The sequence below is a fragment of the Drosophila guanche genome, unplaced genomic scaffold, assembly GCF_900245975.1.
Source record: "Drosophila guanche unplaced genomic scaffold, DGUA_6, whole genome shotgun sequence".
Lineage (NCBI taxonomy): Eukaryota > Metazoa > Arthropoda > Insecta > Diptera > Drosophilidae > Drosophila > Drosophila guanche.
Genome location: NW_022995751.1, coordinates 3,311,221 through 3,382,835, shown reverse-complemented (window position 1 = coordinate 3,382,835; position 71,615 = coordinate 3,311,221). Strand labels below are relative to the sequence as shown.

The 71,615-nt window shown below is 46.4% G+C and overlaps 1 protein-coding gene, 1 long non-coding RNA gene and 1 pseudogene across 4 annotated transcripts; all 3 read left to right on the top strand.

Annotated features, from left to right (window-relative positions):
* Positions 1 to 13,617: 13,617 nt before the first annotated feature.
* Positions 13,618 to 30,159, top strand: LOC117587345. Its single transcript, XR_004574054.1, has 2 exons — positions 13,618 to 13,654; positions 29,858 to 30,159. It is a non-coding gene; the product is annotated as an uncharacterized LOC117587345 (long non-coding RNA).
* A 358-nt stretch (positions 30,160 to 30,517) lies between these two features.
* Positions 30,518 to 66,167, top strand: LOC117587335. 3 transcript variants are annotated; one of them, XR_004574053.1, is made up of 5 exons: positions 30,518 to 30,999; positions 52,656 to 53,267; positions 53,403 to 53,531; positions 53,689 to 54,560; positions 66,146 to 66,167. XR_004574053.1 is itself a non-coding variant. In XM_034277973.1 (5 exons), exons 2-5 carry the CDS (start codon positions 52,835 to 52,837, stop codon positions 54,504 to 54,506), a joined length of 1,347 nt encoding a protein of 448 aa, XP_034133864.1. In that variant the 5' UTR covers positions 30,519 to 30,999; positions 52,656 to 52,834; the 3' UTR covers positions 54,507 to 56,664. The 3 variants fall into 3 exon arrangements, 2 of the variants coding, with proteins under 2 accessions (XP_034133864.1, XP_034133863.1); XM_034277973.1 differs by lacking the exon at positions 66,146 to 66,167 and having other exon boundaries at positions 30,519 to 30,999; positions 53,689 to 54,218; positions 54,252 to 56,664; XM_034277972.1 differs by lacking the exon at positions 66,146 to 66,167 and having other exon boundaries at positions 30,519 to 30,999; positions 53,689 to 56,664.
* Positions 39,473 to 39,965, top strand: LOC117587151 (annotated as a pseudogene).
* Positions 66,168 to 71,615: the final 5,448 nt, after the last annotated feature.

Genomic DNA, 71,615 nt, shown 5'->3' with positions numbered 1-71,615 from the left:
TTAATTTGTTGGAAACGGTTAGCAATTTTTGCTGTTTCGAGTTTTTTGCCATTTTTGAGCGGGTGTTTGGGATTAGATTTTAAAGTTTGGAACGTGGAAAAGTAGAGTAGGCATTGTATACCCTTGGACAAGACTCTATACATTATATACTACCGATCATCAAATGTAGAACTTAAATATCTTCAAGAGCTTCGCCCACTTTTCACCTGTAACTACAGGAAAGAGGCGGGCTCCTGTGCAAAAAAAAAAGTCTCTAAAGACCATCGACAATTCTCGATCATTTATCGAAGCGAGCTCCTGGAGAAGGGCATCTAAAAGCTCAACCCCAGCATTGCTTGCAACTATATTCTATGGCAGGCTGAGAAAAGTTTTGTGAAAACTTAGCTGATGATTCTTTTGGCCCATGCTTAACCTCTGTGTCGGTCGGCCCTGCGCCGACCATCTGCGGCGATGCTTAAACAGTTATGACGTCTCTGTCAAAGTCCAACTACTTTACAATATTTGTTATTCGCTTGATGAAGTCTCCTGCTTGGAGTCTCTGCGTCACAGAACGTCAGTCATACACACACACACACACATAGAGAGATAGATAGATGCACACAGATACAGCGTGTGGCAGCGACAGCGACTCATACTCGTAGATTTTATGTCTTTTTTAATTGAAAACTTAAATTTGAAGCGACATGGAAAGGCTTTTATCTGCACCGTACTCGAATGTTACGGGAGCAGCAGCAGAGCACTCCCTATATTCCCTACTGCACAAGCTATCTGCCACACTGCCACACTGCTGCTGCTGCTGCTCCTCTTCCCCATTTGGGCAGAGGTACGTAGTTGCTGCAGCAGCTACTGACTGCCGCTGCCTGTCAGCGTTGGGGCTTGAAATGATGTTGATGATAAATAAAATAACGAGTCGGCATTAAAATGATGACAGCAGCCAGCCAGCAAGCGATCGGGAGGGGCACTCAGGGAGGGGGCCGGTTACTCTGACAATGACAACCACCGCGTTGGCGCTTATTAATAATTAGGGCCTGACTTTTCCGACAGTGTGAATGAGGTGGAGGGGGCTAACAGTGTGGGAAGAGTGGCAAGTGGGAAGCAATTAACATGTGCCACTGCCACTGCTGTGGCCACTGCCTGTGGCCACTGCCTGTGCCACTGCTGTTTGCGATGGTTTGTTGTAATTAGAAAACTTTCCCGAAACTGCCAGCGAATTAACCTCCTTCTCTGCACCATCTAATGGAGCCCCTACCCCTACCCCTGCTGCTTCTGGGTACTGGGAGTCATAAAACCATGCCACAAAACTTCATATTCATCAACATAAATGGCAGTCAAGTGAAGAGCCCTACATCTGGGGCAACACCAGCTGGGGTGCCTCAATAATTACGCCCCAACCCCAACCCTCATTCGAGTATATTTCTCTTTCTTTCTGTTTTTGGCACAATCTTGACCACATCATAAATTTCGCTGAAATGCAGATGGAGGATGCACCACCACCATACCATGCGGTGGCTTTCAAAAGGAAATTACAGGGTTACCCACACAACCCTCTCCGTGTCTCCGTCTCTCCGTCTCTCCGTCTCTCTCTCTTTGTCTCTCTCCCTGTCGATTGAAAACGAGTTCATTTAGACCACAATTCGATGGTTGTTGGCTCATTTCAATAAAGTGCTCGTTTTTTCTCCACTCTCCACTCATATTACCAACGGGCTTTCGAATGGTAAGCGTACGCGGACGTGGTGGTCATAATCATTACCGGAAGGCGATTCCTTTTTTTTTTGCGGCTTCCTCTCTCTCTCTCTCTCTCTCTCTGGCTCTCTCTCGCTCTGGCAGGCTTGTTATTGAAATGATCCACTTGCAGACGGTGGAGGGGGATATTTTTATTGAAATGTTTCACGGTAAATCTTGTGCGAAATTGTTGTGTGCTGCTTACGCAGCCGTGAAGCAGAGAGTTGTGTGTGAGAAAATGTACAAATCAAAGTACGAATCGAATCGTAACGAATCGCAAAACAGGAAGGATATTGTGGTACTACCTCGTTCAGCCATTGATGGACGGCAAATAACTCTTTTGCATGACATTGGGGGGGGGGACAGGCAGACAGCCAGACAGGCAGGCACTCCTCTGTATCTTTCAGTTGATGCAGCAGCTGTCCAATTTCTTAAATGTCCCACACATCGTGGAACAGGAGAGCCAGCCCAGCAGAAAGAGAGAGAGAGAGAGAGAGATTCCTAGACTAGAGGCCGCCGTCAATGTCAGTGGATCAAAAGTTGTCAAATATCAGTTATCAGCAGAAAGGCAAAAAGTAACATGCTGCAAAACACTGCGAACATGAGGCCAAAAGGCACAAGAAAAACACAAGGCACAAAGAGGGGACACAGCGGTGGCAGAGTGGAGACAGCAGAGTGGAGTGGCACATAGTCGCACATATTGATGTTTCACAGTGAAGAAACGTAGCCAGAGAGAGAGAGAGAGAGCGAGACCAAACACTGAATGACTGACAGTTGACAGTTCAGCGAGGGACAGGATAGCAGGGACAAGGACACAGCCATCACAGAGAAAGAGAGCGAAGGAGAGGCACGGGTAGTAAGACCTCGATGGAGAAACCCTTGGGTCAGTCGATTGGAGTGGGGTGCCAGGCTGTCTGCCAAGGCCCTGGCACTGGCCCTGCCATAAAGATAAGCGACCAAAACGGTTTGACAATTAAACCAAAACAAAGTGTGGCACCTTATCGCCATAGAGCTGCCAATGAAATGTGGCATGATTGAGAAGGGATGCCCCTGCCAGACACAACTTTTATCAGCAAATTTTCGCCTGATGTTGATGATTGACCCAGGGTCAAGGCGTGTTTATCGTTGTCTTTATGCAATAAACACATTTAAGGCTTTGAAATGTCCTTCCTTTTGTACTTCCCCTTTAGAGGTCCATTCTATCAACAATTTACGATGCCCTGCCAAAGACATTCATTAGAGACTTCCTATGTTTTGGGTGGCTTGCCGCATTCCAAGTCACGGACATGGCCACAACTCACACGGCGACCATCCACAGAGTTCCACCAATCCCACAGAGTTGCACCATCCTGCCTGCTGCTGCTGCTGCTGCTGCCTCTAGCAGGTATTCATTTCAACGCTAGTTCGAGCTCGTAAAACTGTCAAAATGCACCAGCTACCGGACGGGTCTCATCCCCACCATAACCATCTGGCGGGGTACTGTCCGTTTGTCTGCCTGTCCGTCTGTCTGTCTGCTTGTAAATGCAATCTACGCCACACATGCAACAATTAGCAAAACAAACGCGATATCATAAAATAATATTAATTTGTAAAACAATCGCTGGCGTAAACAACAACGACAACTGAAACTGGCTTGGACTGAAGCACAGAGATGCAGCCAGCTCCTCCACAAACTGCAACTCTGGAAATAGCTGCCTGCCACAATCCTCCACGTTGCTGTGGCACTGGCACCCCACAATTATAAGCAGCGTCCATTGGAGGCCGCGTTGCGCATGCGTAATAAGCACTTTTCCGTCTGACAACACAATAAAATGTCATGATATGCCCCACGCTCTGTTGGGGGGAAGCCCAATGGTGGCTTCAGGAGGATCTCCATCCCATTGAATGCCACAACTGTGCCTGTGTCCTATCCTCTCCTTCTCTCTGTTTCTTATTTGCTATTTGTATTTGTTTTCAACTTGTCCAAAACTATGGCCACTGTCATGGCTTCGGCTGTGGCTGTGGCTTTGGCTACTTCCTTCTCGTTGCCGCCGCACTTTCGTGGCCTTTCGGGGCGCATTCTTCTTATTGCAAATAAACGTCTCGGGTTGCAATTAAAATCAATAAATCGGTAACTAGCCTGCCAGCTGGTTTATAACCCTCCTCCTCCTTCCATTCAGGAGCACACAGCACGAGAGATTTTGAGTGGGGGGGGGGGGAATCTTGATCGGGATCTTGATCGTAGTGCTGACTGGTTTACTGGGCCTTTGCCTCTGCCTCTGCCCCAGCCTACCCGCTGCTGCTGGCGTTTTATGTAATACGCTTTTAAAATTTAAACGGTAACAATTTTACAATTTTTATTGTGGATTTAACGAACCAGAAAACACGGCATTTTATTAGCCAGAGACAGCCAAAGCAGACAGCAGAAGCTACTTATTTATAAGAGCAAAGAAATTCAGTTGGGGGGCAGGGCACAACAGCTGCAAAGGTGCCATATTGTTGTGAACTCTACAACTCTTTTGTATGCCTAATATTGTAGGATCTATTCCCCTTTTCCCTTGCCCAAAAGATCACCTTAAGTGCAGCTCTTTCCCTGCTGTTTATGGCTCTGTGCAACCTACCCCAAGACCTAATTCAAGATATTTTGGCCTGATTATTGACGCTGACAGGTGAACCATTGTGTGTCCTACGTGTGTTTGGGCTTGTGTGCCGCCGATCGATAGACAGCGATCGAGAACGATCGAATGACCACCAGGTGACAGGGAGACAGCCAGCCAGGCAGCTCCTTAAAAAGTGTGCAGTGTGGTGCACCTTTTAATCGCTTCGCAATGACGTCTTGAATGATGCCTCACTTATGTGTGAACCTACCGGGCTGCTGTCAAGAGCTGCCGCTGCCTGTTTGTAACGATCGATAAAGATGATCTCCAATGTCTGTGCCTTCTGCCTCCAGGTTGCCTCTTTCCTTCTGTCGCCTGCCTGCCTGCCTGCCAATAGAATTGTTTGACCGAGGGACATGGCCATCTCCAGCTACCTACAAGCTCTCCTCTGCCTGCTTGCAACATTTTGTTGATCATGATTTTTGAGTTGACAAGATGTCACCGCCGGCGATCGCCAGACGACGATCGGTCCAAGCAGACATCCACGACGGCGACGGAGACGACTAAGGAGTCGCCTCGTAGCGAGTTGCAAGTTTTGTCTAGAATGTTGCCTGGCATGTTGCGTCCTTGTTGAGCAAGATTTTACCCCCAGACCAGTTGGCTTTTTTGTCCAATCACTTTCTTTGTGCTGTAACGTTGTGCGACGTTTAAGGTTAGATAGATAGATAGATCGAAGCAACGATCGATCGATTGGCCGTCGATTGCTGATCGTAGATCTCCTTTTTGCTCCTCTTCCCAGTCGAGTCGAATCGTTTGGCAATTGGGAGCGCATTACATAGATTGCAATGCAGCAAGAGGCTGATAAGCGCGATGCACCTTGGATCGTGGCCTGCCAACAGACACAGCGGACAGACAGCAGACGATGGTGCCACAGGTGCCTGCCACACAACAGTCTGTCTGTCTGTTGGCTCTCGTTGATCGTGGACACATTTTGGACATGCCTCGAATTCCTCTTTATAGTTACAACAAAACACAGCAAGGCATCCCGAAGCCCACACCTCTCTCCCTGCCTTAGACTTTGGTGGAATTTTAATCAGCCTTCTGCTGTTCTTAACTTCAATTACATGCCACGCTTGAGTTGCAAGGTTAAGCGGCATGTATTTTGGGGGTTGCGTGGGCCTCTCTCTCTCTCTCCTCTCTATGCCTCTCTCTCACCGCTTTAATCAGAGCGTAAAGAGCGAGCGGCAACCGCTTTGCCGCTTGCCTATTGATTGATTCCGATAAAAGAGCGGCCGCACTCTGCTGACAGCCTTTGTAAATGGCTTCCGGCAACACTTTTGATTGCAATTAAAAACGAAAACTAGCAGAAAAAGGGCACACAAGACATGTCCAAACAGGCGATCGCCGCAACGACTGCAAGTCCAACTCAGAGTGGAGAGGTGGACGGAGGTCTTACCTTCCCTTCTTGCTTCCATCTATCGCTGCCATGTATCTGTATCTGTTAGCTGCCGAACTGAACTGTTGGAACTGTTGAAAACTGTTGGACCGTTTGCCCATTGGCGCACAATTGTGCGATTAATCATTGCGCGCTCAGTGAGTTGTCAGCTGTGACTGTGACTCTCTCTCTCTCTCTCTCTCTCTCTGTGCGACCGACGCCGCCTCAGAGATCGCATCGTTCGTCACAAGCGATTGGACACCCGTTCCCAAGTCCCAGTACTCTGCCTCTATTCCCATTCCCATTCCCATTCCCCAAGTCTCTTTAGTCTTCACTCCCAGTCGATGCAGGCCCCAGTCCTGGCAGCCAAACGGGCGGCGACAGCTCAGAGAATGGGCCTGGGCCTGGGCCTCTGTCTCTGACTGCATTTCAAATGCTTTGTCCAACACTTTTTCTTTTTTTCGTTCAAATAATACTCTAACGATGGAAATGTCTACAATTTGACATGGACTTTGTTTTGGTTAGAAAAATGCACTGAAAATGGATTGCATTTTGGTTTAGTTTTCGTTTAGTTTAGATGGATTTTCCATAGATTGGAGGCGACAGCTTACAAGAAGTCTTCGTAGTGCCATAAATTGGTCATTTTTGTTGGGAAATGTGTCTTTAGATAAATCTTTTATGGGTGTATCATCTTCTAAAGGGTGTTAACACTTGTTATCTATATTTTTAGCTTTTTTAAATTAATTTTGGTAATACTTTTCCATTAATTTTAATTAGGTAAGGAAACCTTTTGCCTTCTTTATCGATTTATCGTTAATAAGCCCACTTTTCGAGAGGTATTTAATCCCTATTTAAACCCTCTAAAATTATTCTTTCCACAAGCTATACAATCCCAACTTTAAAGCCAGATATTCGTCAGCTCTCATTTTTTCCTTTACTCCGTCTGGAAGCTCTGATATTTTCATATCTGTTTAAAGGGTATTCCCTCTTCGATTCCCTCCTTCTGCTTTGTTGTTTCTATTTCTATTTTGTATTTTTCTATGGGCTGGACTTTTGCCATTCATGCGTTAAGAATCGCCAGTGACTTTTTGTCGATTTGCAGCGCCGTCAATTTGCTGTCTCACCTCCCAAGCCACCAGCCGCCACCAGCCACTCCCTTCCACATTGAATCCCCCTAAGCCCAATGAGCAGTCCCCCCTTTTGACCATGCCCTTAGTGCTGCTGGCTGGCCCTTCTCTCATTTTGGGGTCTGGTCTGGCTTTGTTTGCTCTTGGTCTTCGCCTGCTGGTGGCACTGCTGCTGCTGCTCCTTCTAGCTTCTGGCTGAAGTTTTGTGTGTTTTGCTCCATTTGATCTGGAAACGCATCGAACTGCCGCGGAACTTCCGCCACAGAAAAAGCAGAGAGGGAGAGGGGGAAAAAGTAAAGAAAAGCCGAAGAAGGGGGTACAAGTAGCGGGAAAAGCGAGAGGTTAGTGAAGCGCGCAGCCCCAACTGGGTACGTGGATGTGGATGAGTTGACTTCTTTCTATGGATGCGGACCGGGGACTGGTCTGCCTCTGCCTCTGCCTGTCTGCGTGTTGCTGGGCAATTCCATAAAGTGTTTTATTTAATGGAAAATCTTTCAATTGTGGAAAATGGTGTTAATTAGCCGCCATTAAGATCATAAATTAGTCGCTACAAACGATTATGACGCGATTGTTCAGCTGCGTTGCCTTCGCTGCCACTGCCCCAAGCCCCTGCCCCTGCCCCTGCCCCTGCCACTTGGCCCTCTGTGTGTTGTTGCTCTCTTCGCTGTGTGTTGTCGGAATTTGTACAAAGCGTTTTGGCTTATAAGGCATAAGGCTGAAACATGTTTGCTTTACGGTACATTTGCTGTTATGACTTAACATCCAAGAGTATATGGGATTGGCAATGGAAAGTTGGAAAGGCGGGGGGAACGGTTGATTTGTTCGACTTAGGGCACGGGCAGTGCTGAGAAAGGGAGAGTTTTTGACTTCTACTAGATGGTAGATGGTAGATTTTTAGTTGGTTGATCTTTGAGGAGAGTGTGAGGCATCCTTCTGGGGTTTAAATCTGCCCGACAGATTTCAAAGTAAACTTCACCTCTTGTTCAGTAACTATCTAAAGCACATTCTTTCGCTCTCTTTAAGCACTAAAATGCAACCTTAAACCCAATCAGTGATCACACATCATCCCCTTCCCCTCGTTCCATGTCTTTGCTGCACTAATTGAAGCACCCATCCATCCACCTATCCATCCATCCGATGCACTAAGCAGTGCAATATCTTCCACCTACTCGTACAGCATCGTCCTGCAGCAGTTTCAGTCGCATTTGTCGAGTCAATCGCTCATTATCAGTTGTTTGTTGCTCGAGCGATTGTTAATCAGCGTGGGCGTAGCAGATTTGTCAGGCCAAGAGTCCAGTGTGAGTCCAGAGAATCCAGCATTATATGTAGGTTAATTCCGCGCACAACTCAAGATATGGTGGAATGGCCCCTCCTGCTCCAGTCAGTAGTGTGCATCTGTGGCTCTCTGAGACTTGCTTTGATTAGCATTACAAATGATGCGAGTAATGTGCACTTAAGCGACGCTCCACAGAGCTCCAAGCTGTATCCTGTGTGTGTGTGTGTACATCGCTCTTGGCTTTATCCTAGACAGAGTGACGTGTGTTCTGGATATGGCACACCACACAGCAGTGACTCCCCTCCCTCCCCGTCCCTCCAGCAGAGGTTCCAGCAGTCTCTCCCAATGACTTGCAATTCATTTTCGGAGGTCCAAGCGTTGGAGTCTCGTTTCGATGATGTCTGGTGCTGTTGTGCGGCGGATGTGTGGGCACACACACACACACAGTCGCTGGCGCCGAAAAAAAAGCAAAAAAATAAAAGAGGGAAGAGGGAAGAGGGAGGCTGGCAGTCAGCCTTTCCGTATGCAGATTCACACTTGCCGCCGCCTTCAACGTTTTCTGTGGATGGATCCTCCTGCCAACTCTTGGATCCCAACCCTCTCTTTTGGCCATAAAATATCGGCATTTTATTAGCGCGTGCATCCCATTTGCCGCTTTTCATTGCGATTTTAAAAGTGTTCCCGTGTTTTGATAGCCACACTATCAGTGACCCATGAAAATAAATGTGGCCTATAGAGATTATGCCATCCTGTGTGTATGGTATTGGGACGTAGACTGGCACTGGGACTGCGATCTTGGTCTCTGCCTCAAGGCAGAACGAGAACCCACAGAGTCCAGAGTCGCTCGTCCAAGACTTTGGTTCGGTTGCCTTAATGAAATATGGCGCAATAATCCAGTATAACGGCTATTTAGGGCCACTCATCGGGTATGCTGCCCAATGCCCCTCTGCCCCTCTGCCCCTCTGCCCCTTTTCTCTCTTTCTTGAGGGCTTCCTTCCTTCCTCTAATGCGTTGTCTGGTTCGCACTTCTGTCGCCTCAATTCCAATGATTCCTTTCCTTTCGTTTCGTTTCGTTTCGTTTCGGATGCAATGCAAAAACCACAAATTAACTGCACATCAAGCATAATCATTTGTGAAAGCTGCTCTCGGCTGTGGCCAACTAACAATAACAACAACAACAACAACAACAGAAAACACCTCAACCCATACGCTGTTCCAGTGAGTGTGTGTCCCACAGCCACATCTCATCCTCACTCTCTGTGGCAAATTACTTAAACACACGGCACTGGACTGTGGAGCACGGCATGGATGGATGGGGCTACCAAATCAAAGATATTTTGTGCAAGAAAAAACGAATAGGAGATGCTCTAAGGGGGACGGGAGACTGTCAGTACTGGAAAATATATGCCTTGAAGATGAACACGGGAAAGGCTATTTAAGAAATGTATTTCCGAAGTTAGCCAAGTTTTTGCTGAATTATTACTACTAAAAACAATCTCAGAAGCAAGAAAAATCATAAGGTACCGTGTAAATCTCTTGTCTCTCTGCTTGTATAAAAACAATAGAAAAGTGTCCAGAATTGCATAGGTAAAACTGTAATGTACTTTCAGCAGCTTTTATTTAATGGAATACTCATTGAAAAATGCACAACCATAGCCTCAAAGGAACCTTTCCACAACTATCTACAACACATCTTAATTATCATTTTAAATATCACTTAAGTATCACGATTTACTTTCAAGATGCATTAATTTCTATCAAAAATCTTTAAAAGAAAACCCTCGCACTCCCTGGTACACTTTTCCATGTACCCTTTCGTACCCCCATTATACCCTTTCCTTCCTGGCACTTCGACACTGGGCACCATAATAAACTCCCGACCACTGTCCGACCTTGCCTGCGTGTCTGGAGGAGTCGGAGTAGGACTCACTCTACTCACACTCCCTCAATCATCCGAGCCCCCCCCCAATCACCCGTTCCCCTCGTGCATACGAGGCCAACCAATTGGCGAAGTTGACAACAAAATTTTTGGTGGACCGCCCGCCACAAGCGATAATTCTTCCAGTGCTATGACAACTAAATTGCCATGGCCGTATTTGACCAGACAAGGGGCCCCGGCCCCATGGCCCAGAAGATACCCAGCCAAGCCAATCCTATTGCCGAAAAAAAAAACCCTTTGCCCGGCACTCTGGATAATTCGCATGATGATGAATTCCAGCGAAACAAAAAAACAGCCCAAGTAAATGGTCAAAACAGAGCAGGGGAACAGGGGGGTGCGAGTGTGTGTGCGAGTGTCTTTTTTTTAGGGTTTCGACTTGGCTTTTGGTTTGGTTTTCGTTTATTCACTTGACTGTAATTGCTGGCCCGCTGTCGGAGGAGTCAGTGGAGGTTGGAGTCCCAGTCGCTGTCTGGGTCGCGGGTCCCACACACAAAATCCACAGCTCTGTGGCATGGCGTGGCATGGCGTGGGGAGGCGGCTCTAAATGGAGGTGGGGAGTTTCCACAGTTAAGTTCTCACTTTGTTTGTTACCAAAGTTTTGTTGGCTTCGTTTATTTGAAAATTTCTTCATTTTTGGGAATTTCGGTAATTGCCGGCTCTCTCAAGTTCGCTTCCTTGGACTTAAACTTGAAGTCGGAGCTGGAGTCGAAGCTGCCCAGTCCAAGTCCCAGTCCAAGTCGAAGTTCTGTTTGCTGATCTTTCACTGATTTTTTGGCATTGCTGTGTGGAGTTGTGCCTGCTGCTACCTTCTGGTTTCTGCCTCCTTTTTCGGGATTCTGTCGGTTGTTATCATGGCGGCCGAGGCGACTTGGTGCCAGTGATTGCCACTTAAAACCGTTAAGCAAACGCCGTTGCAGCTCAGAGAATCGCAAATGACTGCTGCTCGAGAGACTCTCCGCTTGGTTTTTCGGGTTTTTAAATGAACTTTGCTTATGGGTTGCTGGGTGTATTCTGTTGGCATTCCATTGCACTTAACGCATTCCCCCAACAGCAGAGGAGGAGGAGGAACAGCACCGGCAATGGAGATAAGTTTCAATTACAAATTGTGGTGAATGTTTTTGCTTTGTTTTAATTGACAATCCGGCAGGAGCAAGGGCCCCAGCTGAGATATGAATCAGTTTTGTGTGAGATTTCTTATCCGTGGAAATGAAAGTAAGGGAGCGATGCTCAATCCTATTTTGGCTATAATTCCCAGGAGTAAGCCTCTTTTGGCTTACTCCTTGCTGCAGAGGCACCTCAAATATGCCAAAAGCTGTTGTTCTGCTCGCTGTAGTTGACAATTTCTTGGTGCCTCCTGCCTGTTGTCCTCCTCCTCCTCCTCCTCCTCCTCCTCCTCCTCCTTCGACAACTACAACCATTCGAAAGCCATAGAAATGCCACATTATCCACTGCTCCCCTGATCTCCTCTCTGGCCACAATCTATGGCCAACAAGCCCTTAATCAGACGGCAGTCGAGGAATCTCAGCAGCAGGCGGTGGAGAGTTCGATGGCGGAGGCAAAACTAAAACAACTGCAAAAGATTTAATTGCCTTTTGGCTACGGCTACGACTGGCTGCCTCTTGCTGCTTAGCTACTGTATCTGCTGGATGCGCTAAATAGTTGGCATCATTCTTATGCCTTACTTTGCTTCCTCCCCTTCGTGGAGAAGCTGAGTGCAGGCTGTGGGACAGGGCTGGGCGGGGCAGCGCATGCCAATTGGCAAGTAGCTAAAGAATTGTCATTTAATTGCGTCGCGTACGTGATCGAAGCATTTGGTTTTGCACAGCCACCAGCCGGAGTGGATCCTACCTAGACCTGCTCCTAGGGCATACATTTTATGCGTCTCCACAGTTGTTTGGTCGCTCGATCGGGTCGCCGGGGGCTTGCAAATGCCTTTGGCTGTAGCCGGCAAAACAAACAATTCGTTAATAATCCAAATTCCCACATTTGCAGCGCCTCCTCTGCCTGTCAATTATTATTATTTTTCATTGGAAAAATCCAAAGCAAAAGCCACAGTCCGAGAGAGTCTCAAGCGAGGGGAATGCAGTTTTCTAGTGGTCGGAAAAATGCTTTTTCTTTTCTTTTTCTTTGTGTATGTTTTCTAATGCGTTTTCTACACACACACACACACACACACACACACACAAACACCACACACTTGGTTAACCCATTGTTGCCTGTGCTGGCAGCTAGCGCGTGATTAAATCTACTTGAAAATTGGCCTTTGTTTTCGGTAGCTACCGAAAAACCAAACAAAACAAAACAAAACACACTCACAAAAAAAGAAAACCAAAAACCAAAACTTAAAGGAGGCCTCTCTCCGCATCGATCCGCACACACGCATCGGACATTGGGATTGGAATTGGGAATGGGACCAGCAACAACAACAACAACAGAAGCTACGTTCGATCGACCAACTTACCATAAAGCACCGTTACATTCTTCTACATTCTGCGCGGCTAACAAACACACAAGACCAAAGGAGACAATGCGCTTTGGGCCTCAAAAAAAAAAAAAAAAAAACCATTGCAGAAGGCAGAAAGCTGAAGGCAGGCAGGCGCATGCGTAGCAGCTAGTAGTTGGCGTTTTTTTTTTCTCCCTTGGCTAACACTAGACAGCAGGAGAAAAGTTTTAGGCCAAAGGCAACAAAGAGTTTCCTTTGGTTTCCAATTGATTTTTGCTGCTTTGTGGCAGAGTTCGATGGGTTGGCCCTACGAATTTGTGAGGGAATTCCTCAGCTCTCAGTGTTTTTTCTGTCTCTTCTAAGGAGCTAGACCACACCCCAACATCTCACTTAGGAGTGCAAATCTCCCTCCCCTTTTGCTTCGTTCCCTTTTTGGGGTGAAGCTTGGAATTTTCCTAGCTGTTTCGTTTTTTGGGTTTTGCCGAAAATTAGCCACAAAAGCCGCAAGCGAAAGGGAGACAAGAATGCCTATTTCCATTCCCATTTCCATAAACCCACTGCTCATTGCCACTGCCAAATTCCATTCGCAATTCCAATTGCAATGCAACCCTGTTTTCTGATTCTAAACTTGAAATGCATTTTGGTTAATTAAGCGCGTTCCGGCGGCGATTTCCCGCTGCTTGGCAACCAATTAAGTTGGCTCCCAGAGACCCATTTGGCAGGCCCAACCAAGATCCAAAACCGAAGGCCAAGACATTGGTGCCCAGGCCCAGGCCCAGGCCCAGACCCAGGATATATCCTGTCACTTGTGTGTGCGTGTGCGTGCCTGTTCTGTATCTGTGTGAGTGAGTGTTGGGCATGTCGGCGGATATAAATTTACCAGGCAGCTGTGCCCAGTGCCTGCCCACGGCTTTCTGTTACTCCCATGAAACTCTCCTGCGGGGGGAACAGAGACTCTGACTCTGAGTCTGCCTCTGGACTGGAACTGGGACTAGAGACTGGGGCTAGGAGTAGGTGTCATATTTATAATTTACAACATTAGCTCGCCATGGGGTAGCTTCGCAATCTTGCTGAATTTATGCATAAAGTAGTTGATGTTATATATATTCCAGAGAGCGAGAGAGAGAGAGAGAGGGGTTACACTTCTCCAACCCTACCGCATACCCTACCCCCTCCCCTTGGAGTGGGCCCTCCTGGTGTGTGTGTGCGTCGGTCGGTCGGTCGGTCGTCCTCTCTATATGCATATGTAACACACGTTTACGAGCATGTAAAATGCGTGTATTTTATTTCGCCTTCACTCGCTGGACTCCCTCTGTCAGAGTCTACAGTCGTTCTGCCCCCTGCTCATGGTGTGCGCACCGCCCGGATAGTTAAATTGCCCATCGGCTGCTAACGAGCCCGTTCTGATTTGCTAATGTTCCTCGGAATGAAAGATAATGATTAAGGAATACTCCACTTATACACTCTCTCTCTCGCTCGCTCGCTCTCCACTTTATTTAATATTTCTAAACGATGGCCAACAGAGGGGCAGGGAGTAGTCCAAGGCACATTTAAGTGCCGGTTTTTGTTTGTTTCATTTGTGGCAGTTTAAAAGAGACTCAATGGAAAATTTAAATATTTAGAGAAATAATTAAAGCTGTAATGCATTTCCTGGAGCATCGCACCATGAACACATTTAATTTAAGGAGAAACTAGTCAGAAAATATATTCCCTTTCAGCAAAACCATAGCACTTCAGCGAACACTTTACAAGTTGTAGTTCCTGTAATACAGCCAAACTCTCTTTTTTATGAATTCTTAGAAATATTTAATGCATATTTCAGTCTATAACAAATTTTCAAAAATATTCACCTTCCTATGCGATTGTTCATACTCTTCCAATTTCCTGCATCTACCAATCTTTCGATTGCCAGTCGTTCGTCCATCACTTTCCCATAAGTCGCCAGCCAGTCCAGTCCAGTCCCTTGGGTCAGACCTGAAGAATACTTCCTACTTCTCTAATCAGCAAACTTTTGCACACACGAGGCAAAAAGAAAGAAGAGCAGAAAAACCAAAAAAAAATGGAAAGGTAGAAAAAGGTAGAAAGAAACTTTTGCCGGCAGAAGCGTAAACCCCAAATATGGAAATGTTTACAAATTGCACAAGAGACGAACAGAAGCAGCAGCAGGAACTGCCGCATCAGCAGCGTTGCGTTTGCGTTGTCAGTGGGCATCAGAGGAGCCACAGTTTTGGTGGTCAACTGGTCAGCGGATTTGCCTAGAGAGTAGTCGAGCTCTCCACTCAGCAAACTTGCTGCTCCAAAAATGAACAAAATCAGCGTATATAAGAACGGAGAGGAGACAGAGAACCCCATAGCTATGCCACATAGCGGGCAAAGGCTCATCATCATCATCATCTGGACTGGCCTGGACTGGTCTGGACTGTGCCTGGCCCCGTCTGGCGAGGCGGCGGCGCATCCTTTGGATTGCCTATTTTGTAAATTCGTTAGTGCTGCTGAAATATGTTGATTGAATTTTTCGGGAGCAACTACTGCATTTGATTAGAAACAAGAAACAAGCAGAGAGGAGTGTGGGTAACAGGAGGAGCAAGCAGCAGATGGTCGCTGAAACCAAAAATGGTCAAGAGACCAAAGAACGAGAAACCAAAACGAAATGCGATTGTTATCAGGAGTGAGGCGAAACACTTACTTCCCCATTTACGCCCTTCCCTGAGCAGGTCAAAGGTCAAGCAAACGATAAACATAAAAAAAGCGAAACAAAACGAAACAAATTAACAAGATTTATTAATTAAGCAACAATTTACAAGTGATTTACACTTAATTAGTGGCACCCGTGGGGGGGAAAGTCGTTGGAAAACCCCCAGAGAGAAGACAGAGAGAGAGAGAGAGAGAGAGAGAGCGTGGGCTCATCGTTGTCGTCGTCTCAGCTTCCGGTGTACTCCTCCTCCACCACCTTCGATACGTTACGTTACCAAAGAAGACTTTCGACGGAAATTAATTGTTTAAACTTGTAATTTATTGAACCCGAAAGAAAACGAGCTTAAAAGCGGGTCTGCTCTGTGTCTCTGTCGTTGCGTATCGGTTTTCAATGCGCGGGCGTGGGCGTGGAGCTGTCCAAGAAACCATCCAGACGATAACCGCATTCTCGCATTGTTTTTGGTGGAATTATTATTATTATTATTATTATTATTAGAAGTTAAGAATTTAAGCTCTCCAATGGAGTTTGAATTGTGGGCCGCAGTTATCGTAAGTCCCTGCCGTAAAGGTAAACTTTAATCTCTTTAATTTCTCTCAGTGTGTGTAGGAAGTTGCCCCCTCGGGCACTCATTTTCGTAAATCATCAGGGCTAAAATTTATATGTATTTTTTTGTAGGTTTTTTTTTTTATTTCGAGTGGGTGAAGGTGGACGGACGTGGACATGAAGGTGGAGGCAATCTGCGACCCGCACAGCTAAGCCGCAAAATGACTTCATTAACAAATATTTCATATTTTTCTTTTCATTTTTTTACATTTCCATTTTTGTAGTCCGTGGCGGAGGCCCTCTTGGCGGTTGGTTTTCTGCGAAGAAATTAAGCCGAAATGCACCGCATGAGGCAACCAAGCGGCGGCCACAAAATGAATGTTTCAGACATTTTTTTATATATTATTCGGTTATGTGGCGGTGGCGACTGTGGCTGTGGCTGTGGCAGTGGCAGTCAGCCGATAAAAGCCCTGCTAAAAACTTCATTAAGGCTGTCATAAGAGGCTGCCATTTAAATGTGACACATTTTTCGGTTCGGTGGCAAGATGTGGGTCACGACGACACGACACACAACGCCGACAATGCGGCGATATAATGAGCTAACAAATGACACATAAGTCGCGTGTAAGCCGGATCCATATTGAAAATTTCACGAAATAAACGAGCGAGCATTAAAGTCTCTGAAAAGTTTGCCCTTTTTTCTTGCTGGTTTAAATCTGTGCAATCCTTTGCCCTCCCCACTGTTAGCATCCAATCACAGATTCACAAATGAAATATAAACAGAAAACCCCCCAAAAAAGGGGTTTACGAGTGGTTTTTGTCTATGCAATTTTAACCCCCGCATATGCAGAACGAACCCAGAAAGGGAAATCTTTGTCTGTGTGGTGCAGAGGGGATTAGGTACCTCTTCTCTCTATGTGTGTGTGTGTGTGTGTGTGTATGGAGGAGGGTCAAACTACTTGAAATGTAATCGACAGTGCGGCACTTGAATGACCAACTGCTGCCTGCTACTGGTCCACATCCTCCACATCGAAAACGACAACGACAACGAAAACGACGTCGACCCTTTCAATTATTTGCCGAAAAAAAAAAACAAAACAAAATGCAAACATTCGACCAGGGCAGAGTGAGGTAAAGCCCAGGACCTGAACCTGGACCTGGACATGGAACTCAAGCTGGAACGTGTAGCTGGAGCCACAGCCACAGCAAGAGCCATGGACAGGGACAGGGCTAGAGCTTGTGGGTAATGAAGGTCTCTGCCTCGCTCTCTCTTGGTTGCATTGTGTCCCAATGTCTGGTCTGTTGGACTGTGTGTGTTTCCAAGGTCCCAAAGGATTTCCTTGTTATGCGTGCGATGTTCGTTTAACCCCCGAGAGTGAGAGAGAGTCTGGCCTGGTCTTTTCTACTGCCACAGCCACACACACCAACCAATGCTGCTGCCACAGTGCCGCTGCTGCTGCTGCTGGCCTGCCCTTTGTCCAAGGTTCAGGCTGAACCAACCTCCAGGTCGTTTGTTTGTCCATCGTCTCCGTGGCATTGCGTTCCGTTCAGGTCGGTCCTCTGGTACCGTATCTGGACGTAGCTTTTTGTCTCTCCTTCCTCTCAGCGAAATGCACTCGAATGGTTTCGTTTACATTTAACGTGCGAATGTTGCTGTTTTTTGAATTATGGCGACAGGAACGGAACAGAACGGAGCACAGAGCCACAACAGCCAACACAGAGTCACAGTCGCAGTCGCAGTCGCAGAGAGTGAAACCCCTTTTTGTTTCGTCTGCGGTTTTGTGACTACTTCTGCCATGCACAGTGGTGCAAAGTGCACAAAAAGTGCTTACATATGTGACTTCTAGTTGGTGTTTACCAACTCCAACCACTGTTTACGTCTCTCTGTGGCCTTCTTCCTTCCTGTGGGCACGGTTGGCTCTGGGGTTTATGCCTTCAAACCGCAGTCCAAAAGTGTTGTGTTTCGACGTGTGTAGGTACGTACCTCCCCCTGTTCCGTATTTTATTCAAAATGCAGCACCACGTAATAGAATTTTTGATGCCAGCATGTCTGTGCCCCATAAAGATGCCACCACAACAAACCACACATCCAGCAGGATGATGATGATAACGGTCAACGCCCTGCCCTCCCCCCCATTTCATGTCCATTTCCAGCCCTCGTTTCGGCAGAGGAGTAGGCTGGCTGGCTCTTTGGTTCAGGCTCTCAGAATTTTTGGTGACTTCCACTTCCCATTTCAATTGCATTCTGAAGCTACTGGGCAAAAATCTCATCATAAATTCATTAGTTGCAACTCTGCAGCTCAGCTCAACACTGGCAACGCGTTGCACGCAAAATATTCCGAGTGCAGGAGGAGCGCTGCATCTGGTAGCTGTCTCGGTTTGAAGGTGGAGCCGCCGCCTCCTCGCTCGATGATTTATGCAGCAAGTTGTTTAGAAAATATGCCAAGTCCACGTACAGTCAGTCAGGATGCAAGGGGGCAGATCCCTGGACCATGTCCAGTTCCCAGTTCCCGTCGTGTTTGTTTCAGTCTGGAGTCCAGTTCAATGAAATGCTGAAGCCCAGAAGGGATGGCGGCGGCTCCTCCATGTTTGATTAAGCGAGGGACTCGCTCCGACTCTCTGTTCTGCAGCTAAACGCAAATCAACGACGGCGTTGATAATCGCCAACGGGGCCGTACACAGTTCGACTGAGTTTTCCACTGACCACTGGCCCCAGGGCTAGACAGAACCAAAGCCAAAGCCAAAGCCAAAGCCAAAGCCATGTCCATGTTCGTTCATGACTGCCACCATCCCCACTCATGTCAGAAGTTGTGAAAATATACACCTCGCTCTTGTTTTTAGTTGGGAGGTTTTAGGTTTAGGCTTTTTCGGTTTAGGGTCTGCCTCTGTCTGGAGTGGAGTGGAGTGGCTCCTCGATGATCAAAAGCTGCGACAGGTGTTGCCTTTTTCTAATCAGAGGCGTGTCTGCTGCTGCTGTAGTCTCGCCGTTCTGCCATAATCGTTGTCTCCCGCAGACAGTTAAATGGTTGTTCCACTTAGATACCCCAAACAGCAGACATTCAAATCGGCGCCAGGTGAAACCGAAAAGGTGTGTGTTATTTATGGAAATCATTCCAGCAGCATCATCAGCAGCAACTCTGTTGAAAGAAGCTTTCAAGATCCCAAACAAATTTTCGGGTGAAAGTTCTACCTCGGGCTTAAGGTTATCCTTTCTCTGGGCCATAGTTTAAATCGTTTTTCTGTGAGCGTGATAACTCCATTAGTGGAACTTCCTACTGCCCCGTAAACGTCTCAATCATCGCACAGAATGTGGGTGAGGTGGGCACCTTCGTAACCGATCGTAACTCAGCAAACAAATTAAGTGGAGAGGGGTTGAGAGATTCGAACGCTTAAGTACCATAACTGCCGCTTACTCCACTCGCTCAGGTCGCTTTCATTTGATATTTATTGTAATTTTTTCGGATATTTCGGAGAGGGGGAAAATCAATGCAAGGGTCGAGGTGGAGCCCATACTCTCATATGTGGGCACATTCCGTATGCATTTTTCAATCGTTATCGTCAATTTAGTAAAAACCTTTTGTGTTGTTTTTTGTCGCCAACAGTCTCAAGAGAGGGTAGAGTAGAGGGGTAGTCTGTAGTCTGCAGATTGGAGTCTGGGGCCACATTTTGTTGTGGCTTTCGGTTTTCAGTTTTTCAGTAAACGCTCTCGATGCTTATGACCATAAATTGCCCAGCAAACCGTGACCATAAATTGGAGCTAACAAAGAAATTATGAAATTCAAATGAAGTGCGTTGTTGTACCCGGGCCCTCCTCAGTTTCAGTTTCAGTCGAAGCCCAGACCCAGACCCAAACCCAAACCCAGGCACAAGCTCAAGCTCAAGCCTCGCCTCATCGTCCTCTCGGCGTTCAGGAATTGGAATCGAAATCGCAGTCGCAGTCGGGGAGGAGTTGGGGGCTGAAGTCTATGCTGTTTTTGCTGTTGTTTCTGTTGTTGCGGTGCACCTGAGGCCTCAGACGAGGCAAGGTCTTGTGCCTCAGATTAATCCCCACTGACAACCAGCAGAAGAGGCGGCTGCGGCCACGGCCATGAGAGGAGGCGATGGCTGTGGCGGTGGCGGTGGCGGTGCCAGAGTGGAGGCCACTTTTATAGAGCAACAATTGCTGCATCCTCATCCTGCAGCAGTTGCAGTTGCAGTTTACATGGTAAATTGTGCAACTTGTTCACTTTTTGCATAAAAATTGTTCATTGAAAATGCATAAATGTGCAATCTGCACAAAGGAAATGCGCCGGGGACCAAGAAAGAGAAAGAGACCCTCCGAGGCCCTGAGACTCTCCTCCTCGGACTGTGCATTGGAGACCGACCATTGAAAGAATTATTATGGATAGGAAAACATTGAACCCCGAGAAGTTCGATATCGATGCAATTGCTGATTGCTATTGGCTTTGGAATGCGCCACAGACTCAGCCGCAGAGCCGCAGCCGGATGGCTCTTGTTACTACTCGTATATTGTTTTGTTTTTTTTTTTTGTTAACTATGAATTGTCTTTAAATACGAATACATGGCATTAAATAGCATTTGTGTAATATATTCATGAGCGATGATACGCTGCTGTGGCTACGGCTGCTGCCGCTTCCCGGTATTGCTCGAAATCTAATGCCCCACCGAACCCCAGAACCCAGAGCGAACTTTTTGGCCATCCATATCGCCTCTTCGACTATCTGCTGCTGCTGCAGCGCTTGCTGGCTTCCTCCTCCTGCCAGCGGCCACACCACAAAAGGCTTTTAACCGTAAGAGCATTTTGGTACCCCAGACAGTTGCATGGCCCATTTTGTGCGCCCCCGGGCCCCCAAGTCAAAGACACCAAGAAGAAACATACGGAAATATTCAGGGAAACGATGGAGCAACGAATGTGGGATGCTCTTTTGGTATAAATATTGGTAGATTTTCTATCAGGAATGCACTTACTTTGGAAGTGGAAATGGAAATCGATGGCACAACTTCAAAAGGGATGAAAGCTGAAAAAGAAGAAAGAAAATATATCAATTAGGAAATATATTCCAGATGTACGATTATTTTATGATTTTTACTTTTCTGTGCAATCATTTGGGAAAATGTCCTTATCTTTAGAAGGTTTTTTAATTATATTAAATCTCTCTTTTAGTTCCATAGTTTCAGGTTCATTCTCTAAATATAAATCTAGATTCCTTAAAGCTCACCTAAATATACTTTCCATAACCAATATAATAATAATAATAATAAACTCCAAAAGATAGCGTATGAAACATTTTCAGTGTACGACTCTCCCATTTATTGACCCGTTTTGGCCAAGACCCCAAGTTCGAGTCAGCCAGCGTCCAGTCCTGAGAATTGTGCGTATGTCTATTGTCTATTCCGGGTGCCACGCAGCAGTTTTGTTTCTATATTTGGCCACGAGGCGACCACGCACCAGTCCCAGTCCCAGGCCCAGGCCCACCTCCGTTCTTACATTCGACAGCGAATTCCAAGTGCCGCCGAGATTTGCCTTTTGCAGTTTGGAGTTTGGGGATTGGAGGGTTTGGGTGGCTGCTCGGACTCACACTCGCCCTCCTTCATCACACGAAAATTCAATTCAATTATTTTGTACATAACCAAGTGGAGGTGCTGGAGCGGGGGGAAATTGTCTCTCCATTGTCTTTATGCAATGCGTGAAATTTATAGTTATGAGGCAAGGCGTTTGGTTGCGGCATTATGACCTCGCCTGCTGACATTTGATTGCTCTCGGGGTGACAGAAGTCGCCTGCTGCCAGCCAACCAACCAATGCTGCCCCCATAGGCCTGCCCAAAAATATCAAAAATTATGGCCAAGAATGTGGTGTCCATTCACCCGATTCGATGCCGATTCGATTGGCAACATATTGATGTGAAGGTAGGGCCCGATCAGAGATCTGATTTGCGTTTACTTTATTAGAGCCGATCCCGCCGTGCAGTTTAAGACATTGTCAGGTGTCCAAAAATCTCCCGAGCAGAGCAGGGACTGCGTTTGCAGGCTGCTTCTCCCCCGATCGATCTTCCCTGAAGGTTCTCTGATCAGGGAATTCAAATTACCTGCAGAGAATGAACCTCCGCTTGGTACAAGAAAGAAACACAAATCACCGCCTGAAATCGGGGCAGACAAAGGCCTTAAACTCGGCATTTCATTAAGCAGCAGAGGCAGCCGAAGCAGCGGCAGCCCCCGAGTGCAATTCAAAATTGAATTCGAAATCTGCAAACACACATCTTGATGAGATCATTATCGGCTGCAACAACGACAGGCCAATTACATTAATTAATTATTAAGGGAACGCAGAGGAGTTGCTGCTCGAGCAGCCAGGATTGCAGCGGTGGTATTGGCATTGGTAGTGGCAGTGGCAGTGGCAGCCAATGAGTGTCACGTACAAACGCAGTGTTCCCAGGCCCTGTCCCTGGCCCATGCTCAGGACCAGATTCAGATTCAGTCCAGGAGCAGTTCAGATCGGATACTCGTATCATGGAATGCAATCAGCGATCGGAGCGAAATCGAACAAGCTGCAAGCTTAGGTTCAGCTTCAGCTCCAGCTCCAGCTTTAGCTTCAGTTTCAGTTCCTGCCTCATTTTCTGTAGCGCATCTCTCTCGGTCCCTGGCTGGGGGCGTTTTGGGCCAAGGCTGTGTGACTAAGCGCAACTGAAGCTGTGGCTCTTTTCACGTTCGTACATAACTCGACAGTATGTGTAGTACCTGTGCCAAGATCGATCGCTTCGTTCATCCATCCGCTTTATGATTTGCAGATTTTCAAATATGCATCTCCTGCTGTTGCCAGTTGTTGCCCGCTGCTGATGCTGCTGCTGCTGCTGCTGCTTCTCCTGCCACTTGCTTGCGTTAGGCGTGCGATGATTAATTGCTGCCGGCTCACGCGAACCGCTCGCCGGGCATCTCCGTTCCCTCCTCATTCGCCGCATCCTCATCTGAAAACGGCTTGCGTGCCGCTGCTCTGCTGAATCTCTGCTACGGTCCAGGCCTAGCCGTTGCTGCCGTTGAATAATGATCTCTAGAATGTCTTGTTTCAAAAAAGCTAATAAGATCATTTATAACACAGTTAGTTCAGGTTCTGGCCTGGTCCGGACCGGGCTGGCTGTGATCTGGTCTGGTTTATGGGGTCTGTCTGCCGTCTGTATTGGCAATTTCCTGCACCAGCTCTCGATTAGGGGACACAGAGGTGTAGGCAGGAGGGGTTATCATAATAGAAATTAAAGAATATACTCCGAATATGTACTCCGAAAATACTTCCAACTAAAATTAATAATTATGAAGTATAAATACAAGAAATAATATGGCAAATTTACTCCGAAACTACTCCGAATTTACTCCCGAATTCAAAACTTTGTAGTAATGGATACTTTCTGCCCCCGAATACACTCCCCAGTCATTCCATCCGCACACCTACGCCACTGGTTCTGAATAGCTGACGATGCCCCAATGAAAATGCCTCTCTGGCGCAATTAATCGGCAGCTCTGCGTGGATCCATTCATTTCGTGTGCTACGAATGATGCTCTCCAGTGATCCGTGTGATTAGCCCCCACTGGGTGTGACGTCACACATTCACAGTTGTCTAAGATTGGGTGAAATTAACGCCCCGATGGTAAAGGTAGCAGCATCAGCACCAGCAGCAGCAGCAGCAGGAAGTGGGACACAGCATTGTGGAAACATGAGAGAGGCAGGGACACTCCCAGGCAGAGACATGCGTGTGCCTAAGTAGGACACTTTGAGGCAGCCGCTGACAGCTGATTGCCATTTGTTCTGCAGAAGTCGCTGCAGCAGGATGTGGCCATGGTTAAGAGTCCCTTTTTGGTCAGCCATTTCTCTCTGGCTCTGCCTGTTTTGCAGTTGGTTTCAGAGTCAATTAAACTGCCAACACTTGTTAACAAGCTGCAATCACAAACACGCCCCGAGCGGACACTGCAGCCACTCCATGCCATCCCATACCAATCCCCCATGACTGACCAGCGAATTATCACCAGCGAGGCAGCAGCCCTGTGTTCCTGTTACTCTGCTAAAATAAAATCAACAAAAATTGAGGGAAATACGAGTGTAAGAATAAAATATATTTTTGGGTCCTGGCGCAAAGAGGCGTGACCCGTGTGGGGCAAGCGTAAAGAGGGTACAGAGGGGGAGCAGGGGCCCAGTTATGTGTGTGTAGTTTTTGAAAGCGCCTCTTTTGCCGCTCGCTCGCTTCATCGTTCTTTGGTTTCTCACACGCTTGCTGCTGGCTGACTGCCCGACCGACCGACTGACTCTCTGGCCTGGCCTGGCCTGGCAATTTTTTATTTATTTGCAAAAGGCAATTTAAAAGCCAGAAGAGCCGCAAAACTTTTGCCTCGCATTGAATTTCAATTTGTGTTTCCGCATAAAAATGCGCCTCGTATTTATTTTTGTGGGTTATTTGTGCCTTGTCTCTGGGCCCAGATCTTTTATCGCTGATAAAATGCTGCTGCTGCTGGTGCGACTGCTGCCGCGACCCTTGGGCAGCAGAGCGAGAGGCAACGCCAGCCACGCCCTGCTGCCCATCGTTGTTCCGATGTTGAACTTGTTGTTGTTGTTGTTGTTGTTGTTGCTGATGCTCAGTTGTTGCTGTTTTACAATTGTTTGTTTTGGGCTGTTTGTTAAACACCTTCCGCTACACGTCCAAGGGGCCTCTGCTGCCAAATCGCCTCCGTTTCACACAGATACTTGGGACTCGCCACACCACTACACACACGTGTGCATAGAGGGACACTCTCAGATACAGATACAGAGTCACAGCCACAGAGGCGGGAGGGCACACATCCTTTGTCATGTTTTGGGCATGGCAAAAGATTTAAGGCCCCCACTTCAGTGCCCCTGGGCGCTGGTCGCTGGTCGCTGCTCTGTGTTCCTGCAAAACATCCCTCGGTATACCTCTCTATATAGGGTTTTGGGGCCTGTGCCCTTTGATGTTGCTCCTCCTCGTGTTTGGGTTGGGGTCGCATCGGGCCTTTTGGCTCGCCTCGCATAACTTTGCTTGTTAACAATTGCATTGTACAACAACAGCAGAAACAGGCAGCGCGGAGCAGCAGCAACGATTCAACGATCCAACAACGATCGAGCAGAAGCAGCAGCGGCAGCAATCCAACAATCCTCTCTCAATCTGAACCTGGAGCAGGCTTTGGCTCTGGGTCTTGGCCATTTTTAGGTATCAACCAGCGCGATTGCGTCGGCACCGCACCGCAGACCCCAGGACACACAATGGACACTCTTATTCGAAAATAGGTGGCTTGATTTATTTGTCTGCAAATTCGCTTTCTCAAAAGGCATTTGGCTCTGTGCCGGGAAGGGAGATCGATCCCGAACTGCTGACCCAAACTATTCCCTACCAGTATTCCCAGTTTGAATATGACTATGAATTTGAGTGGAAATGTGAGTTTATTCATTCGATTTCACAGCGTATACTCTGAGGCATTGAGTCGATGCTCTCATAGCTGTGATTCTGTCTGCTTGTGACATTTATCGCTGCCATTTGCTGAAATCGATTCCTCCATTTGGAGAGGACCCCGAACCCCAACCCAGAGCTAGGAGAATGTCTTTCCTTGGTTTATTGACAAGCCCCCACCAGGCCATGCATCGAAGAAGCGTTCTACTAAATCTGTGCACTCAACTATGCCACGTAAATGTCGCAGCGCAGAAAAAAACGGAACAGAAACCAAGAAGAGAAACAAATCCCTTACAAAACTAAAGCCAAGAGACCAAACACCGAGAGCAAGTGTGCAAATTCCATTAAAAGAACATTTACAAATTTGGCAAAGATCAGCCCCAGCAATGGCAACACCAGCAACTGCCACACAAAAAAAAAAGAGTCCTCTATAAACTATCGCGACACCTCCGAATGGGGGCTAAGATCGAAAGACCTTGAGCACTCCACATCTCAGAGGCTTTTGCCTCTAAAAATAATGCCAGACAAACTACAACAAACAACCCACAGAGTGGCGCAACCACTGGTTGCTGCTGCAACAATGCAGTGCAACACAACAACAAGAACAAGGAGAACTTTTGTCTCCAACAGCGTTTTCCCTAACAACCCAAAGGTGATAAATAAAATTCTTTATATGCAATCTTTTAATGCAATTTACAATAAAATCAACATGGAGTTTAGTTGCTGGCGGTTGGCGGTTGGCGGTTGGCGGTTGTTGGTTGTCGGCTGTGCTCGCTCCGATGTTCTTTGCCACACGGCACTCGATTCTCTCGGACAGCAGCTTCTTCCTTTTGGGCCCTCGCTAAATAACAAGGGGGCACAGCTTGATTTGACATTAGCACAATCCCACAGATCACCTTCCCAAAATGGATTTTGCCGCCGTCGTTCGTCGTCGCCATCATTCCCGTAGCCAGAGCGTAGCCCTCGCTCTGCTGCTGCCTGAACTTTTGTGTGCAACAAGCAGCAGCAGCAGCAGCAGCCGCAGCAAACGGAAAAACGGAAATGGAGGCCCAGAGAACGCGATGATCATTGCGACCGGGCAATAAATACAGCATAGAAATGATGTACGGAAAACGATCGCAGCTGAAGCACCAGATTCAGCTTCAACTTCAGCTTTAGCCACAGCTTCAGTTCCACAAAGATCCTAGTTCTGCCTGCCTGCCTGCCAGACAGGCCCAGAAGACCCATGAAGAGACCCCCAGAGCCAACAGACACACACACACACACACACACACACAGCTCCTTCAGCCAGCAGCTCGACGGGGGTGCCTGGGTGCCGGCGATGACGCTGATGATGGCACAGTGGTAGCATTACAATGAGTAATTGATAGAGGCATTAAGCCCTTTATAGAAAACATCTATTCCTCAATGGGCAATTAGTTGGCCAAAGAATCGCATTCTCATTCCGAAAATAAACTTTACAGATTTTTATTCTTTTTGTCCGGTGGCTTCGAATTTGATGTGGAAATTTGTGTAATGTAATGGAAATTAGGAAATTTACTCATAAATATTTTAAAATTGCAGCGAATATGGATTTGGCATACATTTACTCATAGTTTGGTGTAAATTTACTCCGAAAAACAAGAAATTGTGTACTTAAGTAAGTTAATTCACTATAAAAAGCACGGATTTGAATTTAATTGTACTCCTAATACTCCGAATTTACTCCGAAAAATTCTGAATGTAGCTTAGGACAACATAATTCATTTATATTTACTCTAAAATTACTCCGAATTTACCCCGAACTCACACCGAACGTACTCCGAATTTAATTTCATTTAAATTTCCCCAAAGTGCCATTATTTTGTATTGAATTAAACTGAAATGTTCTTTATTTTCAGTCCCTCACACCCACTGTGTTTGCAAAAAGAGTCTGGCAGCTGCCTAGATGCGGATGCTTGGGGCTGCCGCTGCCGCTGATGCTCGTTTGGGCTACCACTTTGCGTCTGGTGCTGCCGCACCGCTCCGCTGATGGTTGGTGCTGCCTGCCACTGCCACTGCCGCTGCTGACGCTGGCAAGGCTGGCAAGGCTGGCGCGGCATTATTAATGATAAATGTGGCTTGCACTCATGATAAATACAGAGAATCGTTGAAAGGTATAAATCAATAATAGAGAAGTTTGTTTGCAGTTAGGAGTCGCAGGATGGTGCAGTGATTTCACAGGGGGGAGAGAGCAAGCAAAGAAAATGGAAGAGGGAACCAGCCTGCAGACAATGAGTATGCCAAAACATAATTCAAGTTAAAGGTAAAGGTCTTCGTGTGGAAGCCGGCACCGGGATCTGATTAGCGCGGCTCAGGAGGAGACCTCGTTGCTGCTGCTGCTGCTGCTGCTGCTGGAACTGCAATTGCAATTGGATGCGCCTGTCCCCGATTGAAACTGTCGGGTACTTCTGCTGCTTCAGCGGCTGTGGCTGCTGCTGCTGCTGCTCCACAAAATCATGTTCATTAATTGACTAATTAATCGATGGTTAGGTTGCGGGCCCTTCATCAAACAGAGACATAACAGGGTATGGCAGCGCGATTATCAATAACAATTAGCCGACGCCCGAGACCATCACTTTTGCGCCTGTGACTGGAGACTGGGGACCCATCGATGGGCCTGTCAAATAAATGTGGCCCCTGTCTGTGGCTTAATCTTGGAACGGCAACGGCAACGGCAACGGCGACGCCGAGTGCGAGTGCAACTGCAACTGCAAGTTGCATTTGAATGCACGAGTTACGCATCCATCAAATGTCAATTGTTTGTCTTGGCTTGGCGCTCTCTGGCTTGGTCGTCGAGTCTTTCATCCTTCACAGACAGCAGCATCAGGCATCTCCATCTCCCCGTCCGAACAGCTTTGGCGCATTTCTCATAAATCATTCGAAAGGCTCTCTGGCGGGCATTGCATCAGAGACAACGTCCACGATGTCTTGTCAGAAGGAGCTCCTCCTTCTTCATCTGCGATGCGACGCAATGCGATGCCCATCCATGGCATCGAACTTGTCTAGCACCGAAGGCCCATCCCATCCCATCCCACCCCAGCCCGGTCCGGGGTGAGTGAGTGTTCTGCGACAAGCCACGTCTTGAATTAGTTGGCAGTCGAAAGGCATTAAGGATAAGGAATGCACAGAGCGCGAAGGCTCCCAGAATCTAAAGTTTTAATTTTGAATAAAAGTTGAACGAGAGAGAATAAAGTGGACGAATATGTTCTGTTCCCCGTTCTATTCTATTCTGTTCTGCTCTGCGGCACTTTGTTCCCATTTAAGTTATTAATAGAGGAACTCCCGCCGTACTCCTCTTTAACGCTTGTCCCTCTCTCTTTGACCTTAGAACTGAGCACTCTATGGAGAGATTCTACATGAAGTTGAGGGCAAAACTTTTGCCACAACACTCGTAAAACAGGTGCACTCTAGGGGAGGTCTGCCCCATTCCCACTCCCACTCCCACTCCTATTCCCATTCCAATCTGTTCGACGGCGCAGACCTGTCTGACCCCCGGCTTTGACCGGCGCTTGGATGCGGGGGCGACCGCCTCTGAACCCCGTTAATGTGCTGGCGATTTTAGTTATGGCCAAGTCGCCACCAGCTGGGGAGTTGAGTTGACCAGGCGCCAGGTGCCTGCCGTGCCGTTCCGTGCTGCGTTCTGTATCCTTTGTGCCCCCGTTGATAATTTAAAGCCAACGACCTGAAAGGCTTAAAGGCAACATTTCCTCCATTCCACTCTTTTGGCAACATGAATATTCATTTCAATTGTGGCAACTGCAACATCAGCAGCGGCTTATGGTACTTTCTTTCACCCAAAAGAGTTGATGGTGCTCAGTGGCAGTGGCAGTGGCACTGAAACTGCGCTGCCTGCTGGTGGGGGTACAACGACCCACATAAATCATTCACAATTAGATGCGGACGCAACTGCGGCATCGGCTTAAACACCTGACCGACTTGCCACCGAAACATTCACGAGTTAAGTGAGTGCAACAGCGAGTGGAGTTCAGCTGCTTGAGTGTTTCACTCACAAATATTTACCCGGCATTTCAATTCCAACAAAAAGTAAATCCTCAAACGGAATGTTTCACCCCCCAAAACACTCACAACATAAACGAAACTGAGTGTGACTCGAGTGTCGAGTGTGAGTCGGAGTGAATGTTTGAGTGTTCCAATTGCCATTACGTTCCGTCGTAGCATTTTTGTGGCATCCACGAACCTGTTCCCCGTGCGTGCCATTCGTACTTGAGACCGCGAAGACGTTGCCAACCGAAAGCGGACCGAAACAAACGTATTTGATACCAAAAAAAAAGAACAAAAAAAATAAATACAACAAAAACAACAACAATACTCGTAGTTTGGATATGGAATATGCTTCTACGACGATCTAGATCTATTCGAGTATTTAGTACGGTGCTTCTGTGATTTTTGTGTGTGTTTGGTTTGTGATCGATCGTTCGATCAATTTCGGTTTTTTGTGATCTCTGTTTCGGGGTGGCAGTTCGATTCGATTCCGAGTTCCCTTAACGCCAGATATACCAGTGAATTTCGCGTTAATTGAGCTGTACGTACAGCTGTAGTACAAATTTGCATAACCAGGAGAGTGCAACAGAGCGCAGGAGGAGGAATATTCAGAGACGGAGAGCGACAGAGAGAGGAGCATAGCCATAAACAAATCTCGCTTGAGCGTCTTGGTTCACTGATTTAATGCCACAAACAGATTGCAGATTGTAACCTGCAGCCGCGCCCCTCTGCAGCAACCATCTTCAGCTCCAGCTCCAGCTACAGCTCCAGCCCCAGCACCGACTCCCATCTGCAGCCACCAGCCACCAGCCACCACCTTCCACCTCCACCTCGAACTCCTGCCGCTGCTGCTGCTTCTTGGTCAACCTGCTCTTGCTTGGAAGCTTGTTTCTGCGGAAGAGCAGCCGCCGCGCCGGTGGAGCGCCAGACCCGGCACAACAACAACAACAACAACAACAAAAAGACAAAAAGGAGGAGAGTACAAAAAAGAGGAGAAATACACTACACAACTACAACAACTTTGCTGTTTGTCGTCGTCGTAGTCGTCGTCGTCGTCGCGTCTTGGCCATCGTCTTCGTCTTTGGCCGAAAGAATTTTCTTAAAAAAAAAGCAAAAAATACAACAACAACGCTCCAAGATTTACAACGCGCGGAACCCAAAGGCACAAAAAGTGTAAAAGGCAAGGCAAATGCAGCAGAGGAAAAAAAATTAGCGCATAGTGAAGTGTATCTCTGTGTGTCCCCCCGCCCCACCATCCGTGTGTGAGTGTGTCCCGTGTGTGTGTGTGTGCGAGTGTGTTGCAAGCAACTAAAAGAAAAAGTTTGAAAAGTGTCAAGCAGCAGCCCGGAAAGCTGCAAGCGGCAAGCGGCTCTCCTCGCTCTGTTCTGTTCGGTTCGGTTCGGTTCGGCCAATAACCCAACGACATTTTGTGGCAGGCATGCAATGCGGCGTGGCGACCCCAACGGGCCAGCCTGCGAGTTAATTACCGTTATCCTTGCACAGCAACAACAACAACAACACAAACAACAACTAAACGGTACTCAAGTTGTGGATTACGATTACACCCCGCTGTTGCCCCGCTGTGTGAAAGGACAACCACAACGACATCGACAGAGACAGAGACAACCCCATACGCATCTGCAGCCCCAGCAGCAATCCCAGCACCAGCCACAGTCGCAGCCTCATCCCATACGCAGACAAGGCCAAGTCGTCGTCGTCAAGCAAACATTCCAATCGGAAACGGGCTAATTGGCACACTGCGAATCTCAAAACGAGGTGAGTTCTGCGAGTTGCAATCGAACGAGGGCTATGTTGAATGTACGCCACTGTACGGGAAACTCTTTGATTACTTGGGAAACTCTTTCAAAAGTAAACCTAGAAGAGTAGTTCGATAATTGCCTCAATGTCTACGCTATCATATCGAAATTCCCTGAAAATTGAGGGTTGGATTTTCATTTCTAAAGAGTTTCTTACAAGAGTGTTCCGCCATTTAATGATATAAATTATAGAAAATCGTAAAACAAGTGCTAATATTCATGTTGATGATTTTCTTCATATACGTGCTTCACCTCGAAGGTTGTTTTTCTAGAAACAGATTGTTTCGCAATGTGTGGATATCCAGAATATGAAGGTCCAGTATAAGGTCCGTTTATGGGTGGATGCGGGCGCAGATTGTGTGGATATGGAGATTGATTCATACCATATCCGGGTACTGATGGATTGGGATATGGAGGTGCCTGCCGTACAGGTGGTCGTGGTACATGTGCAGATATAGTTGGATATGCATATGGATTTGGATATTGCAAAGGTCCATTTATGGGTGGGTTGGAATACGCAGGAGCCTGTCGCATAGGTGGACCGGGTACAGGACCGGGTGCATATTGATTTGGATACTTAAAAGGAGTCATGCCATGTCCGGGTACAGAATGATTTGGAAATGGAGGAGCTTGAAACATAGGTGGCAGTGGTATTGCAGGTCCAGGTACTGAATGCTTTGGATATTGAGGCGGGCCGGGCACAGATGGATTGAGGTACGGATAAGGGTTCATTCCATGTCCGGGTACAGATGGAGGATTGAGGTACGGATAAGGATTCATTCCATGTCCGGGTACAGATGGAACTGCATATTGCGAAGGTCTGTTTACTGGTAAATTTGAATTCGGAGGAGGTGGTCGCAAAGTTGAGCCGGGTAGAGGTACATAATGACTTGGCTGTAAAAAAGGATTCGTCGCAGGACCGGGGATATATTGACGTGGAAATTGAGGCGGCTGCCACATAGGTGGTCTGATTTGAGGTGCAGATTGACTTGGATACGTTGAAGGAACCATCCAAGGCACAGGTATAGATGGATTTGGATATGGCGGAGGTCTGTTTGTTGGTGGATTAGAATGCGGAGGAGCCAGCCGCGTAGGTGGGTGGTATACAGGTGGATTCGGGGAAGATTGCTGACTGGATGTTGTCTGATTTGGGGACACGACCGAGGCCTGGGCCACGTGCTCGTTTTTGCCATCGGACTGAGAGCTCTGGCTGACGATTAAAACCTCGCCACTTGTGCTGGGCGCTTGCTTCACATCCTCCAGTGTGCCAATTGGGCCTTGTCCCGTTTTGCTCTCAGTATTCAGTCCGGGTATATTCGATTCGGCACTGCCTCTCGGTCTGTTCATGTTGATTGTCGAAGTGTTTACGGATATGCTTCCCTGTGCAGTTATGGGCGGTGGAGCGTAGTTTGGATGCGAAGAAGGTCTTGGTGGAGGTCTGCTTATAGCTGGCTGTGGCGCCAGTCGAGTAATCATCAAAGGACGGCGTACAGGTGGCTTTTGAGGTATGATTATTGGGTGATACGACAGAGGCGCGGGTTTATATGGGTTCTGATTTGTATATGACTTTGGAGGAGACTGCCATCCAGTGTCGTCGGATTCGACATGTAGCCGGTAGACTTGTCGCTCAAAGGCCATCGCCCACATGCAACAGATGATGAGCGGCAGCCACAGGACCAGCCACTTCATTTTATCCAATTCGTATATCCGTGTCTGCCTGCTCGAGAATTTGCAAATCAACTGAGAAAACCCTCTCTAAAGGTCGCCTGACATTTTGCATGCTTCAACTGCCACGCTCCGTTTTCATACATGCAATTTTACGGATCGTCGAGTATATCTAATCTATTTAGCATAACGCAACCGATTATTCACCACACTCGCAAGGCAGCGTCGTCAGTGGCTTTGATCTCTGGTCGGGGCCACATGAAAGTTGGGCTCAAAGCTTGCGGCGGCGGCCGATTTCAGGGAAGTCCACTTAAACAGACAGAGCCCCAAAACCCACCGAAAAGAAACTCCACATGTGCAGCCACAGACTGACAGAGAGAGCACTTCAATCCACACAGACTGCATGACTCCTATATGGAAGACTCTCTCCCTGTCTCCCTCCCTGATTGTCTTTCAATTTCCATTAGACAGAAAGCTGGTTCTGGTTCTCTCTCTGTCTTCAAAGTCTGTCTGTGGCTCGTGGAAAAAGTGAATTTATGTCGAGCCGCTAAACAATTGATGCTGAAAAATGATGGCAATGACAAAGTGATTACTGGCCTGCCATAGAAAGCGAACCAAAGATTCCGAAACGGGACTTGCAGTGGAAACTCTTTCGAGTTGATGGTAAACGGGGGAACAACAACTCGTACAAGCAATCGAAGTTCAAGTTGAAAAATAACATTTTCAATTTTCAATTGAGGCGATAACTCCACACACACACACACACACACACACACAGTCCGGGCATAGTTTTTGTTGTTGTTGTGTGTTTCGGGAGGGAGCCTCTGTGGCAGCTTCTGAGAGGGAAAAGTGAAATGCTCGTTGCAGACAAAAAAAAGTGAGGGATTTCATCATTAATCATTTAGTTTGTTGTTCTTACAAACGCAACTGAAAAATCTACCTATTTATACTGCCTTACATATAATCGTACATATATGTATGTATTTATGTACACTCGTAATCATCTTGACTTTCAGGCCTTACCTTCATTTTCTGTTCTGTTCTCGAGAGCACTGACTGGGGGAACGTGCCCCGACGTTCTTGATTTGAATCTTTCTTTTGCTACTCCTCCTGCACCCCTCCCCTCTCTCTCTCTCTATCTGTTTGATATTTGGTAAATTGCTCATCGTCATGCTTTTATGATTTGGTATTTATTTTCTGTTGGTATTTTTGGAGAATTTGATGAGCTTCTCTTGATAAGCCCCAAAAGCGCCCTCCGCTCCATGCATTGCCTCAACTTATTGTGTTGTACCTTTGCTGCCAGACTAATGGCTGTGTGTGTGTGAGAGTAGGTGTGTCTACCAAAAGCCCATCCCCAAAAATAAAAGAATATCAGCCATACAAAGTATCTGCATCCACACAGTATCCAGAGAACAGAAGAACATTTTTTTGTTATTTTGAAAGCATCAAAAAATGTACAAAGTTTTCGGAAACAAAACAGAGAGAAATGTTCTCTATGGCAGTTGGTGCGTTTTGTATGCTCTTTTATGGTAGGGTTTTGAGTGGGATACATAGTGGCAGAAGAGCGAAAATAAATTTGCCATTCATTTCTATTGTAATAAATCGAAGAAAATATATTTTATTGTGGTTAAACCATTCTCATACTCATCTCATCTCTTATTTTCTTTCATAGTTATAATCCTTACACTGTTCTATCTTTTAGATTCTAAACTCCTTCCAATTAAGCGACCACAACTCTCTCTCGCTCTGTGGGAATCCCTCGTTAGGGTATCCAATACCAAACTGAACAAACTTTTTTCTCAACATCAGGAAATGCTGGCGCATCAAACTTTTTAACGAGAGATTCCAGAACCAGCATTGCCCCTCCTCCACCCCACACCCACTTCCATCCGTTTCCCCCCCTTGTTGCAATAATTTCATTTGGCTGTACAGTTTATTATATAATTTTTGTCCCTTTTTGACTTTTATCTTACGTTTATTATGCCCCATGGAATTTTCCGATTTGCAGACGCTGCCCAACGCCAGCGACAACCCTCCCCCGAGCGACTGGAGGTCAATGTCTTCCTCGAGACACACTCGAAGACAACGCAGCACATCCTTCTATGGCTTAGTCCTGAGTCCTTCCCCATCTTTAAGAGTTGTAATAACTTTTGCACAACTTTTCGCTTATACATTTTGTTAGCCCCCCCCCACCCTCCTGATGTCTCTCTTTGCAGCTCTCCCTTCCCGTTTGCTATCATTTCTATATCTATCTCTCTCTCTCTCTGTACCGACAGCAGCAGCAGCTGGTAGGGGAGTGACGAGGGGGCAGGCGTGTGGCAAAGTGCTAAAATGCCTTGACGCATTCTTTTGCACTTCTTCCTTCGAGCAGCTGTCCAAATGTCAGACTCACTTCCCCATTCCCATGAATACACAGATCCATTGCCATGCCACATCGGAGGGAGATGCCTCCCCTCCCTTTCTTCTTTGCTCCAAACGAACACGAAACGTTGACTTGTAATAATCATAATCGTAAATTTGCAAAAAGCCTGCCCCAGAGCCAAGGCTCCCGTGTCCCGTGTCCCGTGTGTCCTGTGCGTCCTGTGCGTCCTGTGGCTGAGCGCAAGAAATAAAGAAAGAAAAACCTAGCAAGCGGAGTACGGACCATCCTTGGGGGCCGTTTAGCGTTTTGCGCGGCTCTTGGAAATGCCTCAAGATGGGGCGTGGTCGCCTGGGCCTGGGCCTGGGCGTAGGCGTAGGCCGGGCCGTACCACGCTGTGTGGTGCCTCGTGTTTGTAGGCGTCATCATCATTATTATGGCCTGTTTTATTTATTTTTCCTCTCTCGTTTGGCCTAACAAGTGCGTGGGGCAGCAGCAGAAGCACAAGGAGCAGCTGATGGAGCCCAAGGAGGAGCACGGAGCAGGCGGAGCTGACTGTCCATCGTCTCGCTCTTTGGAGAAAGGCATTTAAAAAGTTTTCTAAACTTCATTTTGAAGTTTTATTACCAGCGCGAAATAAAGCGCAAAGCATTTTCGTTCTTCCTTTTTCTATTTTTCCCTCTAGTGAGTTTTTATTTTCTTTTCGTTTTTTGTTGGTTTTTGCGTGGAAATTTGCTCTATTAAAATTCCAAGACACAGTTATGCCGCGGCAGGCAGTGTTAGTCCTTCGTTTTGTCGGAAGCGAAGCTGCTCCTTCAGTGCACCAGATGCCACGGATGCCACACTCTCTGTGCGCTGCAGCAGCAGATGGTGGCGGGGTGGCATGGAAGGAGTGGCAGTGGCAACGGAGGAACCATCAGTTATGCAGGTTGCAGGCTTTCTATCTCTCTTTTTCTCTCTCTCTCTCTCTCTCTCTTGCTATTCTTCTTCAGTGCTTATCCTTGCTGGCGGCTTAGCAGTTTTGTAGGATTCATTCAAGGAAAAGCCAGCCAACAGCTGCAGCAGCAGGGACGTCCCAGAGTAAGTCTTAGTTATGTGCGACTGGCATTTATCCTGCGATAATAGTAAGTTGTGCTCGAAAGCCCATCAGAAGCGTCTACTGCAGCCGGTAAATGGGTGGCTCGAGAGGGGTACAAAGGGGTTAAAAGTGCGGGCGCAGCAGTTCAAATGGGTTTGAGAGATATTAGAAAGAAAAGTAATTGGAATTGTCATGTGATTATGGTTAAAGAATATTGATCTAGTTTACTGCTGCTCATCTTTAATGCATTTCTTGCCTCATGGTCCCCCCTTCCGTCTCCGGCCATGTCCTGTGTGGCACATGCTACTGCTGCTGCTGCTGTAAATTCAACATTTTGCTATCGCCCGACAATGTATGCATTCAAACAAGTCACAAGGGGAGACCCACACCCACCTATGCCTCAGCCTGTGCCAAGGATGTTCCTTGAATCCTCTAGCAAAAATAGTCTTAACCCGTTTCTTTGCCCCCTTACCCGGCTACATTTTTGGTCATGTCTTTGGCTGCGACTTTTTCGTGCATTTTGTCCCTAACAAAAATGTTTATCTGTGTAACTGTAAGCAGGATAAATGCAGAGTGGAAACGAAAGAGAAAGACATTGACAGAGAGAGAGAGAGAGAGCCATAAGGAAGGAGAGCAAAGATATACGGGAACAAGAAATCGTGGCACAAGAACAACAATAGATCAGTGTACGTACAAATGGCAGCCCAACCCCCACCCAATTTCGCTTGCACACTTTTACCACCTCTTCCTCGTTCTCTTCCACTCCCTGCCATTCTTCTTCCTTCTTCTTGGAATACTTTTGCGGTTTCTTTTAGTTCTTTCTTTCGCGCCAGCGTCCATTGTTAAACTTGAGCGCTAAAATGGCGCTGGAAACACTCATTCCACGGGACTTGCGGGGTGCGGGGCGTGGCATTACAAATTTCATGAAAATTGCCCTTAGCACACGGCACGATGCTAGGGGAAGGTAGGGGGCAGGTTGGGTTGGAATGGAAAAACTTTATTTTAGTTTCGACCAGATGGAAAGCGTTATTTTATTGAATTCTTTTTAGTATTTGCTGCTCTCTTTTTACGATTTTGGACAAAAAGGGGATAAAGAAAAGGTAGATGAATGCAAGGAGACGTGGTAGATACCCTAACCGAGACATGGGTTCCAAGATATTCGATGAAATATTGCAAAACAACTATAAGAGACAACTCCTCAAAATTCCTCAACTGTTCTGAAAAAATATATACAAATAATGCTCAAAAATCCTTAATTTCTACGTATCAAACCCGTGATCCTAATCTTCCACCTCCTGGCAGCGTTGCTACAAAAGTTTTTCCGTTACATTCTCCACTTCTTGCACATTTGCCTGCTTGATTTTCCTGTCACTCGACCCGTCCGCCGCACACCTCTTGACAAAACACACACAGGCTGGCTGCCCATTTACTTTGTTGTCCTTGCTGCTGCTGGTCCTTGCCACAATAGTAGTTACACTTCCTCTGCCTCCTACTCCACCTCCTCATCCTCCAGCAGGAGGGGAAAGTGTTCAAGTTTCTATTGCTGCTGCTGTTGTTGTTGCAGTTTCGGCTTGTGGTCCTTTTTGCATCCTTTTTTTTGTGTGGCTCTTGTGGTTGTTGTTGCATTAGCCGTTCGGGCTGGGCCGGGCCGGGCCAGGCCGGGACGTTCGTTGAGGCGTAAGGTTCAATGGCGGGTTAAATGGACTTAATACCGGAACTTTTGAGAACTTTTTTCTCTCCCCATTTACGAGTAAGTTTTCCATTCGACCAAAAAAAGAAACTTCTGGCGTTGATCGTCCTCCTGAACGGAACAAAGTGAAAGTTTTTCCTATTTTATTTTCTCCTTCTCTCTCTTTCTCACTCTCTCTCACTCTGTTAAACAGCTTAAAAAGAGATTGGCTTCAGTGGTGCTACGACATCCTCGTCCTTGTCCGCTTGTCCTCTTATACAATGTTCTTTTTGCTGGCCAAGGATCTGCCAGGTTGTCTGCAAAAGAAGTTTTTGGTCAAAAGTTCGATGGAAAATGGGTAAATGTGGCAAAGGCAAAGGAATTTCCCCCCCCCCCCTCAAAGAGTAACAATAAGCGATGGCATGGCCAAATGTGGTCGAAAGGATAAACTTTTGGACGGTGACAAAAGGAAAAAGTTTTGGAAATTATTTGAAATGCTTTTCGAATGGCCGAAATTGAAATGGAATATGCACATTTAACTGGCAGTTAGCCTTCCACAAACTAGTTCTTTAAATGCAATGGAAAGTGCAGTTCAGCTTTTGGTTTTTCTAAACTAAAAAGTTTACCCAGAAGTCCAACTTTTCACCCTGCTTTTGCCACCCTGCTTTTAAATCCCAGGAAAGCTGGAAAATCTTTACCTTTCAAACTCTGTCGGAGCGCGCGTGTCAACATTTTTGGCCCGTTTCCATCACAACGAAAACTCTTCAGAGGAAACTTGGCCAACTTTAGAGGCGTTAAGAGCAGCACTAGGGGCACAAATTTGTAGCCAGTTATGCAAAAGAGGCCAGCAAACAAACCGTCAAAAAAACAAACGACAAACAAAAAGAAAAGCAAAACAGAAAAAGACGAGGCCCTCGCTCGGGTCCCGTGTCAACTTTTTTTTTGAGCATTTGTCCAAAGGACATGCCTGTGAATTTTAGGTCCCCAAAGAGCAGAGAGTGGGGAGTGGCACAATTCGGGGCGACAAGTTGTTAAGTAAGGAGCGAAAAACTCAAATAGAAGGCTAGCGGAATGGGGCGTGTGTGGAGGCTAGTTTTCTGGGGGGAGTGCTACTTCAACTCGACAGTGAGAGAGAGAGGTGTGAAAAAGGTACTACACAGGGCACCTGGACCCCGGGAAACTTATTTCCCTCCCGTCAAAGCTCCTCCACTCACTCCCTCTCACCTGCTGTCTGCGTGAGAGGGAGCGAAAGATTTTCCCTTCAAAGTCGAAAGTAAACAGAAAACTAAAAGTGAGAAAAGCAAGCGCCGTAGAGATTGAAGAGATTTTAGATGCCAGATTCCAGAGTAACCCCCGCTGCTCCTTCTCCACCCCCACTGTGCTTGGGGGCAACCACTCTTCTGTTTTTTTTTTTTGTGTATATACAATATTAAAATTCGCTTATGCCAAAGGACTGAAGACAGACCACGAAGCGACCGACCGACATCTTATCTGCGGCTTCTTGGTCTTGCTTGCGTCTTGGGTTTTTGCGTAGGGGTCTTGGTCTTGGTCGTACCTGCAGTTGTTTTAGGCGGCTTTTGTTTGGTTTCCGCTTCACACTTCCCAAGTGGCAGAAGAAGGTTTTGGATTGGGTTGGGCTTGGGCTGGGGATGGGGATGGGGATGGGTAACACTGCGGTTTATGTGACATGCGGGCCTCGGGAAACTAAAGAAGCAGCAAAACAAACGAATGCTGGCAGGTGAGTGGCAGTGGCAACCAGAACGGCGGGGGGACACTAGCTGATGTTACTCCCCTGGCATACAGTGAGGCATACAGTGAGAGTATGGTGTTTGCGGTGTGCGGTGCAAGGCAACAGAAGTCATACAAACGTAAGACAAAACGGGGCAACAGACAAACGACAGAACATACAGACAGACAGTCGCGACAGACAGACAGACAGACAGACATACAATACAAGACGTTCGAACTTGTCATACAAAACGCTTTTGCGACAATCAATGGAATTTATGGTCAGAGAGTCTTAAATCCCAGGGTAAAACCCAACCCGAGAACCCCTTTTTCTTTAAGCTGACTGAGACTGACATGTGGTGGTTTGTGGATCTGTGCTGTTTATTCCCCCGCTTTGTGTACTTAAACATTTTTAACGCCATTTGATGCCTTTTCACACATTCGGCAAAAGCGTAAAACAAACACAAAAACCCAAACCCAAACCCAATTCCCTGTTCCCAGTTCCCAGTTGCCAGTTCCATTCTCCCATGCGAAGCAGAGAAACCTCGAAGCAAAAATAAAAACTCAAGAAACACTTAGTCAGCCCATCAGTGTCCTCCTGCCTTTAGTTTTTCGGGACTCTGGATTCAGGATACGATTTGGGATTGGGTGTGAAGGGGCAGCGGCAGGCTGTCTGCGGATTGGGTTAACACTAACAGACTTAGGGAGCGGTTTGGGGGGGCTGTTGCCGGAGCTACTGTATTGAATTTCACGCATCATTTGGCCCAGGGTTCAGTTCATTCAGGCTTTTGGGTTTTTCATGGCATAGGATCCGCATTCCCTTGGACTTTTGTTGCCTCGAGCGCAGGGCGGGGCCAGGGCAGAGGCAGGACCAGGGCGTGGGTGCAACTTTTCGACTTTGCGGCTGGTTTAAAATTAAAACAAATATGCCAGGAAGAAGCAGGATGAACAGGGAAAGTACTGCGGGCAAGGTGTTAGAGTTGGCATTTCATTTCAGAAGAGAGACAGGTGCAAGATGAGTGTTTGGGGGAATGGTAAGGTAATATGTTTAGCATGCCCATTTAGTTAGGAAGGTGTTCGCTGTGCTGCGGTTCCCCGAAATAACAGCAGCTAGAGGAGGAATCCCAGGAACGTGCTTCACACACACGCACAAAAAAGGGTTCTCCAATTCGGGGATGGAAATAAGAGTGGAATGCCAACGAGCGTGGGTGTAAATCCATGGCATGGTGTGGGGACAGGACTAAAATTTAAAGTGAAACTCTGTAGATGGTATTACATTAAGTGAACAGCGTGTTTTCAGTTTAATCTACTTTCACACAGCTCTTTGCTGCTGTTGAAACCTTTTTCATAATTAAAACTTTAGTTGTATTCATGCCCGCAGATATACAGTGATACACAGATCCAACCGTAAAAACCGCAAAAAACACACAGACAGATATTCCTATACGTAATTCCCGGCACTGACTGACACTGCCACAAATGCCTCTCGCACAACAACAATATTTCTGATGCTGCTGCCGTTGGTTTTTGTTCGCTTTTTGGCCTCCCCCGAATGCTGATTAATGTGGATTGCCATGGATTGCCATGGATTGTTGGACAAATGTGTGCACATTAGCATTAAAATATATATAGACAGCCCCACTCGCCACACTCCTGCCCCTTTTTGTTCTGCTACCAACTTTTATTAGACCAATTAAATTGCGGTCACAGCTGAAAAGCTAAAAATGTATTTAGTTGGTTTTTTCTTTCTTTTTGCCATTTAATGTGCAGTCATTTGCACCCAACAAAAGGAAGGTAAAAGACCTTACAGAGCCACTCTGCCACCTTTGCCTCAATTGTTGTTCTATAAAGACATCATGATATGATGGAAGTTTCAAACGCTGAGTAGGGGCAAGTGCAGTGGGGGGAGCGCTACCAACTAATTAGCCATCATCAGCAGCGGCGGCGGCGGCGGCGGCTACACAATTTCCATCCAAATAACAAACACTAAACACTGCACTCCCCCCACCAACGGTACATACAGGCGGGGTTGAGGCTTCGGGAACTGCTGTGTAACCGCAGGTACACACATACATGAGGGTTTTCGGGCTCTTCTCTTTCGGGGTTTTTATTTTTGGCTGGTAACTAAATTAGCGGCATTTTTGGTCTCCATCTCTCTCTCTCCCTCTCTTTTGCTATCTCTGTCTCGACTGCAGTCGGAGAATTATTGAGTTCAGTGTTTTAGTGGTGTCTCGTCTTCGTTTTGCTTTGTTCGATGCCGTTTGGGCCGCCGCTTGTTGCCGCCGTTTGCTGCTGCTGCTGCTGCTGGTGTCTGTTGCTTAATTTCCAGTTGCATTTGCTTCTTGGCTAATACAGACATCTCCTCTCCGCAGTTGAAGAAGAAAGAGAGTGGAGTGGTGTGTGGGGGGGAAAGCAGAAAGCACTTTTAGATAAAAGGTTTTTCATGTCCGTCTCTTCTCCATTTGAAATTCATTCTCATAGCCAAAGCGATGGCTATGGTCATGGTCATGCCACCACAGACGACCATGGGGTTGCATCTCTCCCTCTCTCTCCCTAGCTCTCTGTTTAGCAGACAAGAAAACGGTAGTTCAGAGGTAGACCTGAGACCTGAGAGACCTTCACTGACAAAAAAAAAACAAAACAAAAACTTTTAGTGGAAATCTCCGTTTGGAAATTATGCATGCAACAGCAGCAGCGAAAGAGAGAGAGAGAGAGAGAGAGAGAGAGGGGAGTGCGGAGAGCGCAGCGGTTTCCTTTTGCTTAAAAGCTCCATCACAGTTTATTAATGTTTTGTCCAAACAAATTTAAGTGTGTCCGCGCGGCCCTATCGCTGGGCCACTTCATCTTCCCGTGTCTTTCCCGTGATTTAAGCCTGGCTAAAATGATTTCGTCTGTCATTAATTTTCTCCCCCCAACAAACAAATCCGAAAGAGTTATTAGCGTTCCCCCCAAAAACACACGTTTTTCCTCCGCCTTGGCCATCATCTCGCGTGTGTTCTGTGGGTCTACTGCAGAAGCTCTTTGAACATCGAAATGACAACAAATTAGACAGTTAATGTTAACATTCCTTTCGTGATATTTACATTTTTTGGGGGCACCTACTTAATGGTGCGTTCCCCCCTCTCTAGAGTTCTGTGGGAAGTTTTCTATCTGTGTGTGGGATGCATTTTCCTGTATGAATTCCCTACTTCCCCCCCACATAGATCATCTCAAGTAATGTTAAACATTTTTCCATTATTTTCGGTTGCCTTTTGCAATTTTCGCGAATGGTTTTCCAACAAAAAAAAACACTTTAAAGTGGGGGAAAATCGTTTTAGGGCCGACCATCAATCATTTTTTTTCGCTGTCCAAAAACGAGGCTCGACTCGAGTTTGCTTTTAGAGGTCCTTGCTGCTGGCTCTGCCTCTGCCTGCTTCATCCGCAGCTGTCTCCTCAAATCTGTATCTGTATCTGTTCCATATCACATGGCGATGGCGATGGCGATGCCAGTGCCACTCCCCCCGCCGCCCCTTTGGAGAGCATGTCGACAATACAAATGATGGGCGCGTCAACAAATGTGGGCGTGGCATGGCAGCAGCTAACGGTAATAGAGATAAATTCGCTTCATTTTTTGCTGTCGCTGATAAAAACAAAAACAACGAAGAAAAAAACGAACCAAAAAAAAAAACCAACGGGAACAGAGTGGGAGGGGTATTGGCGTTGGGTATGAAATGGAGCTCTAGGTTCTGCGGATTGAGCTGGGTTTGTATTGGGATGGTGGCATCCACGCTGGGGGGCCAGCTGCCTTTTGTACTCAATCAGCGAGGCGAGCGACGCGACTCCACAACTGCCGCTGACGACAATGTCATTTGGCGGCGACCACTTTATTGGCTTTAATGACAACGCTGCAAGGTGTCCCTCTGGGGCCACAGGAGAAAGACAACAGAACAGAGAGGTGAAAGCTGGTGGAGCAGACAGACAGACAGTTGGAGTGGAGCAGCTGTTGGCCATCCGCTGGAGTGGCAGTGGTTCTGCGTGTAAGCCCTGGTATTACTGCGATTTCATAGCAGAGCAAAGCAGCCACTCCACTCTCCATCCACACAATTGCTGGCCCCGCCAGTACGTGCGATTATTATCATCAATTTTCTGCCGACTGAGTGAGTGATGATTGTTCCAAGCCAACGGAAACTCGGCGAAATGATTCTTCTTCCTTTTTTTCGGTCTACGTTACGTACTCTTTTTTTCGAGGGTATTAAGATAGTAAAAATATGTTTAAATGTGCAGAAAAGAAGAGTTTTGCAGGCTTTAAAGCCTAAGCCGTTGGCTCTTTTCAAGTGCAGATCTTTTTCTTCTGTTTTTTATGCAGAGAGTAAAGTTTTTGTGGGAAAATATTGTTAATTTCTATAGGTAATCCAAGATAACTCAAGAGACTTTGTGGAGCCAAATAACTCATTTTGTCATATAATTCTTGACGCATTTTGGTTGCAGTTACCATCTTTTAATCTCTCCTAAAATTACTCAACTCCTTTCAAAGCAATGACCCTCCGTGGGTATCTCTCTTGCTGCTCTTGTTGTTGCTCTTGTTACTGGTTTTAAGTTGCCTTGGTGGGTGGCTGGTTGGCCGGCAGTTGCCTGTCCCTCGAATGTTGGTTAAGTAGAGGGAAAAGGTAACATCGAAACAGCAAGACAAGTACTACCAGAACTAGCAGTGGGAAGGCAGCGGGTGGGGGAGAAAATGCCAAAGAATGGGAATAAGATTACAAGACTAGAGCTGACTCAGAGTAGTCCCCTTTTCCCACTCCCCCATTACCCAATCCCAACTCGTACACAGTCCAGAATTCACGTCTCACGTCTCTCTGTCTCTCGTAACTCTGATGGTTCCTGGCTGGTTCTGGCGGATTTCTGGTCGGGCGTTCTGTTAGCGTTAAAACGAACTCAAGTGGAAAACAATCTAATTTGCTAAAATTCCTTCCGCTCCGCTCATCGCAGCTCCGCTTCCTCTTCCACACCGCACTCCGTTCAGCTTTCTCCGCCCGCACCGCGCTCTCTCACTCTCTCTCTCTCTCTCTCTGCGACCAAGACATTTTGTACCGTTGCTCTGGTCTGGCCCTGGCCGGCGACTCTGACTCCTCCGACTCCTCTCTGCTTCTTCGCATTTCTCGGATTGCCGTCTATTTCAGATGATGTTGTTTTTTGTTCTTCAACTCAATTAAAGTTGATGGCCATTTTGCGTCGTTCTTGGCCAATATTGTTGACTGCTTCTCCGACTCGAGACTCGACTCGACTCGGATCTGGCAGTGGATTTGATATAGTCGAGAGTCACAGCCGGAGTCGAGTCGAGTCTGCTTTTATGAGATTTCTCTACTGGCCCTTCTCCGCTCTCCGTAAGTTTATTTATTTGTTTATAATGCGATTGAAGTTACAGCCAGAAGGACGGAGCGGCCGGAGAGGTACAGCGACTGCCCTTGCCTAGATATTACGGCTTTGAAGGGCTCTAATTGGTGGGAGATGAAAGTGGGGATGGAGTAGCTGGTAACCTGGTAACCCGGTATGACATAATAATTCATTTATAAAGATTTCAATTTATCTTCCCAAAAAAACACATCGTCCAAAATTTCTTTATTATTTTAACTTCTCTTGCGGGGGAGTTTTTCGGGCATTTTTTTCTGCCAGCTTTGACCTTCTTCGGCTGTGTCCTTGGCAGGACAGCAGCAGCAGAGGCGAAGGAACGTTAATCTATTGTTTTTGGCAGTCAAGCGGGCAGAGACATGATGACATACCGCCCCTCCCTCCCCCCAACAGCCGCACTCCCCAATTGGTATTATCGCAACATAAAAAGAATATCTATATATATCGTATTTCGTATATTGTATGTGGAAATATCTTCCTCTTGTTTATGTGTGTGTTTATATTTTCCTATTAATGGCTGGGAAAATGTTTTGCTTGCGATTGGAAATTTGTTTGTCTTCTTGGCCATGTCGTCTCTCGGCTTTGCTCTGCTCTGTCCCGTCTTGTCCTCTTGGCCGGACAGTGTCCCATCCCTCTTGGCCGGACAGTGTCCTATCCCTCTTGGCCGGACAGTGTCCTATCCTATACGCCTCCATTGACCAGCACACGACAGACAGACAGTTGTCCTTGTTAGATGTTGTTGGCGTTGGCTTCCTTCTTGTTTTTCCTTGTTCGTTCGGTGCTTTATGACTTCACACAGCCAGCCAGCCAGCCAGCCAGCCAGCTGGTTTGATATATGAGGCATTTGCATGTGCCATAAATTGCTGTTGGCTTTAGCTTTGGATCTGACTTTGGCTTTGGCTTGGGCTCTGACTTCTCATTTAATATTCATAAATTTTTCGTCTGCCCCCACCAAAAAAACATGAGGGTAAAACAAGTAGGAAAATTACTGGGCTACGATGAGGCTTGAAGGTACCCTCTAATTGGGAGGGATTATGGGAAATCTCATCAAATGAGTCACAAAATTATAGAAATACTCAGGAAAGTATTTTTCAGCTATTTCGGTGGATTTCGGTGGCTAAAATCTTAGTATATAATTAAAGAAAAGCCTAGCATTGGTTCTATATTTTCGCACCAAGAGATACATAATATCCTCATCTGCAATTCCCTTTTTACCGTCCATTTACGGGGTACAAAAAATAGAATAAAATATTTTTCTCAGGGTATTTCTCCTCCTGTGTAGGTTTTTGGGGACCTAAACTAATTTCTAGAGCCCAAACTGTTGTCATTTATTCTCGCCGCACCCTCCACTAAGCCCCACCAAATCCCCCAATGGATCCCTGCCCTCTGATCCCCTTGTACTTCTACTCCACCTCCAGCTGCTTCCCACTCCTTTTCGACTGCTAATTGTTTTATGTGCCAAGATTTGTGTCCCTGTTTGTCTTTTTTCTTGTTGTGGGTAGCTTTTCGCCGCACTCTGCAGCCGCCCTAAACATGTTTTCACCGTCTTTGGCACAGCCACGCCCACCGCCTACAGTACAGTAGTTATTGTTCATAGATAGAGAGAGGTAGAGGGGCAGGCATTGAGGGGGGGATGGGCTGACTTCACTTGCTTTTCGATTAGAATGCGCCGCTTCCTTCCTGCTGCTGCTCCCTTTCCCTTCAGGAATTAATTCATTTTATGTTTCCTGTGTATCTGTATCTTATGGATACACGGGGGATACATTGACCTGCTGCTGGAGCTGCTGCTCCGGCTGCTGCTTACGCCTACATATATTGATTTTCGTATTTATTTTACTTTTTTCCTCCCATTATTTCTGCGAGTGTGTGCTGATGATTTCTATTGGAGCTTCAGCTGCTGAATGGACGGGACTCTGCGGCCTGCCTCAGGTACAGCAATCGCTCGATAAGACCAGCCAGACAGGTCGAAAATCCCTCATAAGCTAGTTAACTTAACGAGCATCTACTGTACTGTTCTTGGCTGTAGTCCCTGGCTGCCAGGAAAAATGATTGCAAAAGCAAAGTGGCCCGAGAGCCAAAGGTGAAGCCCTTCCCTACCACCATCCCCCATGACCATCACCATCTTGTGCTGCTTCTCCTTTTCTTCCATTTTTGTTGCGCGTGTGTGGCCCGCGGCTGCCCGGGCAAATCTATCAACTGCTGCTCCTCCATCCTTCTGCTTACAAGGAAGCTTCTCAGCTCCTCAGCTCCTCCACTCCTCTGCTGCTCTGTTCAGGGCAGCCTTTATTGAGTTTGTTCGCAAGCAAATTGCATTAGACACTTGGCAACAAAAAGTACGGCCATGAAAGGCAACAGCAAAAAAAAGGTCTAAGCGAAAAGCTAGAGGAAAATCTAGCACCAGGAATCTGGCAGCACAATTTTATGCTTGAGCCATAACTTTAGTAGCGTTTTGTATAGGTGCCACAAGACGTTGCTGGCAACGGCTGCCACGGCTGCAAGTTGAAATTAAATTTTCAACAAAATATATCATAAATATTATGCACATATGCAGGCAGGCGGCAGGCAGTCGCAGAGCCACAGGGAGAGATGGAGAGGGTTTAGCTATCTTCTAAATATCTCAAGTGGCATGCAGCAGCAGCAGCAGCAGCAGCGTCTTTTCCCTTACTTCAACAAGTGTTGAGGGAAAATGTGTTTGCCTGTGTGCCTGTTTGTGTGCTGAGGGATATCTCAAGTGTGTGTGTGTGGCTTGGGCATCCTTTTTCTTTCATCGTCAGAATGCGTTTTTTGGGGGGTAACACGATCCCTCTCCAGTGGTACATTTTCTTAGCTCAAAAGACTGAAGCCGTGTGTAGCTGAGAAGCATTAATGTCTTATTGACAGCTCGGGATTAGAGCTGAAGCCAGAAGTGTCTGCCGAGCGACTCGCTCTTTTGTGTGTTTGAAAAGGGATTATAAAGCGATTTGTTTGTTGAAAATTATGAATCTGGGAACACAGTCGGTCTGTCAGTCAGTCAGTCAGTCAGTCAGTCGGGAAGCAGCAGCTCCCACACGCTGTGTGTGGCTCAAAGAGTGGAGAGTTGGGGACTTTTCCCATCAGCTGATGGCAGCTCAAATCTCTTGGCTTTTGTCTGCTGCAAGGGGCAAGGGACTTCGTTTGTAGTTTTATCAATTTTGACATAAGCCAAGACAGGCATTAACTAGTTGGGTTTCTCAGAGGCTTAAGCGATGCATTTGGTTGAATGAATTTAACTTGAAATGTTCCTCAAAATAATAGCTAAATTTACTTATCTTAAAGATGCAAATAGGGGAGAGAGAGAGAGAGTCATAAAAAGTGTCTCAGCCCATCGTTAGACAGTCAAACTGTCCCCCAGAGACAAGTCTCTCATTGGTCTCTGTTTTTGTTTAATCTTAAGTACAGGTTTTATTTTATCTTGGCAACATTTCAGCTTCTCAACAATGGTCAGAGTTTAACCAATATCTCTTCCCCCTGATCTGTGATCTAATCTCACAGCTGACATTCCCCCTTGGGCTTCATTAGGTACATTTTGAAATTCCAACAATACTCGTAACGATTTCCACATTTCAAAGATTTCAATTTGAATTTGAATTGGCAATAAAACTTCAAGTTTATCAGCTGCCGATGGGTCGGAATAGCTGGATGGATGCGGCGTATTCTGCTGCGGTTGTCCAGTTTCCAGTTTTCCCTCTTCCTTAGGCTGCAACTCGTTATACAACTCTATTAGTTTTCATTTCGTTCAGTTCGCGCATACAAATCAACTAATTTCAAATCCAAAACCAAAATCTCTCTCTTCCTCTCGCTGCACTCGAAATATTCGGGAATTCGTTGTGTCTGTTTTTTGTTGGTGGCGTCCTCATAATTTATGTAAATCCAACAAAAGTTGTCAATTTCCAGCTCTGCTTGTGGAGGGGAAACCTAAATTTGAATAAAATTTCAATTCTCATGCATTCTCTTGTCGGGGAATTGTCTGCTGCCCGGCCTGGGCTGGCCTGCCTTTTGCTTTCATTTCCATCAATTCGTTAAGTGTCTCTGTGTCCAAATCATATTATTGTTGAGTATTTTAGCAAGGAAACTCAATTACCTACCACACTTGGACCAAGCCACAGTGTCCAGAGAGAATGTTTCTTTTTCTTATTAGTGCCAAAGTTGTCCCTTTGCCAGGCACTAAAAAGAAATGCCAGACACGTACCATGCATGTCCATGGCTTCAAGGACTACCTTAAGGCTTAAACCTGTCCTCCAATCTTCTGACCTTTTGCTCTACTTTTTTTGAGCCTTAAAATATAATTTTCCACTTCTTAGCTGTGGATTTGGTTCGTATTTCATTGAATAATTCCTCAGCGTATAATAAACGGAAATTAAATACTTGTTTTCTGTTTTAGCTTTCCGAATTGAAATGAAAATTCAAATAAATTCTAGCGGGGACTACGGGCAGTCCCCACAGCGAGTGAAATATTTAGGTAATTAAGCCAAAGCGGCGGGGAATTTCTGCGTTAATTTGAGTGCATAAACCTTTCATTGTACACATTTTTGGCAATTCTCTGCCCGACGCCCGACGCCCGACTGTGTCTATGTTTCGACTGTGGCTGCCATCCATTTCCCTGCTCGTGCTGCTCCGCCCCTTGCCACAAACTCGTACAATATTAATTTCTATACGCTCATATTTGATGGCAAATAAAAGTGCACGAGGAATATAAATGAAAATAATGTTCAAACATTTCGCACTAATTAAAAATCAGCTGGGATGAGTTCTGTGCCCTCTCCCCTTCTGCACTGAGGGGGAAACACAGATCCATGCGGGGGTTGTGTGTGCGGAAATATAAATATTGAATCGATGCTGCTGCAAGTGGGGTGTGGGCAGCGGGGGGGACACGTGTAATTGCTTTTCCCTCAGCGATGTGCGAATATGCGAATATCGATTGTTGTCGATTTGCCCAGTTATTGATGCAGCAGAGGCAACGCTTGTTGTTTAACAGTTGAGAGTACCCTGCAAAGGAGGAGTGAAGGAAGGCAGGATATGGTCGAGAAACCCATGTAACAACCACAATTTTGCAGTTATCAGAACTCCGCTTTAGTTAGATTATTTCTATGAATATTATCCACATAAATAACCAATTTCAGAGCAATCCTATCACTTTAATTATCAGAATTATAACTATCCCTAAAGCAATTCTCTTCGTTAGTTGCCTCCCCAGTACAGAGTATCTTTAAAGTCTTTCATTTCCATTCGTGGCACTCTTATTTTTGTTTTACCGTTTCGTTTTGTTTGATTTTGCTTATTTGCTGGCTGGTTTCGATGGGCGTGTCATGGCGCGTGGGCGTGTGTGGGGCCAGCCCCACCTCCACTTCCACATACAGATGGCTAACAGTGGAAGCCGCCAGCTGGCACGTTTTCCACGCAAAAAAAATACAGCCAACGATTGAAACTGAAGACGCGTTTTGTGTGGCGTATTTTTATTTCGGACATTCAATTGAGAGAGCGCGCACGGAGGCGTCCCACGCACTTGGCAGCAGGCAGCAGGCAGCTGGCTGTGTGGCAGCAGCCTGGCGCAGGCCTGACAGCTGTCGCAACATTGCCAAAGACTCAACTTGGACTCCAACGCCGAAGACGAAGGCGAAGCCGACTCTGCCACGACTTCACCTCCACCTTCAAAATTTCTCCACAGCTGCAACCCGATGAGCAGTCATCAAAGGCAAATCAAACAGCGGCAAAAGCAGGCGGGTTGGGAGGGAAGCCAAAGCTCACGTGACTTTACAATTTATTTCAAGCATGCAGCAAAAATAAATTTATTAATAGCCCCTTGAACGACTCCAAAGAAGAGGAATTACTGCCACCCACACAGCCCGTCGTTGTGCGGTATCTTTCCGCTCCGTGCCGAGAGAGGGGAAAACGGGATACCACAATCCCCACCCAATCCGCAATCCTCAATGCGGCACTCATCCAGCGCTCAGCTCTTGGAGGGGAGCTCTTGTGTTCGTTCATTCATTCACTCACTCAGTCATTCATTCAAGAAGAAAGAGATTCGCAGAGTCGGGAGTCGCATTCGCAATTTTCAGCTTTTTGCGTGAGTTCTTTTGGGTTTTTCGTTTGCCTCAATTTATGCGCCTCACGTTTTCCCATTTTCAAGAATGACTAAATATCGTTTACACCCAAACGAACTCTTTGCCTCTCTATCTCTCTCTGCCACTTGCTTTTCCCTGCCATAAATGTATCTTCTTTGGGCTGCAGTTCTGCGTATGACGTGCCTTCAGTCTTAACCAAAGTTTAATTAAACTTTTTCACTTTGAACAAGAGCGGGGGAAAGGGGAAGGCAAACATGTACAAACTTTAATATTTATATGCAATTGTTTGCCTGCTTTTGTTTGCCTGGGGGGGGAGGGGAGAGCAGGCTGCCACGTGGCAAGTGCCAAAAGGTAATGGGCCAACATTTTTCTTGCTTGCTTCTTGCTTCTGCTGCAGTTGCAGTTTTTCATCTGCTGAAATTTTTTGGCGGCTGCTGCAGCTAATGCCAGAAACGTGTCGGCCGCTTATGGGTTGGTAACGATAGCGCATTGAATGCGCCAGAATGGATGGGCAAAGAGGATGGCAAAGCAGGAGCATAGAGGCTCGGCTGGCAGTTGATAGTCAGCCACCGACAGAAGCTGCCACCAGCAGGAAAACTTTGTGAAAGGAATCGAAGTTTTGCTTGGGCGGAGGTTGCAGTTAACCTGGTAAAAAGTTTTTTCCCAACCTGCCACCCAAGCAGCAGCGCCAGGCATTTCACCTGCCAATTGGTGGAGTCTCCCTGGAGTCTCCCTGGAGTCTCCCTGCAGCTCTTGGCGTTTGCAAATTAGTGTTAATTTATCATGATTATTGCCTCACAATGTTATTCCGCAAATTGAGTTTGTTCGAATCTCGTAGATACAATTACACGGTGGGCACTGAGGGGGGGGTTGGGTTTGGGTTTCTTTTAATAATGCCAATTGGTAGATACTCGTCCTCCTGCTCCTGCTCCTCCTTTACTCAGAGTACACAACTGTAACTAATGCTGACTTCTAGACTGATATCAAACTGTCAAGCTGTCAATTCTCGTTAGCATTGCCTGCCATGTGTGATATGTCCTCCCATCATGGAGTGTATTTCATCCTCCCATCTCTCTGGCTCTCTGTCTCTGTGTGTGTGTGGAGTTGCTACTTCAGTAAAAGTATCTGGCAGATAGCGTTGCCAATGCTGCTCAAAAATTCAATTTCCAGCTGAAAAGATACACAGCAGCAGCAGCAGTCAGCCAGCCATGGGTCTGAGGGGGGGAGTTTGACTGCCAGGAAAGATACAAATTGGAAATAGGTAGAAAAAAGTCATTGAAAAACGATTGCTGACATGAGACGAGACTCTAGCTCCATCCCTCTCTGGCAGCATGTGTAGGAAACGTAGTCTTGGGGCCAGGATTATCACGAGAAATGGAAGAGTCGGCTTAGCGAAAGAGACAGAGCATAGACAGAGAGCGGGACAGCGCGTACAGGGGAGTCACGGAGTAATAGAATTATTCGGCTACACAGCCAAAGCATTCCATCTCTCTTTATCTCTCTCCCTCTCTCTCTCTGTCTCTTTGTGTTTGCTGCATATGAAAAATGTGAAAGCTTCGGGGGGTACAGAATTAAGACTTTAATTGGCCAAAGCCCAAGACTAACTTTTGCTCTCTTTTTCTCTCTTTTCTGTTTGATTTTTTTCCAGCTATTGGTTGACCCGTGTGTAGAAGTCGAAGAGAAAATCCATTCCGTTCATCATGCGCTAAGCGGAGCTACGACAAGACAACGACGCTAACTAGAGAGAGAGAGAGAGAGAGAGAGAGAGAGAGACGAGCAGGAAGTCAAAGGACACAGCAGGAACGCCCCTCCAACCCGCACGGAAAGATGCCATCCATAGCCAACAGCAGCAACGGGAGCAGCAGCAACTTCCTGACTGTCAACGATGCGCGTCTCAGTTACGTTGTAAATCAAGTTGCATCCTCAACCGCATCCGCCTCCGGATCTGGCAGTGCCACTGCCTTTCCCACATTCAGTCCACCGCGGATTGAGAGCTTGGTGGCCAGCTCCGCGGAGCAGGATCTGAGCAGCTTTGGTGATGTGACATTCGACATCTTCGACGACGATGACGATTTGTTTGGCTCACCCATGGCCTTCGATGCCACCGAGCAGGGACTGTGGAATGGTCGCTTTGTGCCACCGCCGCCGCGGCCACCCTTCTTCGTCGATGAGCCCGTGCTGAGCGATGGCCTGACCACATGTGATTTATGCTCCTGGGCCATGCCCACAAAGAACACATTCATGTTCGAGGGTACGATAGGTGAGTAAAGTAACCCACAAACAGATACTATAACTTCTGCTTCTCCTCCTGCTCCCCCTATTGTATTCCCGTTACTAACTGTTGGTTCTTCCCTTTCCACCCTCTTTTTGTGTTTTTTTTTTTTTTATGTTGCAGAAAAAGCCACCGAACTGGGCTGGCCGCTGACGTTGATCATTGTGTCGATGCTGTCGGCGCTGCTAGGCGCCATCATCATGATTGCTGTGGTGCGATGTCGGCGCAAAAAGTCCTCCAACAATCGAAATGGTGAGTGGAACCCCAACCCCAACCCCAACCCCAACCCCCCTTCTACCTGTGTGTCTGTGTTGACTCTCACAACATTTACCGACTGTGTTTTCGCATCTGTGTCTCACAATTTCCAACTCTTTTTCTCCCTCTCACTCTCTGCTCCTCCATCTTGCAGACACGCACGTGCAGTGGTGGTCCCGGAATAAGCGCGCCCACGGCAATGGCCTCAATGGTGCGGGCGGTGGGAGTGGCGCGGGTGCCAGTGCCGGCAGCAGTGCCCATCTCCACCATCATCCCCACAATGGGAGCAACAACAACATCAGCAACAACAACAATCATCTGAGGAGAAGCAACATCTATACGGCACACCCGGCGGACAGCATACGTTGCCCGTTGCCACTGCCACCATCCACATCATCGCCCACGCTGGGGGGCACAGTCATGGCCATGACCATGTCCCCATCATCATCATCCACAGCAGCAGCAGCAGCGGCAGCGGCAGCAGGAGCGAATGGTGTAGCAGCCACCGCGCCGCCGGGACAACACTACTTCCATCCATATCACCAGCAGCATCATCCACATGCACATGCACAGCATTCCCAGCATCCACAGCATCTCCATCATCAGCTTCAACTGCAGCATCAGCATCAGCTTCATTCGCATGCACATCATCCGCATCATCAGCAGCAGCAGCAGTCGCAGTCGCAGTCACAGTCGCAGCAGCAGCCGTCGCACCATCATCAGCATGTGCCGCTCTACCCGCATGACTGTGACGAGGATGCCGCCTACGAGGAGCCCGAATATCATCAGCCCCAGCAGCTGCATTCGGCCCACAGCTGCTCCTCCATTTCGTCGGCCTCGCTCTCGGTTTCGGCCCCCTCCTCGCCCGTGCCCACAGAGGCTTCCTCCTCCGCCCGACTGGCAGCAGCAGCAGCCATTGCCGCTTGCCAATGGCCGCAGGCATCGGCCAGCACGATGGTGATTGCCAGCTGAGAGTCGGTTGAAGGCTGCTCCTGGACGGTGCAGCCTCAGGAGCCACCACGAGCGGGCAACGGCAACGCCAACGCCAGCGCCAGCACCAGCAACTGGATCTGGCAGTGACATGTTGTGCAACATTTTAGCTGTGGTAGCTGCCCCGCGGGACTCTGCTGCTTAAGATGTAGCGCACATATTCTGGTGAAGATCATAAAAAGGATTACACGTAACAATTTTGTCAAGTCCATAAGCATCTAAAGGATACACTCCCCACGATACACACACAGTGTATCTGTGTCCCTGTGCGTGTGTGTGTCTCTCCCAATTGGGGAAAAACCGAAACGAATTTAGTGTCACTTCCGTTTCCGTTTTGCAAACTATCGAACCAGACAGGCAGGCAGGCAGGCAGGCAACCAGCAGATAGAAGGCAGACATTTTGGGTTTGTGGCATGGCACCAGCAGCGGCATGGAGGAGCAGGGCTGCCAGGATGCTCTCTTTACATGCCATGCACGTTTTATCCTTTATTGCCGTTCGGCATTAGAACAGGGATTTTGTCAGATTAAAGCAAATAAAGGGCGTGGCATGGTGTGGCGTGTGCTTTCTGTTTGCACCCAACATTCTTCTCGCATTCGAACTGCCAACTGCCGGGCGAGCGTCGATGATGCCACAAGTTTAAATCGTTGTGCATGCCCTGTAAATGATGGGCTAGAGTATGCCACACCAGCAGACGCTTAAATTGCAACTGCAAATTCGATATAGAATGCCAGCTTAAAGGGTAAACCGTCAGTCGAGTTACTCAAATGCTCAAATGTACAATTTCCTAACTTGTTTTTTTTTTTTTTTTGGGAACATTTTTCGGCTTAAGCTGTTTTGTGCATGTGTGTGACAGAGTCTATCGATGTGAATGGTTTTTATGTGTGTGTGAGTGAGTGTTTTGTGGTGTAGCCTCTCGGGAGGGGATCTATCTGCTGGTTCGGACAGGATATATGCCAGGTCCCAGCCCTGCCCTGCCCTGCCGTGCCCACCACACAACTTTGTGGCTTTTCACTTCATTCCAATTGACAAGAGCAAATAGATTCCACTACTAACAAGAAACTGTCTAAGAAACGACGAACCATTAAAAACAGTGTAAATATCGTAAAAGCAAATGAAAAAGCAGAGAAAACTTCGAGCAAGTCCAGCCGAAAGCTATTAAAAAAAAGATAAAATAAAACTAAAGTAACCACAAAATTTCGCATTTAGTAGGCATTTGCATTTGCATTTTAAAATAGTCAATAATTAATTCATGACAAGGCATATCACAAATTTAAACACAAACTTAAATGAATACAACAAAAAAAAAAACAAAACTCCGCAAAAAACGTACTTAAAACAATCAACCGAACTAAACTAACAACTTAAACTAAACGCAAGAAAAAACAACAAACAATACACTATTGTAAATACAATTTATTTGCTCCAATTAGCAATTAACTATGGGAGCATTCAGCAGAAACTTTCAACAACTAAATATTGCATTAATTTCCAAAACAAAGCATTCCTCTCTCTCTCACTCACTCTTCCTCTCTCACTCTTGAGAGGCGAAACGCAAAACGAAAAGTTCAAGTTTTTATTTACAAAACATTTATTAATTTACCAACTTAACAAGTAACAACAACAAAATGAGCATAAACCAACCAAAGACTAGTCATTTAAGTCAAAATGTTGCTATGTACAAAAGAAAAATATAAATATAAATATAAATATGGGCCGCGTATGATTAAGTGAGTTAATTAATTCAATTTATGGAATGCATTCCATTTGGAACGGGGCGGGGCATTTATTAGTTTTACGAAATGAAAGAACAACTGCAATATTGTATTTTAAATATTTATTCATTAAATGTGCACACATGCTCCTCCTTCTCCCTCCTACTACACCCCTTCTGCCAGCCCACTCCTTCTTCCCTGCCACAAATAACAATAATCGTAATTAGCATTTATAATGGGAATTAAAAAAAAGAAACTCAAAACAAATACACAAATGAATAATAATGAAAGCGAAGCAGAGAAGAGCGGACAAAATATACTACTACGAGCAACTCAAAATGTTCCAAAATGTTTAGAATAGAGAGCCAACTAATTATGCGGACAAAGCAAATATTGTACATCCACAAATCCAATAGTTTTCGCTAACAAAAAATTCATTAAATTGTGCAGAAATAATTTAGGCACACAAAAACAAAACAAGAATCGAGAATGAAAATAAAAATAAAAACTAAAAACATACAAAAAAAATATAAATACAATCATAAATTCATTGTTTTCATTTACAACGGAAGCATAAATCAGAAATGAAAAATAAATCATTTTTGAATGATTAGCGAAACATTTTCCAGCAGAAAGAAAATCGAACGATTTATTAATTGCATTATTCCAAGGTGCACAGGTGTCATAAATTGTTGAATTTGTACAACTAATCCAATGTGTTCAACAAGAGAGTAAGTATGCCAAAGCACTGATGGAGGATCTGAAAGGACATTGATAGTCAGGGAGATGAATACACGCGCTTCTCCTTCACTCACATTTGGAACCAACATTCGAATCGTAAGCCTCATAGGCACTTGTCGCCACTTTCTCCGATTCCTGCGACATTAAATCGCCGAATTTTGACCACAGTGAGAGATGGCCCAGGACCATAAACTCGGCTGCCACCTTGGGATCATGTCTGGCCATCTAAGCCTCAAAAACAGAGACGGAAACGAGCATAAAGTTGACTGTCATTGGCATGATGATTGCAGCGATCCACGGTGCTGAAATTGAATGCTGTAAATGCTTTAAGGGCTGTCCCTCTTCATCTGCAATCATGTAGAGCCCCAATACTCTGTAAATGTTATTAGGGAACATTTTGAATATATTTTAATGTTGTACCCCGGTTATACTTCATCTGATCCCGACTGTAGTATGCTACTGTGTGTTTGTTGACCATTTCCGGATTATTTAGCAGAGTTCGAGCCTCGAAAAACATATCGACGAAACGAAGCCAAAGGCCTTTTAGGCCCAAATCGTTAGTGCGCTCTCTGTCTACTTTGAACATGTTGATTGAACCGATTGAAGGGATACTGAATGTGACAGAGCTGTGGCCTTAGCTAGTTTGTGGGGTTATCTTTTATATGATTTATTATTCTTATATTATGAGTGCAGAACTTTTGATGCACTCTCAATGGGTATTAGGCTTTCTTTTGCTTGATAGTTTCTTCATGATCGATCGATGGATCAATACGTTTTTGTAAAAAAAGGAAGGATATTTAATACATTTTTATAATTTATATTTGGATATTTAAAGAATTTATTTCATATGAAAATACAGCTAAAAATTTGTCGATGCTTCTGTAAGAGTATCCTAGAGTGTCTGCGCTTATTCCTTTCCTTTGCATAATTGAGGGGCGAGAATTTTACAGCTGCTTACCAACGCCTGTGAGTCCCTTTACTCACTTTAATCCCCTAGTAATTGTTTCAGCAAGTAAATTCTCTAATAGAAATGCTAACCACTTAAAATGCCAACAATTGCCACAATGCAATTTATCTGCTTCCCCTCTCTAACCCCTTTGAACCCGCCCTCACTACCCAATCGATGCAATCGAACATTTATAATCCGCTGCAATATATATACAAATGAAAACCGATTTAATTTCATTTTCATAAGAGAGCTGCACCAAAAAGTGAAAGTCCTAAGGCGGAGCACTGACAGCAGCATTCGCATTGTTAAAAAAATAATCAGAAAAAAATGCATCAGGCACGGGCACTGGAACTGAAGGAGAGGCTAAAATATTTAGGTTGTTCGGTCAAGAAAGAAGTAAGGAATATTTATGCCATTTATGACACGAAAGGCCCTCCGAACGTGCCCCAGAGATTGCAGCATTTTTGCATATTTGCGGCACGAAGCGACGAAGCGGACGAAGCGAAACGAAATGAAATGCAGCAAAAATCCACTCGAAGGAGATAAAGCCAAGGGGGGTGGACTGGGATTGGGATTACGGGGCAACGCTGAGCAGAGCAGCCTCGTCGCAGATTGGGGCACCTCTCAAGAGACGGTCCGTCCGTCCGCCCGTTCGTCTGCTCCAATCGAAAGCGAAAGATTTCATGCCCGATATGAACATATGGTCATATGGATCGTCGTCGGAGGACAGGACAGGACTCGTAATGCTTTGGCTGCTGCTGCTGCTCCTCCGTTGTGGCTTGCCGTCGCTCTGTCTGTGGTCTGTGGGTGGCAGCGGGCGAAGGTCCATTTGCATATTGGAACGATTGAAATGCCCAGACGGACAGAGACCAACAGACAATTGTGTGGTGTGTGTGTGTCTGTAGCAAACGAAAAGATCTCCCGCGTCTGACAAACATTGAGATCCATGGGGCTTTCCTTGGAGGTAGCGAAAATGTCATGCGGTTTTATGACTTCATTAGCGACAGCCAAGAGCCAACAGAGGAATTTAATGGACCCTCCAAAAAGGCAGTCGGCGAGGGCAGGCTTCCTCCTCCTGCTGCTGCTGCTGCTGCTGCTGCTGCTCCTGGCCCGATTTTTATGTGCTCCGCGGTTGACAAACAAATTTGAGGGACATTTTCGTGTCTGCTCGGTTGCTCTCTTGATGAGAAGGAAATGAAAGTTAGCCACGGGAATGGCGGTGTAAAGGCAGGGAAAACTAATCAGACAAGAGCCTGGTGACACAGCCAACAATCTGGACCGCATGTCACGAGCTGCCAGTGGAACAACTACAGCATCATCAGCCGATGGAGGTTGATGATGATGATGATGTGCATATGAGGTTGCCTAATAATGAAGTCGTGCATGGCATTTGTCCTCAACGGTTCGATGATTAAGAGCCTGCCCGTTGCCTTGGCTTTTGCCTGAATGTCTGACACCTTTTCGCTGTTCACTGGAATTGGCGCATGTCAGCAAATTGGTAGCCAAAAGAGCTGCTGCTGCTGCTGCTGCTGCTGCTGCTGCTGCTGCTGCTGCTGCTGCTGCTGCTGCAGTGGTGGTTTCTGGCCTTCTGGCTAACTGGGTCGTTGATCGCACGTCACACGATTTATTCCCCTGGCACTGCAGGAATCAGTGCAAGAAGAAGCTGAAGAAAGATGTCATTATTCGATGGAATTAATTTATGCTTGAGTTAATCTGCAACTCCAAATTCTTCATAACTTTACTACTTTTTGCATCTCAAAAGTTTCACTTTGAGGCGGGGCCCCCTTTCAATAACTTTCCTTTGGCCACACGAGCGAGTCAAGGGGTGAAGAGTGAGCAGATTGAATGAGATCCCATGTTGAAGATAATAAACCATACAAATAACTGCTGCAAACATCTTGCCATGGCTGACATCCTCTGACTTTTGCTTTGGCGATAATGTCGTCGTCTTGGCCTGGCCTGTGTTGAATGTCGACAGGCGGTGGGGGGGTTGAATCATTCAGCCTATCGACAGCAGCTCCTTCCCCACTTGCAACTCCTGCAAGCATAAGCAGCGCGCATGCATCATCATTATAATCATCATCATCATTGCCATTCCCATCCTCATCCATCGTTTGATGCTGCATGCAACTACTGCGCATGAATGAATCACGTTAAAGTTGCAGCAAAGTCGTCGCTGGAGTCAGAGTCAGCGTCAGCTTCAGCATTAGAGTCCGAGGCTAACGAGATCGCGCTGCTCAGATGCAAACTTCATCTCATGCCAAACGTCTAGCGAAAGTCGCGACAAAAAAAAACAGCAAAAAACTCTCTCAATCCTCTAGATATACCCACCGATTCCCCCCCCGCCCATGAAGTCGTCGTAGTCGTCTTTGGAGCTGTGTAGCCATAATGATGAATTAGGCTGCTGTCATGTCATGACAAAGGCGCGCTGCATGCAATTTAGATGGCCATGCCGTGCCGTGCAGTGCCTCTGCCACGGGGAGTGGTAAAGTGGTAAAAGCCAGTCAGCCAGTCGTTCATCTAACTAAATGCAATGTCTATGGTCGTTCGCTGTGAATATGCAAACGTAAGTAGGAAGTGGAGTCTTAAATGAGCCACAAATATAAGCCATAGACTGCCGTCTGTCTGCCATGTCTGCCACGTCTGACAAATCGCTTTTGTCACAGCAGCGCAAAAGGAGTGTGTCCAGTATCGACTGTGACACTTTGTGCTGCATGCAAATGAATTTCTGGTTTCTTTTCGGGTTTACTTTCTGGCTTAATCCATTGGCGTTTTGGCTAATTAATTGACGGGACTTGTTCGCTGGCAATTAGCTGAGCTTCGACCAGAGAGATGACATGTTATGGCCATGTTATTGGTTGTGTTTCCCCCGCACAAATGAAGTTATTCAGAATGTTACAGTGGCTAGAGTGGAGTAGACCAGCAGACCTCCGTAGACCTTTCAGGCGCTTGCCCCCATAGCTGCGAAGGTTAATTGCCAACAATAAGATTCAATCAAGCTAATGACGGAGCCAACAACACAGCAAAGAGAAACAGAAACCAGGCTGGCTGGCTGCCAGCCAACTCGATCCACGATCCTCTCTCTCCACACAAATGCAATTTATGAGCGGCATGAAACCGTGAAGATCGGTGGAGTGAAGCGCAGTTGCTGCCGGTTCGACCTTTCGGGGTCGCATGCATAAAATTCAGCCCCGTTCTCCACACAAAATAAACTTTCTTTCTTCTCGTTATAATTTCAAACCAAAAAGGGGAAACCAAAAAGGCAGCCATCGACGATTGTACAATAATTGTAATGAATTATAAAATTGTTCAGAAGCCACAGCAACGACTGCAAAGTGCAGCCAAAAAGTGCATCTAAATATGCGCATAAGAATCTACAGATTGGGGGGGATTCTAGTTCAGAATAATCCAAGAAAAGCGCAAGCCTGATTTAAGCCATTGGTTTAAGGGTTCTCAATGGATGTTTAGCTCTCATTATTAGGCGCGGGGAGTTCAATGTCTTGGGGGTAATTGTCTATTAATATGAGAACACGTAAAGCTTTTTGCCTTTGCCAATTTCTTGGCGAGAATTTCACAGCTGCTGCTGGGAACAAAAAAAAAAAAAAACGAAGCAAAAGAGTTTCATTTCAAATGGCATTGGCCATTGCAATTATTGGCGAATCGGAATAGGAATACTCGAGTACGAGTTTGTGTACCTTGCCACTTAGGGATCGTAGAAGCGGCAACGAGGCAAGCGATTATCAGGCGGTGGCAGTGGCAGTGGCAGTCGCACTCACATGTGCAACATTTCCTTCATTGTCTCTGTTGTTGGCCTGTTTTTTGTGTTGTTGTTTTTTTGCAGTTCTAGTTTGCATCCAGTTTGCTGGCATTGAAAGGCAAATTTGCACACTTCTCCGCTGTCTATCTGCGTCTCTACCTGTGTGTGTGTGGTGTGTGTTGCCTCTGTTGGAGGCATGCAACAATGTTTGCACTTTTCTTTCGTTATCGTGCGTTTTGCTTGCTTTTCGCTCGCTCCATTTAAGGTAGGCCGAAATGCATTTTACAGTTTTACCTTTTTGCAAATCTCTAACGGCCTGCCAAACCAACAAAATATTGCCCAGACCAAATTTGGTAGCAGCCCCCAGTGGTACCCAGAGAGAGAGAGAGAGAGAGAGAGAGAGAGGGGAATTTTCCCCAATGAGAGTTGGTTCTTTTCTCCTCCAGCTTTGAGGGAGTCTAGAACCGTCTTTGCCGGCATGACTTTTGACTTTTACAATCGCATCGATGGCGGCACATGCAACACACACACACACACATACATCACCCGCACATGTCGTTGGTGGGGGGGCAGGCACTTATTAATCTGGATAGCATTTAGCAAGGAGGACTTGTCGCTGCATATTTGGCGATTGGGCTCTGACATCGAACGGATTGGATTGCTGTGGTTTGGATTGGATTGGATTAGTGCAGAGTGGAGCTTAGTCTTGTCTGCTGCTTGTCCAGTGAATGTCGTACGCTTCATTAAGGCCGCAAAGCAAACACAAACGTTGCAACAATCAGTGGAAAGACAACAGACAGACAGACAACTCTGCCAATTTCCATCAAAAGTAGCTGTTTCATATACCCTGTAAGTCCAAGACTAAGGGGTGTATAGAGTCATAGGATCATGGCCTAAAGTCTCTTCCTTAACTCTCATTATAGCACTTTTATCCCACACTGAAGAAAACCTTTTCCCCACCTTTTAGGTATTTCCTTTTCGGCTAAAACCAAACGCACTTCGATATTGAGGCTAGCATTTGAGTTAAGAGTTTAGTCGTTTGGAGGCATACAAGCAAAACGTCAAATGGCTAAAAGCCTTCGTCTGTCTGTAGCTTTCGCCTTGAGCAAGATTTCAGTTCAAAGTACCAGGCAACAGGCTACAGTCTTGAGGCACAGGTACAGGTAGCACTACAATTTGCGCGCTTGTCAAGTGTACGACAACATTACGCGAAATTGTTCAATGTCAACGCAGCATTTGATGAGCATGAAATGCCAGTGCCTTTTGCCCAGGACTTGGACTTGCAACTTGGAGCGTTGCAACGGATGACTGGCTGGATGGATGGTCGGATGGATTGCCTCTTGTCAAGGCTTGTACCTCTCATTCTCCTTCTGGTGCTGGGTGTTGGGTGCTGCTGCTGGCTTTTGTTTCCTTCTCATTCATTGTTTCTGTAGGCCCAGAGGAGCCGAAGCCGCCGCCGCCTTTGGTAGCACCGGCACAGGCACCGCCACTAGCTATGGCATTGGGGGCTACAATTCCCATGTGCTGCCATGTTCTGTGTGATAACGAAGGCAGTGGCAGTGCACCATTGTCGCCGCCAGACCGAAGTGAAGCAACAGTGAAGCTCTCTTTCTCTCTCTGTACTTGGCATTCGATGTTTTCCGCTTGTCCCCCTCCTGCGGCCATGACAACGATTGACAATCAAAAATGTGCACCGTATGAACTCAATTAAGGTCTGCTCCTGCCCAGGGAACACTCAAGGTGTATGTAGAGAAAAGATACAGATACTTATAGCAGCTACTGCCATGAAATTAAACTACGGATAACCCCTTGAATAATGGGATCAAAACTAATGGCAATTTTCCACAAATTGTTCTCTACATTTTGCATGCCATAAAGACGAGCAGAGTAGAACCACGCCCTAAAATTACTGCTGCCTTTATTACAATTGATAATAGGATCCAGGAGATCCATCGATTGGGTTCTGTTGCTCTCGGGCTCCCCCTTAAATCTCCGAGAGCCGCTCATTTGGAGTGATTTTTCGGTTTAATAAATGCAACAAAATGTTGAATGTTGAATCTAAAGCACTTTTATGTCGTATAATTAATCACAATTATATATTTCCCTACTGCTCGGCCTCTATGGTTTACTTGAAGTAAATGGCCCGGGACAATGGCCAACAAAGCGAAACGATTTTGACTCTGAAGTGGCCACAAGAGGAGGCGCCACGGGGGGTGGTGCTGCTGCTGGACGATCAAGAGGGATCCACCAAGCGGCGCACTAAAATTTTATGACTCTATTATGAGAGTGGCGGTCATTCCTGCCACACAGTGCACCAGCTACAGCAACAGCAACAGCTACAGCTTCAGCTTTTCAGACTCCATTGTGCGCGCGAGCCTCTGCTATTGTTCTAGAGATGGGGCGCTCTCCTCTCTCTCTCTCTCTCTCTCTCTCTCTCTCTGTCCCCACCCTCTCTCTTTGGGATGCCAAAGATTTCAGCATACAGATTATGCAACACACACACACACATACTAACGCATACAGGCATATGCCCATGGCCAATGTAATTTATAACTGAACAAAAATATCTGAGATAAAAAAACAACAAAACAACAGCAACAAAATAGAGGAAAAAAAAGTTTGTGGTTGCATGGGAAATCGACTAGAGGATACCCATTCAGAGCGGAAAACTGCTCATGTAAGATATGGCAACACTGGCAGCACATGTGGCAGCACTGCTTTGATGAATGATGATGAATTGTAATGAATTTTAGAATTTAGATGAATTTTGTCATAATATATCGTCCAACCAAAGCTCAATTGAAAATCTACAATTACTGTGGATACCACCAGGTTTTCCCGTATGTAGATCCCAAAATCCACGATTATTCCACTACATAGTTGTTGGAGAACAATCATATCAAACGCCTGATATAAAATACCTCAATGGAAACTCTTCTTCTACTCGTCACACCACTGCTTCCTCTCCTTTTACAGGGTATTAAAACCGTACAAGAAAAAGCAACAAAAAGTCTACGAATGTATGTATAATGCACAGAAATTTGCGTCGCCTCGCAGTCTTTTGGCGAGAGAGATGCAAGAGCATCGCGCCTTGCCACAATGGTTTGGCTTTGGCTTTTCTGCTCTGACCCTCACATGTGCTACCTTCCTGGCCACCTACCGCTCCAACTCCCCCTCTGTGGCATGTGTCTCCTACTGCCACGCCCAGCGTCTAACAGCAGAGTGGCTGTTGCAGCAGCAGCTTCGCCGTTGTCGTCGCGCAACAATAAACTGCATTCCTGGGATATTAATCACAGCACAGCAGAGCTCCCTCTCTCGACACACTCGACACACCACACTCGAGACCAATTCACGCTTATGAATAACTCTTGACTCCAGGCCACTTGCTGCATGGCTCCATGGCTCCTTCCAACCCAATCTATCCAACCCGTGTGCTGTTTGGCCAAAGTTGAGGCCAAAAGGTGAGAGACCCTAATGAAAGTAAACCAGCCAGAGATCCCAGACATGTCTCTGTTGTCCATTTTGTCACTTGTTTTTTGGCCAGTATCGATGTACGTATCGTGGCCACAGCATCTCTGCGGCATACGACACAAAACATAATCCACTTCCACGAATGTTGAATATTTATTAGCGGGAATATGTCCCACCTGCCCCTCTGCCACCCCCTGCCCCTGCCCCATCCACACGTATTGTGATTCGTTTCAAGTAAAAACCGCTAAGCAAATGCAGCTCGCGTTCGATCGATTGATAATGGCAGGGGGAGACGGACGGACGAACGAACGAACGAACGAACGGGAGAACCAGGTTTCCACAGGGGGAACAACAACAAACACTCGATTCGCCACAGGCAAAACAACAACAGCACACACACAGGCGAGAGACATGCAAAATAAGCACAGATCTGGGGTCTGGGGTGTCTGTCGATGGGGCAGGGACCAATCCTATCCCATGCCTATACCTCTACCTATCTATACATGTATGGTCAATGCCCCTCTCTTCCTCAATGCCCCCTCACCGAAACACAATTAATATTTATGACCTTCACTGGCTGATATATTTGCCTGGGCGCACACACGTAAATGGTGCGATTTATCATTCAAGCAGCGCCGCATTTCCAGGAGGTTCCAGGAGAGTGGCATTCAACGGTATACAGATATAGCCACAAGGATAATAGAACTGTTAACATGAGAATAAACTTGGAATAAAAATGCATTGCCGATTCTATCTGTATCTGTATCTCTACCCTTTTCGACTCGGGTCTCGTTTATTTGGTTAATTTCCATAAAATTGCCTATTTTGATGCGTGTATTTTTTTATTTTTAATGAATTCAAATGTCTCTAATTAGCTGCCAAATAAAAGAAAACGCAGAGCCATGTCAAAAGTGAAGCCAAGCAACCTGCTCCGTCCCCTGCCCATCATTCCATCTCCCCCACCTGAGCAGAGACCTGCTGTTGTGGCAAAGCAGCAGCAGCAGCAGCAGCGGCAGCCGCCTCGCCTCACCTGGGGCGGTTAATTAAGTCAACTCCCGTTTGGAGGAACAACAGCCACCAGCCACCACCACCTGAACAGCACCGAAACAGCTAAGAACTACAATATATGACATTTATGGCGGATTCGAAGTGATGTTACCCATTGCACATTGAATGGAATGAAGAATAAAAGAAAAGAATAAACATTTTTGTACTATGAAACCCCATCGGAACCCTCTTCTAGTGGATACTTCCGCAACATTTGCCGATTGATCAATAAGTTTGCACATCATTTTCAGTATTTTAACCTTATCGCCTGCAGAATACGTTCAAAACTGAAAACAAGACAAGAGATTGACAAAGGGAGTCACCGAAGAAGTGGAAGACATGTGAATACTAATGACGAAAAGGTGAAGTTCATTGATTTCCCATCGTAAAGTGATGATATTTTAGATAACCTAATGAAAATTGAACATTTGTATGGTGAAAACTTACCATAGTTTTAGTCAGTTTAGTATTCTGTAAAGAAATGTAATAAGAAACTTGGATTAAAATCAAATCGAAACAATAAAGATCTTTAAGCAAAGATATTTAAAGCAAATTTATGACCATAGACTCCATTATCAACTATAATCTTCAATCAAACCAAGTCTCTCTAATGTACTCTGGATACAATTGCAAATCCCAAGTCACGCATTCCAGCATACCCCACATCGTACCCCTTGCTGGTACCACACACCACATCCTCTGCTGTTCCTTCGGCAAGTGCATGCATATTTTAGCATGAAAATATTCATAATTAAAGTGCGTGAGGAGGGGCTGGAGTCTCGGGGCCAAGGCCTGGGATTGAGATTGGACTCCCCGGTTAAGGGCACCAACTACGGGCTCTGCTGCCACAAAGTGTGTTTTCGTGTATGTGTGTGTGTGTGTGTGTTTGTGTATTATTGTAATGGCATAATTAATTTATTAATTAGTTTTGTTTTTGCTTTGCCAGAGGGAGAGAAACGTTTGGCTTCGGTTTCGGGAGTCTTCAGGTGAGGCCTGAAAGCCCATCGAAGCGTGAGAGGAGTGGAGAAACGCTGCGGGAGGCGTCAAGGCGGTTAGTTTAGGGTTTTGTTATTGGTATGAACGCGTACGCGTAATTGGAGCTGCCCACGCACATGGCCACAGTCGCACTCTCTGTCTCTCTCTCTCTCTCTCTCTCTGAGGACTAGGGGACGACCGAGACCCCAAACAAAGCCAGACAATTGGCGAGTCGTCAGGTTCAAGGTGGCAGGCAGGCAGCCAGGCAGCCAGGCAGCGAGGCAGCAGCAGCGTACGGGTAAACAGTAGCCGAGCCGGTGCACAATTAAATGCCGCAGTCTCCCTGCCTCCTCAGCAGTGCAATTAACAAGTCCAAAGCCAAAAACAGATTTTTATATGCAAGTTGCAATTTTGCGGCGCTTTTCATTCGTCGATTATGTGAGCAATGCGATGCGATGGCAAAACAACGAGGACTCCAGCGACTCCAGTGACGGCAGCGACTCCAGCGACGACCTCCATGGTTGCCAAAGTTGCTGCAGACAATTGAAAAATTGTCGCCAAGAGTTTAAGTCGCCGAAACAGACGGCAGAGAGGGAGCGAGAAAGAGAGAGAGAGAGAGAGAGAGACTGAGAGACTGAGGGACTTTGACTTTGACTCTGGAAACTGAAACTGGCAGTGAGCCCGGTTTTCATAGGCATACCTGTCGCGCATACCCCAAATCGCATTGGAATTGACTGACGACGATTGTTTTTTGTTGTTGTTTTTTTTTTGTTTTTTTATTTGTTGTTTCTGTATTTTGAGGCACTTCAGGGTCTGGGTCTGGGGCTGGGGCTCCTCCGTTCATTGTCATCTGCGTTTGGCAATTCATTCTGTTCGAAACGGAATGGCAAAGGGGCAGGGGCTTTCCCCCCTGTCTCCCAGTCTCCCCCCCTCTGGTGCTCTTTCTAGTAATTTACGTAGTCGTTGCTGCGATCCGAATGGGAATGGAATGCAAGGAACGAACTACGCTTGTACCCAGTTGTACCCAGCAACAGCAGCAAACAGCAAATCAATGGAACTTTTGATGACTTCTCTGAGGAATGAGGAAGATTAAATGACATCAATTTCCATACTCCAATACACCAAGCGAATCTATCAGATACGCACACAAGTCTCTGGCCTCAAAACGCAACTCCCAAGAGGCGCCTAAAGACTCAGGGATACCAGCCGCGATACAACGATAATCACCCGCTGCTACTGCTGCTGCTCCATTCAGAGTTTCTTTCAACATTTTGCAGATCTTAAGGAATCTGCGGAATTGAGACAATTATTTGCACATTGTGTACCCGAGCGCAAGAGAGCGAGAAAGACAGAGAGCGAGAGCCAAGACGAAGACATTCGCATGCGTGAGATGCTGCCTTGAAAACATTTGCGAAATTCATTAAATAAAAGTCGTGAAGAGCAGCAGAAGCAGCAGCAGTCCCGCCGATACCCCAGACACAGAGAAACTGTTCGAAAATATTTGACAAAACGCCACTTGCGAAGAGAGATGCCGACAAGTCGATGCTGGCTGCTGCTGCTGCAACCATTTTCGGTGCGGTAGGTAGAACATTTTGCCTCAAAGTTCCTCCAAGTTCAAGTTCGAATTCGAATTTTTTGTACCTATTCTGGCTCTGCACAAAATCAAGGTCAAGCATCGGGTCTGGCCTGCTGCTTAGGCAACGCCCTTTTCATGTCCATCTCGACTGCTAATTGAATTTTGATTCGTTTTTGTGTATTAGCTTACAGCTTGAGCCGGAAGTGTGGCGCTCAGCCTAATGTTACGCTTTTTGCTTCGGGTATTAGACACGTTGCATGTTTTATGCAAATGCCCACCATCCAGGGGCGTGAAAGCTACACTCTAATCAACTATGGCTATTAACAGCTGCAACAATGCTTAATAGTCGCTCGTGCCGCTTGCTGTCTGCCCCCAAGGAAGGCAGCAACCGAAACAGGAACAGTAACAGTAACAGCAACAGCAACAGAAACAGCAGCGGAACATGTGTTCCTGTTTCAGATATATAGAATTTCCAATAAGCCAAAAAATCTAAAATGCAAAACGCACTTCTGCCATGTCGCATGTCCTCCCTGTCCTCCCTGCTGCTGTCTCCCCTGCCCCTTTAGCACACAAAAATATAAAATTACAAATGGCTAAAATATTGGCGGACGAGGGTCAAGAGACTGCTGCTGCTGCCTCATTTATTTGCGCTGCATTTCCTGGCCACAACATCAGCAGAGGACAGGGGACAGTCCACAGGCGCATGTCGCTGGGTACTGGGACTGGGGACTGGGGTGCTTGTTAGTCCTGCTGCTGCTGCTGCTGTTGCTGTTGTGGCAAGTTGCAAAATTCATGCGCATGTTTGTGCCTCATTTTTGGACATTTTTAGCAGCGACAACATCGGCCAAAGGGAGGGTCCAAAAAGTTGCGTTGCATTTATGCGAACGGCAGGCGGCAGCTCCAATTCCGTGTCGCATCCCATGTCCAACGCATAGATACATATACAAACATTATGCATATAGTATATACATTTCGATTTATTTTGCCTGTTTATCTGTTTGCCCGCTTTGGCATTTTCTTCTTGTTGTGTTTGCTGTTTGCTGCTGTTGCACATCGTTTTCCAAAAAATCGAAATTGAAATATGAGAACCCAACTGGGGGGAATTCCTCTTTGCTGCTCTGTTGTGGCTTGTTTATGGCAAATACTCGTATTTTTATCTATAAACAGGAGGCAAATGGCCCAGGATGCCACAGCCCGAAAAGCTGTCCCACAGATCGTCTTACAACCTGTCTCCCCGAAATGTGCTTTTAAATGAAATTTCTGTTTGTTTGCTGGCATTTAAATTTTAATATCTCTGTGGCTTGCTGTGCGTTCTTTGTATTCCGAAAATTAAATGATAAATAAAGCGCAACATTTTAATACATTTTTATACATAAATGCCTGCCTCATTACAAAGGGCAGTCGTAGCGCTTTTATTGTCAGCGAGAGATATGTGGGCTGCAAACGTATGGGATTACTGATTTATGACAAGCGACGATTCATTAAAGAGTCGACATTTGTGTAAGGCATTGATTTTATTTGATTTTAATAGCCACAGGCCCTGAGGCCCTGAGGCCCTGGGATGCCACAGCCTCTCTCTCTCTCTCTCTCTCTCTCTGGCTATTTATCTGTCGTTGGACGCAAATAAATCGGCTGTAAAATGGTCATCTGATGGTCACAAAAGAACCGCTAACGCCGTCATCGATCGTCGATGAGGTGGAGAAACGGTGGGGAGGAGAGGCAGGGCTCTCCATCATCTGGAGGCACTGAACTAAGGGACTGTCGGGGAACTGTGGGGACTGGGAACGACGCCCCAGTATGGTCATAAATATCTGCAATTAAAAATTATGGTGAGTTTTTACCGTTCATATCAAAAAAGACAAACGTTGGAGTGGGTGAGGAATGCTGAAGGGGTTTAGGGGAAAAACCCTCTACCCATGAGGGAAATTTATGACCTACGGCGCTTCCATTGGCTCTGCTGCTGCTGCTGCTGCTGCTGCTGCTGCTGCTCGGCTCTATGGAAACTTGAGGGAAATAAATCAGAAAATTCGAAATCAAAGTTAAACGATTTCTTCTCTTGCGCTCTTTCCCTCTCTCTCTCTCTCTCTCTCTCTCTCCAGCTCTGTGGTGGTGTGGCATGCTGCATTTGGGTGCATGGTTGCTTCGGTGCCATAAACTTTTGGCCTCTCCACTTGATCTACGAGCATTTGTGTGCATGCCCCAGAGCCTGCCACAGGATGGGGGCAGCATATCGTAAAAATGCAAGTGTTGGCGGTGTCAGGTGAAGGCCCAGGCCCTGCCCAACCCCTGCAGCGACGCAAGAGTGGGCGGGCAGGGGCAGGGGCAGGGGCAGGGCAGAGGCAGTGGCAGGCTAGTGGCTATTCCATTCAATCTTTTTATACATTTATTTATTCCTTTTCATATAAATCAAAATTCAATTTACATTCAAAACTGGAGGTTTATTTTCTTTTTTCTTTGTTTTGTATATTTTTATGTGTGGCAGCGCCACAAGCCTGAAATTTTAATTAGGCAACAAATCTGTGGAAATCTGTGGCAGGAAAATTGAAATACTTTTCTCTCTCTCTCTCTTCCAGTGGGGGGCCTCGACACTCAAAGATTGTCATAAAATAATTAGACCGCACGCAGAGGCAGAGGCAGAGGCAGTCAGCCAACGCTTGAAACTGGGACTTGGGACTTCGATTGGTTGGGGAGTTTTTTCTTTGGGGGTTTTGAAAGATTTCCTCGAGACGTGGTGCCGATAAGCCTATTAAATCGTGACATTCCTCATGGCTCAATCGTAAATCATATCTCGTATGCAATGTGCCACACAGCAGACAGCCGACAGCGGACAGCGGACGCACACACATAGATCAATGTGAATCG

Coding starts and splice junctions, on each gene's coding strand:
- LOC117587335 (XM_034277972.1), top strand. CDS start 52,835: ATGCCATCCATAGCCAACAGCAGCAACGGGAGCAGCAGCAACTTCCTG. Junction 53,268..53,402: donor CATGTTCGAGGGTACGATAG/GTGAGTAAAGTA, acceptor TTTATGTTGCAG/AAAAAGCCACCGAACTGGGC. Junction 53,532..53,688: donor GTCCTCCAACAATCGAAATG/GTGAGTGGAACC, acceptor TCCATCTTGCAG/ACACGCACGTGCAGTGGTGG.